We start from the raw sequence: 72,089 nt of genomic DNA on the forward strand, positions 1-72,089 counted from the left end.
AGTGTGTAGCCGGCCTACAGATAGAAAACGCCACGCTCACGTCACGCAGCCAGTGTGTAGCCGGCCTACAGATAGAAAACGCCACGCTCACGTCACGCAGCCAGTGTGTAGCCGGCCTACAGATAGAAAACGCCACGCTCACGTCACGCAGCCAGTGTGTAGCCGGCCTACAGATAGAAAACGCCACGCTCACGTCACGCAGCCAGTGTGTAGCCGGCCTACAGATAGAAAACGCCACGCTCACGTCACGCAGCCAGTGTGTAGCCGGCCTACAGATAGAAAACGCCACGCTCACGTCACGCAGCCAGTGTGTAGCCGGCCTACAGATAGAAAACGCCACGCTCACGTCACGCAGCCAGTGTGTAGCCGGCCTACAGATAGAAAACGCCACGCTCACGTCACGCAGCCAGTGTGTAGCCGGCCTTACATGAGTATAACAATGTTTGACTCCATCATATCGCCGGGATGATAATCCTCCGGTCTAAAGCACTATACACACACCACCGTGTGTTTTGAAGCAGATGCGCGAAGGGAAGTCCCGTTTCTTCACCTGCACAAAACGCCACCATGCAGAATTCCTAACTTTTTTTTTTTAGGAAACCTGTGGACTCGATGCCCTGACAGGCTGGATAATAATTTACCATGACAATGATAAATTGGAATAGAAAAACTACCGAAAATACACAGACTCTACTGAATACCAACCTATTCTGCACTGAGCCAACGCAGAGCTCGGCGAACCACTCCCTCTCGTGACGTAATATGACGCGATGTTGAAAAAAAAGCGCTTTTTCCAAGCGGTCAACGAAATGGCCACTTTATCTACTAAATTTGTGCTCTTATGTCTTTTTAAAACATTTTAAATCCTGCACTACCTTTTCATATGGTATTTTCATACAAGGTTATATATTAAAGGGGTGGGGAAACACTCAGTTTCAGTCAGTCTCATGTCAATCTTGAGTACCTATAGAGTAGCACTGCATCCTGCATATCTCCGAAAAGTCTTTATTTTTATTATAATTATAAAAGAAAGATGCGCTGTTCCGAGTCTTTCCGGAAAAAGCCGTGCGGCTGGGGGCGTATCGTGTGGGCGGAGCTAAAGAATGTCGAGCGCGCGCCGCTGTTACTGTGTTGAGTGCATCTGAAAGCTGCGTCATCCCTAAAAGCGGAAAAAAACTTTATTCAACATAAAAAATGGCTTTTAATCAGATACAGCCATACATCTATGATCCGGAATCAGACCCAGAGGCTGAAGTTGAACAGGAGCAGCAGCAAAAACGACTAGAGCAGGACGTCGACTATGTGGTATAAGTTACACTAACTATATAATATGTTTAGCGGCTTGTGTTATTTAGAACACCATGTCAAGAGCGAGTGTTACAATGTGTGTGTGTGTGTGTGTGTGTGTGTGTGTGTGTGTGTGTGTGTGTGTGTGTGTGTGTGTGTGTGTGTGTGTGTGTGTGTGTGTGTGTGTGTGTGTGTTTACGCGTGGTTTGTGTAGACATGATTTGTAGTAAGCGGACTGGTTTTGCGCGTCAGGCTAGTGTTTACATAGAAAGACATGGAATAGTAGCGCATTTGAATGAAGAAGCGCGCTTATTTAGTTCAACATATTTCCCCACTCTTTGTGTATTGTTGTTTGGAGTGCTTTTACAATACACAAACATACACATATAGTGGCCAGCTAAACAAATGTACACACACTATACATCGCATGCTCCATTGATCAATACGTGATCATGTTTGGGCTACTTGATGGGCATAGGCAAAAACAGACATTTGAAGCAGTCAAACCTGCGGTTCCAACGTTGGGACCTTTATCGTTGGGACCGCTCCATCCTTCAGTATTAGGCGATCTGAAAATCCGGCGTCGAACTGGGCCTTGTTTATAAAACAATCGGCACCGAAATGCAGGGAACAGACATAAATATTTGCGCAACTCAGTTGTTGATCCGGAAAAGCAAATTCCATCTGTACGAGCCAGCGCTCTGATGGGCGTAGCCTATTGCTTTCACGCTCTGTCTCTCTCTCGCGCGCGCTCTTCCGGTAGAATTGTCCGTACGGCCCATATAAGGAAATTCCGCCCTGTTGACGTCAAGCGGACCCATGATCGAAAAAAACTTTCCGAAACTTATGACTAACAGGAAGTACTAATTTTGGCAAAGAAATACTCCCATCAAACGTCCACCTTAGCTTATGAAACGGTGTCCATGTTTAGCATGGGAATCCAAGTCTTTAACAGTGCCAAAAGATCAGTATGCATGAAACAGCATTTCACCCCCCCTTTAATCTCGAAAAAAATTTAACCTGCAATATGCCCTTTAATATATTTATATATTAAATATTTATATAAATATATATTTATTTTATCATTATCTCACACATGGATCTGCATTCAAATAATTAACATCAAACAAACAATATAATCCTTATTCTCAGTGAATAAAGATGACTTTATTAAACGAAGACATTGAAAAAATTATTTCATAACCACCAAATAGGTAGCGATGTGCACTTAAGTAGGTTATGTAAATCGGCATTAAACAAAAAAAGAAGAAGAGGAAGTAGAATGGCGCGCTTTTTCCATAGTGAATCATCGATTCGTCGCTCTGTTGAGAATGTCTTGTGTGCTAACCGGGAACATACTCTGAGTTGTCTGAACTTACTCCCAGACGCGTTTTTGGAACCACCTCAAGTAAGCAAGTTTTGGGTTAATTAACTGAGAGTCCAAGTTATATGTGACGGTAAGTTAACCTTGCTTTCTGAAATACCCCCCTGGGGCCCGTTTCAATAAGGAGGTTCAACCAACTCTAAGTTTAAACTTGAACTCTGTGTTAACCTACCCTGAGATGGGAAACTCTGAGTTTTGGTTTTCAGAACAGCTGAATTGAGGTAGTTCAATCAACTCTGAGTAGACTGACTCTGAGTTAGGCCTAGAGCTTAGATCGGGCTCAAAAAAAATCAAGCCCGACCCTACCCGAGCCCGTGCACGTTGTGTCCGAGCCCGGCCCAGCCCGACACATTAACTGTAATTATGAGCCCGAGCCCGATTTACACCCGACCATTTTTGAATACGTGGGCGTTCTGAAAACAAGACTGTAATGAGCGAAGCAGACGGGTGTGACGCTCAGCTCAATAATCCGCTCTATGCAGGCGCGTGCTCATGAACCGTTCGCTGGTAAAACAAGCTCGCTCTACAGTACAGATGCATGTCTGAGCGGAAGTTTTGTGTTGTATGAAGCCCTTCTTTAAAATGAATTTCGTTTTGTATAAATTATATCTTAATTTTAATCAAGGCAATTGCTTGGATTTAATAAATAACAAGCAAATAGAGTAATAGCATATTATAAAGGGTGAGATGAAGTCGTGCGGGAGCGATCACATGCATTCCACATGAGCTGGAGAGCGTCTCAAATAATAATCGAAACTCAGAACAAGGCTACTTGCCTCACAGTCAGAGACATGAGAAATATGTGTATAAGCTTGAAATTTCTACTTTTCTTGAACTTCTAGTTAAGAAAAGAAATAGACTAGTTAAGCAATGCGCAGTGTTAACGCGAGCAGCTCATGACTGGCGTCTCGGAGCGTTTCTGAATGCTGCGCTTCATCACTGCGTCTGCTGTGAGTTTAACACGCATTTTTAGACTAATCCTGACTTGTGCAACTTTGTACACATTTGTTTCTTAGTTGTAGTATTACTTTGCTAAAAATATATATTATTTCTGATTATGGCATAGCTTTCTGCCCACCCAATTAGGCTTATAAAGTAATGATAAAAAAAAAACACAAACGATCAAGGGCCTGGCCCGAGGATAGTGCCGGGAAATCTTGAGTTCGGGCTCGGGCTCGGGCAGGGAATCTAAACTCTACTCTTAGTTAAGCACATGCACCCCAACTATGAAAAGCCACGATCAATGGAGCTCCGAAATTATGATTCACCATGGCAACAGCGCCCAACAAAAAGACTTTTGCATACTTCCTCAGAGTAAAAAAGGTGACAGTGTCGCGGGGGGCGGGGGGGATATATTATATTTTAATATGCAAATGACACATTTCTGAGCGTGACTTAAAGAGAATGACACATTTCATATTTTAAAAATGATTTTATTTACAACACGGAAATGCCTGGAACTCAAGGAAGTGTTGTGACGCATGACACAGAAAATAAAAGACTGACAGTAGGGGTGTTACACAAAACTGACGGTTCGGTACCTCGGTTTTAAAGCCACGGTTCGGTACGAGTTTGGTACAGCAGTTTTACAAAATTGCTTTTTATTTATTTTTTATATTTAACAGTGGTTTACTGAAGAAGAAAAAAAGTGTTTTCGTTAAATTATAACAAAAAGTTTATTGAAGATATTTCTGTAAATTATATAGGGAGCCCTTACTTGCACATTAAAGGGTTAGTTCACCCAAAAATGAAAATTCTGTCATTAATTACTCACCCTCACGTCGTTCGAGACCCGTAAGACCTCCGTTCATATTCGGAACACAAATTAAGATATTTTTGTTGAAAGCTGATGGCTGAGATAGGCCTCCATTGGCATTCAGTACACTTATACTCCCAAGACGGATAAAAGGCACTCAAAACATCGTTACAAAGTCCATCTCACCACAGTGACTCTACAATAATCTTACGATGCGACGACAATAGTTTTTGTGCGCAAAAAAAATCAAAATAACACCTTTTTCCAACTTGTTACTGCCTTCCGTGTGAGCCTCCACGACGCATGCGCGAGAATATGACGCAGATCCGGCGTTCGGACAGATGACCCAGAAGTGATTTGTTTACAATCAGAGGAAGACGCGCGTATCTCAGCTGTTGGATTCTACATTGATCGTGCTTTAGGTCTCGGCGTAGTTCTCAAAATGGGGTTAAAGTGTGCATTTCATGGAATCCCGAGCCCCGGCGCTACGTCATATTCTCGCGCATGCGTCGTGGAGGCACACGCGGAAGGCAATAACAAGCTGGATAAAGGTGTTATTTTGATTTTTTTTTGCGCACAAAAACTATTGACGTCGCATCGTAAGATTATTGTAGAGTCACTGTGGTGAGATGGACTTTGTAATGACATTTTAAGTGCCTTTTATCGGTCTTGGGAGTATAAGTGTACTGAATGCCAATGGAGGCCTAACTGAAGCCTTTCTCAGCCATCAGCTTTCAACAAAAATATCTTCATTTGTGTTCCGAATATGAACGGAGGTCTTACGGGTCTCGAACGACATAAGGGTGAGTAATTAATGACAGAATTTTCATTTTTGGGTGAACTAACCCTTTAATATTAAAGGTTAACCACAGAGCCCAAACTATGAGCCTAAATTCAGTTGCTATTTATTTTTAGGTATAATAATCAACACTCAAATAACACATTGTATGCAAACATGTAAACTTCACATAAGGCAGTTTTTGCATTAACTTCTAAATCTAATTATAAAATAGTTTTTTTTTCTCCAATTCGTTGTTGAAATATAATAATTTATACACAGTGTCTGTCATTTTCATGACCGGTTTATTTAACATGCATGAAATAATCAAGACATCACTAACAGGTTAAGTAGAATATAATGAATATATAGGCTAATATTATAGGCAGATATATTTAGTGAAAGAGTTGATTTCTCTAGTGAATAAAAGTCTGTGGACACTGAATGACTGCCTGAGGTAAATGTGATGCTAACGTTACATGACATTGTTTAGTTTACAGCAGTTTTATTGACGTCTTTCCACCGTTGAAACACTGATTTAGCTATTACACCACATACATGACAGTATGTTGTAATGTATCCTCAGCATACCTTCAGATGGGCATTCATGTTTATTCTTTAGTAAGAGATGATCGATCGCCTTCACAGATGATCGCGTTCAGGCGCGTGCGCGTCGCGCGGCAGCTTGAACTGTGATCAGTGATCAGTCACGCCACATAGAGCGTCAAAACGGCATTTATCGTTTGAATTTCGTGATAAAATGGACTTAATACTTAATATGTTCGTGTGGGAACTCGGACTGAAGTGTGTTCTGCGCTTAAAACAAACCGACTGTGAATTGTTAAAGAAGTAGGTTTAATGACTTTACAAACATTTGACATATTAAATAAATATCATTCAGTGTCCAATGTGCAGCAGCTTTTCCCACCCTTTTAGAAAGAGGTATACTCAGACATCCCAAGTCTCCCGGAAGTTCCGGGAGTCTCCCGCATTTTTATAGCGGCTTCCTGTTGCCCGCAAATTAGTTAAAGGGGGGGGGGGAAACACTCAGTTTCAGTCAGTCTCATGTCAATCTTGAGTACCTATAGAGTAGCACTGCATCCTGCATATCTCCGAAAAGTCTTTATTTTTATTATAATTATAAAAGGAAGATGCGCTGTTCCGAGTCTTTCCGGAAAAAGCCGTGCGGCTGGGGGCGTATCGTGTGGGCGGAGCTAAAGAATGTCGAGCGCGCGCCGCTGTTACTGTGTTGAGTGCGTCTGAAAGCTGCGTCATCCCTAAAAGCGGGGAAAAACTTTATTCAACATAAAAATGGCTTTTAATCAGATACAGCCATACATCTATGATCCGGAATCAGACCCAGAGGCTGAAGTTGAACAGGAGCAGCAGCAAAAACGACTAGAGCAGGACGTCAACTATGTGGTATAAGTTACACTAACTATATAATATGTTTAGCGGCTTGTGTTATTTAGAACACCATGTCAAGCGCGAGTGTTACAATGTGTGTGTGTGTGTGTGTGTGTGTGTGTGTGTGTGTGTGTGTGTGTGTGTGTGTGTGTGTGTGTGTGTGTGTGTGTGTGTGTGTGTGTGTGTGTGTGTGTGTGTGTGTGTGTTTACGCGTGGTTTGTGAAGACATGATTTGTAGTAAGCGGACTGGTTTTGCGCGTCAGGCTAGTGTTTACATAGAAAGACATGGAATAGTAGCGCATTTGAATGAAGAACCGCGCTTATTTAGTTCAACATATTTCTACCAGAAAGACTCAGATATAGGATGATGAATGAAGCATACATTTATTAACAGCCCAGCAAGCATAATAAAGTTTTGGCATAGGCCCCGTCCATAGTTAGTAATCCGAGGGTAGCGGATCAGCATATCCCTGCCTGAAGATGAAGGCAGGGGCGCAGCCGACCCCCCTTTTGAGGTATGGACGGAACCATCCTGGTGGTGGTGGGGAGGGTGGAGGTTGTTGTCGCATCGGCATCTGCGAACTCAAACATGTGTAAGTACGACCTTTATACAGAAATATGAAGACGTGATTGGATAGAGATGAAGTTAATAAGTGACGAAGTGATTAAGTCTTCCTGGCAGAACTTAAGCTGAAGCTTCCATTTCCCTATTCTTTGTGTATTGTTGTTTGGAGTGCTTTTACAATACACAAACATACACATATAGTGGCCAGCTAAACAAATGTACACACACTATACATCGCATGCTCCATTGATCAATACGTGATCATGTTTGGGCTACTTGATGGGCATAGGCAAAAACAGACATTTGAAGCAGTCAAACCTGCGGTTCCAACGTTGGGACCTTTATCGCTGGGACCGCTCCATCCTTCAGTATTAGGCGATCTGAAAATCCGGCGTCGAACTGGGCCTTGTTTATAAAACAATCGGCACCGAAATGCAGGGAACAGACATAAATATCTGCGCAACTCAGTTGTTGATCCGGAAAAGCAAATTCCATCTGTACGAGCCAGCGCTCTGATGGGCGTAGCCTATTGCTTTCACGCTCTGTCTCTCTCTCGCGCGCGCTCTTCCGGTAGAATTGTCCGTACGGCCCATACAAGGAAATTCCGCCCTGTTGACGTCAAGCGGACCCATGATCGAAAAAAACTTTCCGAAACTTATGACTAACAGGAAGTACTAATTTTGGCAAAGAAATACTCCCATCAAACGTCCACCTTAGCTTATGAAACGGTGTCCATGTTTAGCATGGGAATCCAAGTCTTTAACAGTGTCAAAAGATCAGTATGCATGAAACAGCATTTCACTCCCCCTTTAAATTCTCCCGCAATCTAGAGCGAGCGAGCAAGAGCGCGCATGCGAGTCGAGACCAAGCGGCAACCTCCCGCAGTTTCTCTTGAAGCCAATACGGAAGTGCCTCAAACTGCAATTCATCGACTGGCCGCTAGGGACAGGATCCAGAAGGGAGCAGAATCTCATTGAGCCCCATGTTAAAATGGTCAACTTTAGAGCAGAATAAAACATGTTTACAGCCTGGTACAAATTGTGCTTTTGGTTTATACGGCTCATTTTGCCCTTCATGACAACTGTGAGGGGGGTGAATTTTTTTATAGCTCATTCGTTTACATTATATAAAGCCTTAAAGTTCTGCATAATTAAGGGCGTGGCCACTTCGAGTGACTGGTGGATAGCCATTTATCTGCTGTCTGTTAGTCATCGCGTCACTTAAGCTCCGCCCACGTCCCGCCTTTTTGCCCATTTTCTGTTATCCGGGAGTGACGCACGATGACGCGCTGCCAAGATGGCAACGGCCACCATTGCGCTTCAGAACGGCTCATCAGAATCCTATGGGTGACGTCACGGACACTACGTCCATATTTTTTTACAGGCTGCGTCCCAATTCGCCTACTTATACTACGTCCTAAAAGTATGTACTCTTTTTGTGAAGAAAAAGTACATACTTTTGAGTGTGTAGCAGAAGAGTATGCAAGCTTTGGGACATACTACTTCATCATCTTTAACGGACTCTGTTACGTGCGTCCCGTCACCGTTTAAACTGCCCTGTCAATCATCATCACAGTTCAAATCCCCCACTTTCAATTTAATTTCCTACCGTATCGGAGAGAAATGTAGTCGCTCGTTGATCTGCCTTTCGTGGGTCTTTAATGCAGAGACTCCTCTCAAGTGTTAGCAAAGTTAATGGCCAAACGCATCATTACAAAAGTTCTCAATGCTGCTGAAGGAGAAATATAATGTGGATAATATTGAATAAATATATTTTCGTCCGGTTAAATACTGATAATTGCTCACTCAAACCACTTTATCTAATCCTCTCCACTTAACCGTCAGACTCGCGTAACCGTCATGTTTGTAGTTTTTAAACACTTTTTATCCGCGTTTGTAGTTCTAATCGAATCCTCGTCCATCTCGCAATGGGTTGTGGGCAATATCAGCCGTTAGAGTGCGCATCGATCTGCACTTCGGATTCTGACCGGAAATAGTAAACCATCCGGGAATCTTTGGAATACTTTTTTCAACATACTAAGATTTGGGACATACTAATTATTTTTTCGAATACTATTTAGTACGGATAGTATGCGAATTGGGACGCAGCAACAGTCTATGGTCGAGACACAAACTGTGCACGCGCGCACGGCAGAGAGGGAGAGAGAGCGAGAGACCTTGCGTATGTGTGCTAGTGTGCACCTGTAAGACGGAGAGCATCCTGATTGGATTGTTTCGGTAAGTCAACCAATCAATTGTCAGTGTGGGCGGGCTTTTATCTCTTCTCCCGAACCGAATTAATCAGTTGAGTTCAGTGTATTTAGAAAGTGGAGCGCCATGGCAGAGGTAGAGTGCCCCAAAAAACGAAAGTATAAAGTATAAACCTAATGACAATCTTGCACGCTGTACAGTTTGTAACTGACATGTTATGGTTGAGTTAAACAAGTTTCATTTCATGTGCATATTTTTCAGGTCGGCTAGTTGCCAAGGCTACATGAAAACAACAAACTCCTCAGACCTGTTTAAAGTTGCAATGAAATATAAATAAAAGCAGTTTACATAAATAGTATAAGCAGCTTATGTAAATAGTAAAGTGATCTACATAATTTTACATATTTTTTTTTTTACAAATAATTGCATAGGCCTATAGAAATGATATATTAATGATATATTATATTATACTATACAAGTAAAGTCATGTTCTGTGGTGAAATTCGGGATACCTTTCCTCCTTTCATGTTTTTTTTTGGGGTGAGGGTGGGGGGGGGGGGGGTAATGTGTTGGAGAGATACCTCCCTGAAATTACTTTTTTCAGATTGGGATGTCTGTATACTACACTGAAAAAACAGGAAAATTATTATTTGTGATCTACGCAACAAATTTGTGTTTCTCTTCTAAACATGATTTCATTGCTTTCGATTAATGTAATTCTCTAAAATGTGCAATCTACTAGATTAAATTATTTGGGGTGAATGTGAACCAATTAAGTACTCGAAAATGATTTTTGCTGAAACTGAAGTTCCCAGCATGCTTTGCTTGGGACTTGACGACTAGAGTAAAATTGTCGAAATTAAGTGTTATTTTATGTGTTTTTGGGCAAAATGAGAAAAAGGGGGAGACTTTATATTGTTTATTAGTGTTTAATGTTTAATTATGTTGGAATTATTCGAACCATTTAAATTACACTGGGTTACCATAGTGGAGAAGAGCGGAGCGATTGCTTAGGCTGTCGACTGACTCAGCAATTATCATTAACTAGCACATATGTGATGTGCTATTGCTGGCAAATATAATGAAAGCTACTGAGTATTGTGTACTGTGAGTACTGTGATCAGTTTACACTTAAAAAAATACTGTGTTAGATTTACATGATTTAATGATGTACATTGGTTTCACATGAATCAATTAAGTTGAATAAACATAACTTGTTCACATAATTTCAACATAATGGAATGAAGTAATTTTTAAGTAAATGAATTGAGTAGTCTCACAATGATTTTAATATGGCTCCCTAACAACAGTGGTGCACAAGGGTGCTTGAGACCCTTCCTCTTTAATCAAAACACGTGTATTTTTGTATAGTTTTGTTGTCACTTGACTGAGCTATACTGCAGTACTCAGTAGCTAGAGAATTACATTAATCGAAAGCAATGAAATCATGTTTAGAAGAGAAACACAAATTTGTTGAGTAGATCACAAATAATACGATTAAGTAAATTGGACAACATGTGTTTTCCTGTTTTTTCAGTGTAGTAGGTAGACCTCTGACATAACTATTTACTCTGCAATGGATGATTGGGTAATTAGTTCACTAATGAGGTCAGGTGTGATGATTTACACTGATACAAATTGTACCTTTTTGTGCTTGTTGTTTGCTTGACAAAGACCCTTTGGGTCGAAACGTTGTTTCTTAGTGATGGCCAAATGAAGCATTTCGAAGCATTATTGCTTTATGATACAATTGTGTCTAAAATGGTTAATTACTCGAAGCTTCATTCAGAAAATCATTTATGTAGGTGAATTTTACAGATACTGATGAATTTCATGTGTTCACCTTGATAATAGGTGAACGTGTGCGCGTGTGTACACAAGGACAGAAGATCAGACCAGTTTAAAAAAAAAGTTGGAAACCATCACACAAATTCTAATGGTTTCTATTAAAATACCAATAGGAACCACTGGCTTTTACCATTTAAACCACTACATAATTATTTTGTTTTTGTAGTGTGTTTGGGACATATTCCATTAGGATTTAATGCCCCCACCAATAGAACCCAACACATATCAGTAGAGACCCACAGAGACCACTATAATTCCCATTACAACCAAAAAAATTCCAATGAAAACCATTAAATCCAAACATTTCTGTAATGGTTTCTATAGTTTTTTTTTAGCAGGGCAGTATCATGTGTAAAAGCTTTATCTTGTTTAGCTGTTGGAAGCAGAACTCTATAACTTGTTAACTGGTGGGACTGATATTTTTGTATGTTGAAAAGGATGTGCTTGTGTAACGTTAGGTTACTTACGTAACCCCGGTTCTCTGAGAACAGAGCGAGGTATCTCACATATGGGAACGCCCCAGGCGTGATAGACTATGGAAGCACCAATTACACCACGTCTGTCCGAAGGATGGACCAATCACAGCTCATACAAGGAGCCCACCCTCTCCCTATATATATTGCTGTGATCCCCGAAAACGGCATTCTAAACATGCTCTTCCCCCGTGTAATGCGAGTAGGGAAGCTTGGTGAGATACCTCGCTCTGTTCTCAGAGAACCGGGGTTACGTAAGTAACCTAACGTTCTCTTTCAAACATAGCTCGGTATCTCACATATGGGAATGATATAGCCAACTCCCGAAACGCATGCTTTCCGAAGCCGCCGAACAGACCCGGCAAGAACGAAAGATAACCTTTCAATTCTTCAATGAGCCACATTAAGAACTGCATGAGCCATTGAAGGCACAGTGACATCCAGACGGTAAAATCTGATAAATGTATGAGGGGAAGCCCAGCTTGCCGCTGCACAAATATCTCCTACCGAAATCCCCTTGAACAAAGCCCAAGAAGTAGCCATACCTCTTGTAGAATGAGCCTTTAAGCCCGCTGGGGAATTATAGCCCATAGACGTATAGGCCAATTCAATCGCCTCCACCATCCAGTGGGAAAGGCGCTGTGAGGAGATCGGTTTACCCTTACATTGAGTGGCCCATGAAACGAATAACTGATCATTCTTCCTGAACGATCGTGTCCTGTCAACATAATAGCGTAATGCTCGTACAGGACACAAGGTGTGCAATTTCCGCTCGTTCTCCGAAGAAAAAGGAGGGGGGTAAAAGGCACGTAACTCCAAAGCAGAGCAGTTATAAGCTGAATCGCTGACTTTGGGAACGAAGGCCGGGTTAGGCAGCAGCGTAACCTTGCTGTCATCCGGACTAAAATTCAAACATGTTCGATGAACTGACAAGGCATGCAATTCACCCACTCGTTTAGCTGAGACTAAAGCAAGTAGTAAAATTGTTTTTAGAGATAGGAGCTTAATATCCACACTCTCCAGAGGTTCAAATAGAGCCAGAGTTAAAGCATTCAGAACCATGGACAAATCCCATGACGGGACCAGGCGTTTAGATACTGGTCTCAGACGCTTCACTCCCTTCATAAAACGGCATATTAGAGGGTGCCGTCCCACTGAAGCTCCATCGAAGCCTACATGACAAGCTGAAATAGCTGCCAGGTAAACTTTAATTGTAGAAAACGCTCTCCCATTGTTCATTAAATTTTGTAAAAAGCAAAGCACATCACTCACCGCGCACTGAAAAGGAATAACTCCTTTGCGCGTACACCATTCCTCGAACACACGGCATTTAAGGTCGTACAGTGAGCGCGTTGATGGAGCTCTCGCGCTCTGGATAGTGTTTATAACCTCCTGCGGAAGCCCTAGTGCGTTTAAATTTAACCCTTCACGGGCCAGACCCAAAGATTGACTCGTTCTGGGTAAGGGTGAAATATCTGCCCCCCCGCCTGTGACAGCAGGTCCCGGCAGAGCGGGAGCAGCCAAGGCTCGCCCTGGAGGAGCTGGACAATCTCTGCCAGCCACAGCCTCCCCGACCAACGGGGCGCTATCAAAAGGAGAGATAATCCATTTTCTCTTACTCTTTCTAGGGTGGGAGAAATCAGACTCAGCGGTGGGAAGGCGTATAGCAACACGTTCGGCCATGGGTGTGCCAGCGCATCCACACCCAAAGGCGCATTTTCGTCCCTGAGAGAGAAATACAGCGGACACTTTGTGTTTGCCTGCGAGGCGAAGAGATCTACGGCGGCCTTGCCGTACATCTCCCAGATCTGATCCATCACCTGCGGGTGAAGCACCCATTCTCCGTACAACGGGTTTCCCCTTTGCCCCCACATTCAGGACTCCTGGTACGTGCGTGGCGCGCAGCGAGCTTAAGTGCGCCGCGCCCCAGACAATCAATTTGCGCGCTAGATTGTGCAATTGCAACGAACGCGTTCCCCCTTGGCGATTGATATAGGCCACCACCGTCGTGTTGTCTGTCCTGACCAGAACATGAAACCCTTCCAAGAATGGGAGAAAATGTTTCAGGGCCAGAAAGACTGCCATCAACTCCAACATATTTATGTGAAGCTTGCGAAGCTGGGGCGTCCAGCGGCCGTTTACCGACCTGCCCTGGAAAACAGCTCCCCAGCCCAACAGGGATGCATCCGTTGTCACTACTTTTCTCAGCAACACGCTCCCCAAGGAAACCCCTGTCTGGAATAAACGGGGATCCCTCCACTGACGAAGAGCCATCACGCAATCCAAGTGTATTCCCACTCGGCGCGCAAGGTGCCGATGAGGACACAAACGCTTCACTGCCACCCATCGCTGGAAGTCTCTCATTTTTAATAAGCCTAGCGGGACCACGGATAGCGACGAAGCCATCATGCCCAAAAGCCGGAGACAGGTCCTGAACGATACCAGGTTTCCCTTGCGAAACTGGGCAAGGCACTGATAAAACGTCATGATCCTCCTTTCCCAGAGCATGGCGTGGTAAGCCACAGAGTCTATTCGTAAGCCCAAGTATTCTATCTCCTGGGATGGAATCAGCTGGCTTTTGGCCTCGTTGATTCTGAATCCCAGATTCGATAGATGAGATGTGAGCATCTCTGTGTCCCGCTCCGCGCGCTCCCGCGAGTGAGCGCATATCAGATAATCGTCCAGATAAGCCGATATTCTGAGCCCCTTGTGTCTCAACGGTGATAACGCTGTCTCTATGCACCTGCTGAACACTCGTGGGGCAAGACTTAACCCAAATGGAAGGGTAACAAATTCGTACGCTTCGCTCCGAAAGGAAAACCTGAGATATTTCCTGTGCGCAGGATAGATGCTTATATGAAAGTAAGCATCCTTGAGATCTACCGCGGTGAACCAATCGTCCCTGTGGATAGCGCGCATGAGAGTTGTGACCGTGAGCATCCTGAATTTGTACTTCCTCAAGTGTTTGTTTAGAACACGTAGGTCCATTATCGGGCACAAACCCCCGTCTTTCTTTGGAATTAGAAAATAACGGGAGTAAAAGCCTTTCTGAGTTTCCCCCTCTGGAACCCGTCTTATAGCTCTTTTCTCTAAGAGGGAGGATATTTCCTCTTCCAACACACGCGCTGAATCCCCATTTGCTACAGATGCTATGACCCCGTTGAACGGGGGTGGTTTTACAGCAAACTGAAGCCTGTAACCTTTGGTTACCGTCGTGAGGACCCACGGGTGCGCAGAACACTGTCTCCAAGCCTCTTGGCAAAGAACCAACGGGTTCAGCTGAACCGAATCCATAGATGGGGTTAAGGCGCCATCTAGTGGACCGAGAGAAAAACGGCCAGGCTCCGCTTTATTTCTGGGTTCATTGCTGTTATTTTGTTTTTGTTTTTCTGCGCCCTCGGCAGTGAGCCTGGATGCGACAGAGAATTTTTTATTATTTTTAAACCCAGGGGCTGAAGTGCTTTGTGACAATGCACTTGAGAACTTGTGCTTGTACCCAACAGACCACCTACTGGTGGTTGAGTGTTTTGCACTCGAAGGAACCTTGTGTGTCAAGGGGAAGCTGAACTGGCCTGACCACAACTTGGAACCATTTTCTCGTCCAAACTCCACATCCTCCGCTTCTTCGCGGGTGGGGGAACAGATATGGCGGACTCGGGAGGGGACATCACAGAGAACCCTAGGTGCTGTCCGTCCCTCCCATGCAGAAATTGCGTCCTAGGTATCCCTCCTCTTTTTGTAGGACGGGATAGCAGACTTTGACTTTGCGGCTGTCGCCGCGAATGACTGCTTTGCCCACGGTTTAGCGTTTGAAGCAGCGGGGGGACGAGCCGCCTGCTCCGTGCTCTGGGGTTTCGCGGGCCTGGATGCATTCAAAAACCTCCTGTTCTGCGCCGGAGGAACAGGATGCGGGGGAACAGGAGGACGCGGTGCTCTCTTGCGTGGCAGGCATATGTCGAACGCCTCACCCTCCTTCTTCTGAAGGTCGCACCGCTGTCTCATCGCTGCAACGGCCGTGCCAAACAGCCCACTAGCATCCATTGGAGCATCGAGAAAATCTAACTTCTCTTTGTCTCCGATGCTTGAGAGATTTAGCCATAGCGATCTCTCGCCTACGACGGCAAGAGCCATAGTACGGCCGCAGCTTTGCACCGCGCCACGTGATGTGCGCAAATTGAGATCCGTTATGTTGCAGATATCCTCCCAGACAGCCGGGTTTGGATTTCCGGCATCCAGCTGAGTGCCCAGCTCCTCCAACAACTCGGCTTGATAGGCTGTCAACAATGAAGTGACATTAAGTGCCCGCACTGCCAGTCCAGAGGATTTATATATTTTTTGGTACATGGAAGCGGTGAAGTGTTCCATTTTTCCCGGGAGGGAGGGACTGGCAGATGAGAGAGTGGTCCGCCTGTTTGGATGCAGGTGGTGGGCCACTGACTGCTCGACCGTGGGGGGGTTAGAAAGCCCTAGCCCTTCCATTTCACTCACATCGAGTGACGAGTAACCCTTGACGGGCACCCGGTGAGAAAAGGGCTTGTCCCACGATCGCTTCATCTCCGCTACACACGCTGGCAATGCGGGAAGAAGTTGTTTCGCCGGTGGAAGGCGAGCAGGGAGCCTTTTCCCGTCATAAATATCCCGTTTAACTCCTGGATCCCCAGGAGTTACGGGCCAGTCGATGCCAAGCTTGGTCGCTGCACGTTTGCAAACTTCCACTAGGTCGCAGTCTACGACCGTTGACGCCATGTCGCCGCTTAGCGCGCTCACTGGCCTGGACGCTTGCGCCGCAGACAGGATTGCATCATCTTCCTCATCATCCGGCTCATCACGGAGGAGGCGAGCTAACATCTCCTCATCCTCCTCCTCGTCTCCCTCCCCCTCATCGCCTTCCGCGAGTAGCTGATCGAAAAGCGGCATAGGTGAATCTACGTCCATAATCTCCCCCCAAGAGGAAGGATTCTGCGTGGAAGAGGACGGGATCACCTTTGTAGAAGGAGGGACGGAAGAGAAAACCGGATCCTCTTTAGAAGAAGCGGCCACACGAAGCCTTCTCTCTAAGATCCTGGCCGGCATTACACGACAGTGCGCGCAACTCTCCGCATCCGCCAGTGCAGCCTGAGCGTGCTTGACACCCATGCATGTGATGCACATCAGATGCGAATCCCTGCCTGAGATCATGAAACCGCATGCTGCCGGACACGAGCGCGAAGAGGCCTCTTTCTCCGCTGCGGTCTTGGACACCTTCGACATGGTGAGTAAATGAAGTTTAGCTCACCTTAACGCGTTAGCTACAATAAGAAAATGACTCAGTAACGAGTAGAAATCCACAACAGATTTAGTCTGCACTGCGTTCGGCAACGTCTACCTTGACGGTACGTTTGTGAACTGAAGCAGGACAGGTGCTAAAGGAAAGTCTTCACGGGGAAGAGAACAAGAATGCCGTTTTCGGGGATCACAGCAATATATATAGGGAGAGGGTGGGCTCCTTGTATGAGCTGTGATTGGTCCATCCTTCGGACAGACGTGGTGTAATTGGTGATTCCATAGTCTATCACGCCTGGGGGCGTTCCCATATGTGAGATACCGAGCTATGTTTGAAAGAGAACTGGTTGTACTTGTATAATGTAGCATGGTTTGGCTTCACTTTTATAAGAAATACAGCTGCCAGCTTTTCAAACCTGTCAACACTGGTATGGGCTGTCAAAGCAGTCTGGTGGTTCACTACAGGAGTAAACCAGTGTGTTTGCTTCAGAAGTCATTTTCACGTGACTAGTGACGTAATGATACAAGCTCCGAAGCAGTGGTTCATTGCAAGGACCGTTCGAGTTTGAAGCAAGCTTCGGAGCATCTGTGTCAGACGTAACATCACTATTGTTTCTTTTTAAATAAATCTTTGGGAGCAGCAGTGGCAGTGTGCAGATTCTTGTTGACTTCGAGTTAAATGCTTCATTTAATCCTGCAAAAAGTTTGTTGGATGTGTGCACAATTCTTTGAATAATTACATTTTATGCAATGATGTGCAAGTTTCTTCTTTCTTTCTTTTTTTTTTTTTTTAATAAATATCAAATTTTGTTACTTACCTTAACATGTTAGATGAAATGGGATAGTAGCATTCAGCTAAAGCGGGACATCATTTTAAATAAAAGATAATACATTGCTTAATGTGAAAAGTTGTTTTGTTTAACAGAAAATGTCACAACGCTAGGCAGAAAGGGAAAAATGGGAAAACGTCAGACAGAAGAGAGATATCAGTGGAGTGAAGAAAGAATGAAAGGGGCAATCAGTGAGTACAAGGTAAGAGTGGAGTAGGCCAGGAACCTCGTTTTTGGGCCAGGGCATGGTGTGTTCCAAAATCCATTCTTGAAAAAAGAGTGGAAGGTGTTGTGAGTGGATGTAGTCATGCCTTTGGCAGAAAACCATTTTTGAAAGCTTCTTTTGCAGAGATGTGCAAGAAATAGCTTCTGAATATACAAAAGCTAATGGAATTAAAGGGTTTTATTAGATACATTTGAGTCTTTTGAAAGTTACAGGGACCTCAAAGGATTTCCAAACCTGAAAGACAGGGTTTCCCAAAAGGAGGAGTTGCTGAAAAGCTAATGAATCACAATATAGGACAAAATGCAAATCTTATCCAATCCTAGCCGTTTACTTCCATTTCTTCAGTGCGGCACGCCCATAAAAACCGAACGTCCAGCAAACGAACCCCGCAAACGTCATAAGTTTACCTCAGACAACAGTATAACATTTTTTTAAAAGCCAGTTCCTGACACCTTTAATAATAAAATGAAAAAAAGCAACACTACAAAAACTCTGAAAATACAGGTTGTAAAAATTCAATGAACCTTGAGACTACAAGATATTGAACAGACTGTACATCATGCTTTATTAAATGGCCTTAAAAAAAAAAGTCTCAAACTGTAACAGTATATTCTCAATAGCAATCTACTGTATTGTCCTCACTCTGCTGGGCTGCTGAAAGAATGTCCTCCATTAGCGATCGGGGTGAATTCACGACATGATCACTACTCAACTTCAACGTCCTCTGCATGTCATCTAGATCGAGTATATGCAGTAGCATGGGTAGGCTAATGTCTTTGATGCAGTGTAGTGCAGTGTCCGTTCTCTCATCAGATGCTGTAACTCCATTAGTCCCGCACACAGATCCTTTGTTGAGGTATCTATTCTGCACCTCGTTCCCCCATCTGTTCCCATTTACATTTAAGACAAGAGCGGAATCAATGTCTTCGCACTCAGATATAAGTGTTCTGAGTTTGAGCAAGAGTGCGCAGGCTTTCTCACACACTGGTCTGTCGCAGTCAAACAAGCTGTTAAACAGCAAGTCAAACAGCCCAAATTCTTTCAGTTTGCTCAAGGCCTGTGTCAAGTGCGTCTTTTCAGTGGGACCAGAGTTCTGGACTGCATACGGACAGCAGTTCAGTGTCTTCTCCATCAACACTTCTGCTAGATCCAGCGTGTGCATTTTTACTTCCCAGTCAAAATCGTTGCCTCCCAGTGACAGGACGGAGCTCAGGGACGGGTGCACGGCTGTTTCGGGGTGTGATCCTTTCAGCCATGATGTGAAGGCTTTGACCACTGCTCTACGTGGGAATCCCTCTGTGTCCTGAGAGAGAATTTTCATCATCTGTTTCAAAGCCTCCTCCTAAAGTTCAACACGTGAAGAACATGAGATTAGACTAAGAACGAAAATGATGATTCATTAAAATGATCAATGAGCTACAATTTCACCACTTGACAAATCCAGTGAGTTCAGAATGGCTTTCTTCACATTGGTGGTCCAAAACGAATTAGCTAGATACATTTGAGTGAAACACGTTTGGTCCAAACTGCTGCTTCTCAGCTCGTGGGATACAACACTCAGCTTTGAGATATTGCTTAGAGAAACAGTTCACTCTTCATCAATTGTTTATCTTGTTTAATTGTCCAGCACCATTTTCTTTAGCCTTTTGATGTAAAATGTACTTTAAATATCTATATAGTATGGAGCCCTAAAGGAACATGGTGGTGGAAAAAATATGAGATGGAAGAAAAAAATATATATATTTCAAAACTTTTGCGAGAAACTGCATTTGCTCGCAAAACATTTGTGTTCCCCTAAGAAACTTTACATTTGCTTGCAAACAACTCAAAAGGTTCTCAAAAGTTTCTCAGGGGAAGCAAAACATTTGAGAGAACGAAATATAATTTTTCCTCCCATCTCATATTTTTTTCCATTATCATGTCCCTCCCTTTAGGGGCTCCATCATATAGCAATATATTAATAGTCAATATTCCATCATGTCATAGTCACACATTTTAGTCACTTTTACGCCGACCAAAATTGCATCCAATTTAGTTGATGAAATACATTACAATAAAGTGCAAAATTAAACAGAATATTGAAACATTTTACGTATACGTTTCAATATTTAACATTTTTATTATTTTCAATATTGATAAATGTGTGTCAGCATTTAGCAAATGAAACATGAAACATGAAAACTGTCATGAAAAATCGGATCTACTGATTAAAGGTGCAGTGTATAAATTTTTGCGCCATCTAGCGTGAGATTGTGAATTGCAATTGCACACCCCTCACCAGTCCCTTTGAGAGCACATAGAGAAGCTACGTTGGCCGACACAGGACAAAAATGTTGTCGTCGGAGAGAGCAGAGAGTAGCTAGTGCTCTGTAGAGAAGTTTGTCCGTTTAGGGCTACTGTAGAAACATGATTGTGCAAAATGGCGATTTCACTGTAAGGGGACCCGCAGTGTATGTAGATAGAAATGGCTCATTCTAAGGTACTAAAAACATAACGGTTCATTATGTAAGGTCTTTATACAGCACTAAAAACATAGTTATGTATATTATATTGCATTTCTGTCAATAGATCCTCATAAATACTACACACTGCACCTTTAATAACATAATGAGTACACTATTATTTTCAGACCACAAGTCCATCGTATTCAGTATCACTGTTGCTCTGCAACGAATGCCAGGCCTTTGGGCTGTTATTCCTGTTTTATATTCTGGCACTGCCTCTCACTTTATTGAAAGGTACCATGTTAATGCCTTGGCAACTTTATTTTCATCTAAACTCTTTCTATTGAACTCATGTATTCACGTCATTTTGTGCAGACGTATGTTGTAATATGTTTATGTTGTGGATATGTCTGATTAATATCATATGTATAGGATGCATTTGGGTGAAATAAATTAACTCGCTAACAAAGCACTTCAGTTTACCAGTGTTCACTTATTGTCCAGCTTCAGCTCATGCAGATCAATCACAGACATTATTGACTATGACTGGATTATCTGAAAGACTCGTATTCTTTAGAGATTTTTCCTCTTCAAAAACAGTTAGTGCATTGTTAATATTTTGTAGTGTTATTTTCCATATATTTACTTAAAAGTACTGTATATTGTTGACAAAAAAAAATGTTTCTCATACTGTACATATATGGACATACTGTCACATATTCTGTACTGTATTTTTTCACACTCTGTCTGAAATGCTCTGATTTAGTTCCTGTCTCTTTAAAGCCCACCTCTCTCTAAAAAGCCCAGTCTGCTCTAATTGATCAGCTGGCCAAGTCTGTTGTGATTGGTCTGCCACTTAAAGCATGTGCTGGAAAGTAACGCTCCTGACCATAATCGGGTTTCAGCTCTGAAGCTTCATGAGCAGCTGTAAACAGTATTATATCTATAGTAAATATGGCATTGGTATTGGAAGTCCGTACCATAAAATGTTTTTCTTTTGCCTTTGCAGCAAAAAAAAAAAAACCCTGTCTTCTTGACATAGTGGAGTCACTTACCCAACTGTTCTTTGAGGATGGGTCAAAGCAGACAGTAGGCGGGCATTATTCAAATATGTTACATGTGACATAGCGAAGACCGCGTCCTAACTACACACGATGCGACGCCGCGACACGCGATAAAAGGTATCTTTTCCATGTTAGAGTTTTTGTCCAAACCAGCCGCGACGGCGTCGCGATTAGAAATGGTTTCTATTTGTCTGCGACGTCGCGGCTGGAATAACAACACAAAACATGGCAATGAAAATCTCAGGTAATGTTTATGTGCTTTATTTAATGTTAAAAGCGTGTAATGTGACTTTGAATCTCATTTAGTGCTCCCAGCTTTGTTAGCTGTACTAAAAGCAACAAAGGATAATTCACCTCATATCTTGAAATTAAACAAATTGAAACAAGAATGTTCAAACTGTGAACAAGCAAGTATATTCTAAGATTGTTTTAGCAGCTCAGTATGTATTTTAGTAATGTTTAAATAGTGTAATATTTGTGAATTTGATTATGTACTTTTCCATTTCCTTGCGAGTGCTGTGCACTTGCCACGAGAGCCCGCCCACACGCTGTTCTGATTGGCTGTGGTTTTTGATAGATTTTTTTGCACATCGCGTCTGGTGTGGACAGACATGTTGCTTGTCGCTGGAATCTTATCGCGTCGCGTGTAGTTGAGACACGGTGTATTGCTGCCTTCACGTACTATCGGAAATTTCATATTTACCACTTCTGAAGTCATCGTATTCAAGTTTTGACTTGAGAGGAGGGCGTTCATGTCCAATTTTTTAACTAGGAAACTGGTATTTACGATAATTCCGATACCACGTGAAGGCAGCATAAGTCACGGAAATTAAAGCAGGACTACAAATGGGGCCTTTCAGGCAAGCGTTTTCTGTTGGAGAGAATAACTCCTTTTGACATGGACTTTGTGCTTTGTAACTTTGCAGACTGATCACAAACAGCTAGGTGCCCTTTAATGTAAGCATGAGAAGCTTTGAGATTTAAGCCTACAATAAAGAGACCTATCCATCACTGGTCACTTTGTTCTCTTACTTTCTTTTATGACATTGATAAGAAGAACAAACAGCTTTATAAACGTGGGATTGAGGGGACAGGTTCAACATTAATCAGGAACAAGCAATTTCAACACTAGCAAAAGAAAAATGCAGGATCATCCAAAAGATCATATTTGAGAAACTGGAATTGTACGAAATGAGTAATTGTCTCACCATCAGGTTGCTGTTGCTCACAAGCACCGTGTGATGGAAAGAAGAGGTAACTGCCTCCCCGACGGCAGCCACAGCGCTAGCTCTTACATAGCCTTCTGTATCTGCCAGTGAAGAGAGGAGAATGGAGACCATGCCGCTGGTGTGGAGAGCTTCAATGAAACCACTGTTACCTGGGAGAAAGAGACAAAAAGTCCAGTTACATTGAACATTATCACTAAAATACTCTGCAGAGCAATAGATGAAATAGTAAAAGCGTAGCGATAAATACGCTTGTGGTACCGTTGAGGGCAACAGTCAGCTGGGTGATGAACTCTAGTGTGGAGTCTCTAACTTCCCATTGCAAATCACACATCCGTTTCTCCAATACAGGAAAGAGGTCTGCAGAATACATATGCTCACTTCATGACTATATACTGTGAAAATATTCACAACTGCTCACCATGGCGGCATTTTGATGTCAATCTATTTTTGAAATGTGCATACTGCTGCAAAATCTTCCAAAACAATAGTATAATTTTCGTGTCTATTAAAGGTGGGGTAGGTAAGAATGATCTAAAACACTTTTGTCCAAATTTGTTTAAACTTTCTTTATATGTTAAAACATAATTAAAAAGTAAGTACTCTGAAAAAAAGAGTCTAAAAATCGAGTGACTTTAGACTTTTTAATCTGCAATAAACACCACTCATTATTTTCGTCCGGGACGAAACAAGTGATTGGCTTGGGCGACTGTCACTCTCTCTCGCTACCATGGCAACCAGGCTTTTGCTACAGGATCTGCCCACATGCGCGCACCCCAGTGTTGCCAAGTCGGGCTACTTCAACACTGTTGCCGCGGCTGTTTTTCATGTCCACGGGTTGAAGCGACCCCAATTATGTGATATTTTGCCCTGGGATTTGCGAATTTTAGCAGGCAGCCCTACCATAAAGACACATATTTTACCCCCAAAATTTTTACCGGAGAAACCCGATTGGGCTTGTTTTGGGCTAGTTTTGAGTAGCAATTGGGAGGATTTTGTTGTGAAAACCTGGCAACCCTGGCACACCCGTTTGATTTGAGGAGTTCAAGAGGCTGTATTTCTGCTGGACAGGTAATCTTTCATTTTGATTATACATTTTTTTGGTTTATGTTTTCATGAAGCATGTATCACTAGCACACGTAGCTGCCTAATATAGCTAACATAACATTACTTAGCATAAAGTTACAGTGTTATTAGGGGTGCACCGATCCGACTTTTTCAGTCCCGATACCGATACCGATGCCTGGGCTTTGTGTATCTGTCGATACCCGATACCGATCCGATATATTGTTGAATTAATAATAAACTGTATATCTTCCACCTTATACCTTCCTTGAAGAGACTAAAGGCACCAGACTTTACTAACTAAACATAACTAAGACAAAATAACAGATGTATGTAAGGTGTTGAATTCTTATTTATTTAAAAAACAATTGTGCATTCAAATCTAAAATAGAATGTAATCTAACTTCTTTAAATAAATAAAATGTAGCAGTGGAAACAAAAAACAGTGTATTGGTCAAACATACAATAGTAATCTGACAGTTACCAAACATTTTTTACACTACAGATAATTGTTTTGGTATATAATCATATCAATATTAAAAAAGTAGCATTACAAATTAACAAATAGTCTAATTTTCTGCCATATGCAATTTAATAAAAATTTTCAGCTAGCTAATAACAACTTTGTTCTGGTTTCACCTCACTCCAGATTAAATTATTGTAGGCTAGGCCTATTTATTTTACTACACATTGTCAACAGAAATAAGATGAAATACTGTTGATAATTAAAAATAATTCTTACTACTCACTCTTGCTAAATTGGGTAAGCACACTTGTGTTCTCATTTCAGTTGCGTTCTGAGTAAATTAATAAACTGATTCATGAGTTCAGTGTTGGACAGATCAGTTGTTCTGGCCAGTCGTTAAAATGATTCGGTTCAAAGGAGTCATTAGGTCACGAATCGGACATTAGCAGACGCGTTGTGTGCGAATCCCGTCTGTTAGAACATCGCGAAAGATGTCAACACACAGAAAACACTTCATAACTGGATATAATTTGTCTCCCGCTTATTGAAAGTATGCTTTATGTCAGCTGGTCAGAGAAGAGTCAATGTTTTTTGAGCGCAATTCACACCCAGTGATAATTCAAGGACAAAATTGTCCGAATGTGTCACGTGCAACATGGTTTCGGTCTTCCGAGCTTTTGATTTGGATTAATATGTGAAATATGAGAGCGAACACTGATTATTTTGAAGACCCAGAGAGCGCGCGCGGGGGAGGAGCTCTCAGATCGGTCTCTCTGTCACTCAGTCACGAGCGCAGCATCTGTTCTACATCACTCGTAAATCACAATAACTCATCAAATTAGGCTTTGGCCGTCAAAAACATGTCAATGCAGGAAAGACCCTGACTTTGCAGTAATACCCTCGAAACAGCGACGAACTAGTTGGCGTGGCAAGCGTGAAATATCTCCTCCACACAGCCGACTCTCTGGCTCGCTCAATGTTGCTTCTAGCATGCGACACACGTGAAGCTGACGAATGACGTAGGTTCTGCTGCGACGGAAAAAAACACCTGGATCGGCTTGTGGATCTGTTAATTTTTCCGATCCCCGATCCAGCTATTTTGTCAGTATCGCGGCCGATATCCGATCCTAATATCGGATCGGTGCACCCCTAAGTGTTATACACTTAGCGAGCCTGCCATTAGTAGAGATGATAAATACTCAATATGCCTAGCTCAAGTTGATCGCTGTCGTGTTGAATTTTGCAAAATGTAACTTTAGATAACAAAATGCATGTGTAAAAGCTAGTACACCGCATCCAGGAACTTTTTTTAGAACTAAGTTAGCTTTAGCTACTACCCTCTGTCTAAACACTTTTACCATGTTCACCGGGAACTTTACCTGCACGTTTATTTCGGCCCTTGGTTTGTTTTTATATTCTCTATCTATGTTTACTGATGTTTTTATCTTGTATCTGTGTGTGTCGTAGACACTGTGTTGTGTGTGTATTTTAAACTTTACCAGTATCGTTATTCTAGCTTGATAGTGAGTACTAAAAGACATCTTATTTGTTTATATTCATAATAAAAAAGTTAGATTTTTTATTACATGTGATTCTGACATAATGTCACTACATGCACTCCGCTCCTTCTTCTCCGCTCGTCTCAGGTAAATAGACTGAGCGGTCGGCGACTCAGCGTAGCGCGTTCATGTGTTTTGCTTTGGAAAGAGCCCAGAAGGGAGAAGGTGGAGTGAATGTGAATGGAAATAATGAGCTGTCTTTAAAACAGTCGTGAGAGGTCTACAGACACTCAATTTTTATACTTTCTTTTTCAGAGTACTTACATTTTAATTATGTATTGATATATAAAGAAAGTTTAAACAAATTTGGAAAAAACGTTTTTTAACCAAATCTTACCTACCCTACCTTTAATTCTTTATTTCTTCTGTGGAACACTAAAGAAAATATTTTGAAGAGCGTTGGTTGCCAAATAGTTTTAGTTTCCATTGAATTCCATTATATATATTTTTACCATACAATGGAAGTCACCCAAAACTGTTTAGTTGCTAACATTCTTCAAAAAAATCTTCCTCTGTGTTAAAAAAGACAAAGTTAAAGTTATACAAAGTTATACAGGTTTGGAACAACATGAGGGTGAGTAAAAAAATGAAAATTCTGTCATTATTGGTTGGACTATCTCTTTAAATGATAAGAGTTCTTAAATTCTCAGCGTTACATTAAAAAAGAGGCTGAAGTGCTCCTCACCATGGCTGATAAACTGCAGGAGATCAGGGAAAGACGAAGACACAGCAATCCACCTCACAGTGGCCTGATATGTTTTCTTCAAGACCTTGGAAATCACAGGAAGCTTCAAGTGAATACGAAGTTTCAACAACAGATCTGCTTTGAAGGCAAAAGTAATATTAGCAAGATAGAAGGAAGTGTGCATACATACTGTAGCATGGGAATCTGGACTCTGTAGATAGTCCAAGAAGACACCAAATATTTCCGTCCTTGTATCCACATTTTCTATATGTAGAAAAATGAATCAGATATTAGAGCCAATAGGCAAGGCAAGTTTATTTGTGTAGCACATTTCATACACAGTGGCAATTCAAAGTGCTTTACACAGAAATTAAATTAAAATATTCGTAAGTGAATTAAAACAGTTATAATAGGAATGAAAATAAATAAAAAATAAAGATGAAAACCCCTATCTGGGGTGGAAGAAAATGGAGAGTCAGGTTTACATTAAAAATATTTGTCAGGTAACTGTGCGTTTAGACAGTACACTTAAAGACAAATCTTCTTGGCCTAACTTGAGGGCGTTCTCATCAGTTACCCATCAGAGCAGATCTAAATGGGTCTTCCTTGCACCGGAGGGAGTACTCAACTTTGGGACTTCCCCATATTGCCCAATTCACTTTCGAGGTCAATGATGCCAAGGTCAGTAAGCTCTGGACTTGTTTTTTTTTTTTTTTTTACTAATAACTAATACACATTCATAATTAATAGTCTAATTATAGCATCTGCCATGTAACTATAAAACTCATACTTTGTTCTCCATCAAGCTGTATTTTGAACATTCTATTCATCAAAAATGTATCAGTGTGTGTCATCAAATCAACAGAATGATTTCTGAAGGATCATGTGACACTAAAGACTGGAGTAATGAAGCTGAAAATTGCCATCACAGCAATAAATTATATTTTAAAACATATACAAATAGAGAACAGTTATTTTAAACTGTAATAATATTTCAAAATATAACTGTTTTTCAATGTATTTTTGATCAAATAAATGCAGCCTTGGTGAGCATAAGAGACTTTGAAAAAAAAAAAATCCACAAAAAAAACACAACTTTAAAATGGTAGTGTATTTATGCATAAATATTGTGTATATTTATAATGCTATCTTTTGTTATTAAATATATTTTACTCATCCCTGTCATATCAATATCAACATACGGTAAAACTCAAATTCTATCTGAAGTCTTTACCTTCATACACGCTGAGAGCACCTAATGTATCCAGGCCACACCTCTGAACCTTGCAGCAGCCAATCAGATGAGTGGAGGCATTAATATGTAACAAAGAGGAGGGGAAATGTCCAGAGCAAATCCTCAGAAGCAACAACACAGAGCTGGTGACCGAGTGAATGGAAATGCCTTCAAACTGGTATTTCTAACAAAAGAAAAGGACATTTCATTTTGGAATACACATTCCACCATATTTAAATCCATTCCACAGACTTTGGGGCAAAATCTGCATGGACAATGCGCAAAGTGAAAAGGAAATCTGTAGATTGCGTCAAGAAACTGTTCACTCAAAACACACTTTTGCTTTCAAAAATGCAAGACACTGCACAATAGTTTTTAACAGCAGCGAGAAAAGAGAGAAAGAGAGCTACGTTTCGAGATACATTTTGAAATTAAACTTTGAACTTAACACAGTCTATTAAAAAAGATATTGCTCGTGTGCGGGAGACTGAAAAAGCAGGGAGATGCGACACAACAGTCAAAGACATCCATCTAGTGCACGTTTACATAAAAAAAAACAATTAAAAAGCAGCACAGTGGGAAACAAAAACAGGTTCTGTGTGAACCGGCCCTAAGAGTCTATAGAGTGAAGCAAAAGTCTACTTACTGTGTATGCCAGCTCTTCTAGACTTGATAAACTCTGCATGAGAAGGGAAATACATGACGCTTTCTGGGATAGCTGTTCCTTCAGGACTAAACTCATCTTTTCTGCTGGAGATATGAAGCCTTCAGTAAGTACAACTGCATGGTTTTTAAATAATAATATTAAAAGTCACAATTCTGTGAATGTGTGATACCAGTGTCTTGAGACTGTGCTGACACACACTGCAAGGGGAACAAGACGATATCAATGGCCTTCCTCTTTAAAACCTCAGGACTAAAGGATAAAGAGAGAGAGAAATAAAGCAAAATTACACAATACATAACTGACTGCTATTTTAAATGTGTGTATGTTGCATAGGGGTCGACGATACCAAAATCTTGTAATTTTATATCATGTTAACAATACTTATTTTTGCTGGAAATATTACATATTAAAATTTCACAATTCACCATACAAATTTAGATATCACAACAAAGCTACTAGCCAAAGTAATGGAGGTAACAGGTCTTCAAGCCTGTTGAAGACAAGTAAACAGTCAATCAGAAGACGGACATTCTTTGACATAGCGTTTTGTGTCTCTGACAGATTAATCGCAATAAGACATGAAAGAGAACTCAGTTCAGTATCCCAATGCTGTATGAAAGCCGACTTTCTAGGAACGCTCAGAAAACCACCTGTTAGAAATGAAAAGTGCGAGTAAAATCACTAACATTTAACTGGCAAGGCTTGAAAGAGCATGCCAATAATAAACTTTCAAGATGTGAGCATAACTGCGATAGAGATGATAACTCACATTTTTACTCACATGGGTATATCGCCCACCCCTAATGCTGCACTACATTGTAAAAAATTATGTGATCAATAAGTTATGACAACATATGTTTTTTACATTGCTTTAACTCATAGAAAAAGCTGAAAATTGACTTAACTTAACTTATTTTGATAAGTTATACAAGATTTAACTAATTTTCTAAAGTCAGTTTTATGTAATTTAAGTTTAAATGACTTAAACATCCATGTTGATTGTACTTAATTTAATGCAGCAATTTTTTTACAGTGTGTGTGTGTGCCTGTGTGGTCTTTGGTAGTCACCATTTCTCCAGTTTTATGATTATTGCAGCACACTGAAAACTCTCCTTTTTATTTCCAGTACCCAACATGGCTTCCAATAATTCCTCCACTTTACACTCTGATTGTCCGAGCAGAGGAGTCCTGTAACAATAAAACAATATGTACTTTCCATAATGAGTCATTTGAATAAGTATATATCTTATGTTATTATAATAATCGGTTTTTGGTTATAAAAATATTTCAATTCAAATGAACAGATACATCAAATGTAAGAAATGTCCTATTCAGCTCACCTCGCAGCAGCTTGAAGAACAGTCATCAGAGGCTGAGTCAATGATTCAGACCCTCTGTTAATCAAGACTTCCAGAGGTACTAGCACATCTTTCCATAGCGTGCTTCTGATAGGCTCGCCACACTGAGAGAGAACCAATGACAGAAGCCGTAAGCCCTGGAGGACCCGAGGATGATAATCGGAGTTCAACGCCTCAACCACGCCATTCATAATCTCTGAGGAGACCAAGACCCATTCAGGGCTCAAAGATGATTCAGTTGATCCCACAGCATCACAGCCATTGGTCATGTTTGATGATGTGAGGAAGTTTAGGATGTGCACTAAAAGCTGATTAGCCAAACAGGACACAAACAGACTCCCGTCGTTCTGCAGCTGGAGAATCACTCTGATGAGTCCTGTGGAGAGAACGGAATACACTTAAAAAAATATTTTTCTAATTATTTCATCTGAACACAATCACCTGCTAACAGTCAACAATCTGGAATCAACATAATATAAACAACAATGCAATAGAGTGTTTACTTGTATGTGATGACCTCTCATAAATATGAAATGCATAGTGTGAACTTTTATGTTTATTGTTGAAAAGTTTGGGGTTGTTACAAATGTTTGTTTTTCTTATTAATAATAATAACATGTATTATTGTTATTATTATACATTTTGAATACAGCTGTGCTGCTTAATTTTTTTGTTTGTTTGGAAACTGCTACATTTTTTCAGGATTATTTGATGAATAGAACATTCAAAAGAATAGCATTTATTTTGAATAGAAAACGTTTGTAACAATGTAAAAGCCTTTAATGACACTTCAATTTAATGCATCCTTGCTGAATAAAAATAATTTCTTCTTTTTTTAATCTCACTGGCAGGTCAACAGCTATATGTGCTCAAAATTGTTGTGATTCATCTGCCATCTAAATTAAAGTAGTTCTTACATTGTAATTTAACCTTCATCCCTCACTCCATTGCATATTTTACCAAATCCTTCCCTCGCGAGTCAAAATGGCCGGAGCCCTAAAATTATACTCTTTTTTTTTTTGTCCAGTAAACTTATTTAATTTCATTTTGATAATATTTTTTTCTATTTTTTATTGCAATTTTTGGAGATTTTTTAAAATAATAAATAAATAATAATTTAAACACATTCTTCACATTATTTCAACTTAAATTCAAGATAACTAAATAAAAAAAATAAAAAATTTCTCATGCATAACCCTTTTAATTCAGCTCAAATTATCTTACATTGGGAGTCTTTGGCGACCTCTTGTGGAAAAAAATTATTAACATGATATTTCATGACTCTTGTCACTAGATGGTCTTATAGCTCTATATGGAGCAAATTAGCTGTTCCGCTGGGTCCTAAAGTCAGTTTCTCTTCAGTATGCATTAAGATACAGATGTAGACATTATAAAATCATCTTTTGGAAAAGTTTTAGCATTTTTATTTTTATTTTGAGCATGTTTTTCTATGTGTACTGAAGATTTCCTTGCATTCCATTAATTCCTCAGAGGGGTCAAGTTGACCCGCGAGGGAAGGATTCGTTACTTTTTTACATTTCAAGGACAAAACTCCTCAAATCCAGTAAATGTTTTTTTGTGTATTCGTGGTTCAAGTGCGACAAAAGTCATAGGGTCTTGAACCACTCCAATAAATACTCAATTTTTTTGTTTATGAATTTCAGGTCAAAATGACCTGAGGGAAGGATGAGTATATTTTGTTGCATTTCCTTTAATAAATTTACTGGCCCATAACTCTCTTTTTTAGTCCATTTTTATGCACACTTGGCACTTTCTGAATAATTTTGGATGATAGGTGATGACGATTCTCACCGTTTCCACTGAAGAAATCCAGAGCTTGCCGGTGTCTCAGCATATTCAACAATCCCTGCAGCCAGCCACTGCGAACTGAGGCATCCTCCCAAAGATCACACACACACCAGGCTTTCCGCTCAAACACAACCACCAAAAGACCTCCCTCCTTATTTCCAAAAACAGAACACAAAAACAGGGTGGATGTGACTGGAAAACACAGCAACTGCAAAGAGTATCATAGTACTTCTTGGTGTTAGTGCTAGCCCAGTGGTTCTCAACCAAGGGGCCTCTGCAAAATTCCAAGGGGGGAGAAAAATGTCTTAAAATTATTTAAATTAGTGGTGGGCATAGATCATTTTTTTTAATCTAGATTCATCTCACTGTAATCTTGGAATTAATCTAGATTAATCTAGATTAAAATGGCTCATTTGAATTCTGCCGAAGGCATTCAGAATATGTGTGCTCGTAAGTGATCGTTTGTCTTTTGTAGTTTGAATAATAAATAACTTCAGTCCCTTTAAGACCTGACGCACGCATGGATCCCAAACACTGTTCCTGTGAGTTGGTTACGACTGTGTTTACGTTAAAACTCACCAAAATGGGCATTGAGACATTTTTGAGTGTATTTGACCATTAATAAGCTGGAAAAAGGAGCTAATTTTTGCACTTGTATGTCAGAGGCGGCTTTATTACGGTATGTGTGTGTGCGCTTCAGATGCGAGCACGAAATCTGCGGGAATTAGTAGAATTAACGTTATGTGCAACCCCGTGCGAAATTCAGACCGGTCACACCAAATTTAACACGCTGTCATGAGGAAAAATCCAGCAGAACAGAACACCCGTTCGCCGTGTTCAGAGGGTTAACTGGACTGAATGAGAGGAGGCGGGTGCGTGTCAACTCGCTGTTGGTCGGAGAGGATAGGAGAGCGCAGCTGATATCAATACTGTAGAAAATGAGTATTGTATCATTTCAGATATTTCAGTATCGATACATATCGAAATATGGATATTTTTGACAACACAGGTTCGAAGACTCGTTCTCTCGCCCCTACAGTGCAATTCGGCTAGGTATACATCCACGCTAAAATATCAAGGTGAAAGTCATCATAGCTTGCGTAGTATAGACCCAGCTCCCAACCCAACTTTGAGAATAGATTAACGGCAATATTTTTTTTATCGCCCGATAAGAGTCTCACGTTAACGCCAATAACGGCGCACCACTAATTTAATTAGAAGAAAATACAACCATTAAAACATAAAAATCACATCAACTGACATCTTATTTCTTACTTAAATAAAAATAAAGTTGTTGAGGAAATGAATGAAAAACCAGGAGCATTTTTACCTGGATATATATGAGAAGTGTGATATCTAGACCAGGAAAAGTCATGTACATTGATACAATACTAAAATTGTTCATTTTTTATAATGAATATACATGTCAAGCTTTAGAATATTTTATTGGGTAGAAATTGCTATTTGTGAGTAAACAAATTTATTTAAACAAAAAAAAAAGAAACTGTAATTCACAAATAATGAGAAAAGTCATGTAAATTAATTGGTGTAAAAGCATGAACTCTGAAAAACATTCAGTTATTGAAACTTACGGAATTATGATATTTAATTATTTTATTTACTTATAATTATTCTATTGAGTTATTTTTATATATTGCCAATCCTAGATTCTATAAAGTTTGAAAACAAGCATCATCAAGGTGGCCTTCAAATATTGTCTAAAAAATTGGGGGGTCTTGGAGTCAAATGTTAAGAACCACTGTCCTAGACATTACTTTGAGCGAGCAAGTAATCCATCACTGATATTGAGAGAATATAGTGGAAACTGTCTCACCTCAAGCAAGTGGAAACCCTGCTTGGTGCCAGCCAAAAGTCCAGTAAGTTTGAGGGTGAAAGACAGGATAGCAGGATCTGTAGTTTTAGATGTACAAACACTGGAAATGAACTCCTTGAGGCACGGCTGATGCTGCAAAAGCACCTGTTCATTACCTGAGGAAACACATAATTACTAATATATATATTATATATATATATATATATATATATATATATATATATATATATATATATATATATATATATATATATATATATATATATATATATATATATATAAAAATGATTTTGTTTTTGTTTTTTTGACTAGCGTTACAGTATATGATCACACTATCCGGCTTCCTCACACCAGCTCCTTTAAGCGATAGCAGCCGACCGATGATGGTCCGCATGTAGTATCAAAAGCTCACCTCATCATGCTTCTCTTTGGGAGCCCAATGGGAATGTGCATGATATGCGAGACCCAAAGGACACTTACATGTTTCAAGCGCCATCTGGCAGCTTGTTTTTGATCCTGTCAGTAACGTGCTTGTCTCAATTAAGATACACAGGTGTAAGCGCAAAAACGTGTGTAAATACTAACGCTACTGACGTATCGAGAGGATCCGTCCTCACATAAAAATATGGATATCAAATGTTTTAACTTACTGTAAAATTAACGCACAAAATAAAAAAAAATTATGAATTGTCAGCTTTCATTAAAACAGAGAGCTGATATTGATAGAGACATCACTACACACTATAACACACTATATTAAAAGCACAGCTAAATGTGACATTTATTATAACGACTTTGTGAACACTGTTTCAAGTACACTTAAATTTAAAAGTTAATAATATTTTAACCCTATTAAATGTAAAAAAAGAATATAAAAATATATTAAATATAAAATATATTAAAAATATTTATTAATAATAATAATAATAATAATAATAATAATAATGGATTTCAATTATACTGTAATGTTGAATGGCTACAATTACTCATTTCATCCCCAGAAATAAATAAATAATAAATAAAAAAACATCAGTAGCAGTATTGGTAGTGATGATGCTGACCTTCATTCATAGTACTTAGTAAAAAGATGCCATTAAACAAATATTTAAAATATACCATCTTTGGTACCATCAATGTTGCTTACATATTAATTTGGAGAGTCAATGTGAAAATATGTATTAAAATATAAAAAATATATTACAAATGTAAGGTGCGCAAATTTGTGACAAATGTGTGATAAATACATTTTTTAATCGATTGACAATGTGTATATGCATACATAGACAGATAGACAGACAGACAGACATAGATAGTTAGATAGTCCGACAGACAGACAGACAGACAGACAGACAGACAGACAGACAGATAGATAGATAGATAGATAGATAGATAGATAGATAGATAGATAGATAGATAGATAGATAGATAGATAGATAGATAGATAGATAGATAGATAGATGTTGTTGTGTAAACACTGAAGTAAAATAAATGAATTTCCCTCAAACACTACAAGCAGAGACATACAATACAATACCAAATCTTGGTCTTAAATAGTAAAATAAACGTGCTCACTTTGGCTGTGTAGCTCTTTGAACCAATCAAGCAGCTTCTCCAACGAGGTGTCGTCAGGTGGAGACTGCTTCGGGTCACCCAGTACAAGACAGACCGCTGGGAGCAAAGATAAGCAGTCACTGTCCATCATATCAAGTCCCTGAGTCACCAGCGCATAGGAACAAATCGAACTGCAGGTAATGACAACAAAAAATATACAAGTTAGGTTACCTTGATACCATACTGTAGCCTCTGACTGTTGTAGTTGCTTCTATTGCTCTCATTTGTAAGTCGCTTTGGATAAAAGCGTCTGCTAAATGACTAAATGTATATATGTAAATGATACCATCACAAGTATGGAGACATTATTCAAACATGTTCTAAGTCTGTAACTGTACCGTACAACAAGACAATCAAAAACATGTACACTCTAAACGTAACAAAACATCTTTTCATTGACATTTAAAGCAGGTTGGTGTCAAAAGTTTGCTGCGCTTACTTTCGCTCCGTACGGCGTGCTGGAAAGGACAAAAAATACCACGAGCAGAGTGTTGACGCTTCCTGCTTGGTATGCGCAACTTGTGCGCACTTGAATGTTCTTCAATAGCGTAACCGCCTCTCACTCACACACATGGTTACAGCGGACGCTTTAGGAGTTCCTAACTGCGCAGATAGGAGGCAGTGAGCATCAATATTATGACGCATTTCTACTAGTTTGTCTAACTCAGAGCCATAGAGAGAGAGAGTTGCGACAACGGAAGTTCAAAACGCTTGATAGTCACGTGATTCATGTAGACCTCGAATAGTTCCAGGAAGTGCTTTGACGGGCAATTCAAATTGATAGTCACAGTGACAGAACTGCGCTTTTTGGTAATTAATAGTCAATAAATGCATTGATTTTCAATAATTTTATTACACATCGACTTGTGTATGTAGCATGAGTATGTAGTTACAGCGATGTTGTTTTTAAAATATATATTTTTTTAATGATGAATAATCTACACAAGCAGGCTTTAATGTACAAGTTATTTTGATTAAAATGTGCTGATCATTTAAAATCTTACTGATTAAACGTCTTACCTTTTAAAAGTGCATCACAAACGGTCTGTTCTGCTGTTCTCTATGGCGCGGCTGCTACTTCCGGGAACTATTGAGAGTCTCCGTGAGCCGCCATTGCTGTAAAAAAAACCGTTCCATTGGAGTCTATGGAGTTGTCGCAACTCTCTCTCTATATGGCTCTGGTCTAACTAAAAGCAAACATTCAACGATTCCCGCTCATCCAATGCAGGATACGTTAAATATGGCGGCTGAATCTGAATTTGATGAAGAAGAGGAGCCTTTGTTCAGCGATCCGGAGGATTTTGTGGAAGACATCGATGATGAAGGTGAAGAGGCTGCAGTGAAATCCGCTAGGCGCGCGGCGGCGCGGCCCCAAAATGAGACAGTCACCATGCACACCGGCATAAATTGGGATTTTAAAATATTTTTTTCCTGCGCAATAATATGCTGACATTTTTCATTACAGTTTATTTCTATGCGCATAGAATAATAGGACGGTCTGCTGATTTGACAGTCAGCAAGCAGACAAACGTAATATGCATTCTGTCTGCTACTCTTGAAAATTATTTCTCATGAGATCATATTTTATTTCCATTCAATTTAGTTTTGGCTACTTTGCGAATATTTACCATGGTAACAATTTCCGACAGGTACAGTTCTTGTCACTCCATTCAAACTGCATATTAATAACATTAATTTAAAAACAAATATTAACTTATATTTAAAATAGATTAAAAAAAAAACGTTTGAAAACATCAACAAAAAAAACAAAAATTAATTCTTGAAAGAAGACTATGCTCACCAAGGCTGTATATTTGATCAAAAATACTGTAAAATCAGTAATATTGTGAAATATTATTACAATTTAAAATAAATATTTCTATTTGAATATATTTTATAAAAGTAATTTATTCCTGTGATGTCAAAGATGAATCTTCAGGATCATTAGGCTACTCCAGTCTTCAGTGTCACGTGATTCAGAAATCATTCTAATATGATGGTTTGCTGTTTAAGAAACATTATTATCAAAGTTGAAAACAGTTTTTGCTGCTTAACGTTTTTTGGAAGCAATGATACCATTCAAACATTTATTGTAAGATTAAAAAAGAGAGAAATTAATACTTTTATTCGTTAAGCAAGCATGGTCATAAGTGACAGTGAAGACATTTGTATTTATTATTTTTAATAATTGCTTTAATAAATTGGTAGTACTTTACAATAAGATTTCATTAGTTAACACTAGATAATTTCAAAATGTACTAATACATTATTAAAATCAAAAGTTGTATTTGCTAACATTAATGCACTGTGAACTAACATGAACAACCAATGAAGAACTGTATTTTTATTTACTAACATTAACAAATATTAATAAATACTGTAACAAATGTTTTGCACATTGTTAATTCATGTTAGTTAATACATTAAATAATGTTAACTAATGAGACTTTATTGTAAAGTGTTCCTAATAAATGTTGTACATTAAAAAAAATGTATTCAATAAAGAATCCTGAAAAATATTAAACTGAATATAAAACTCATATTTGAATGATTTCTGAAGGATCAAGTGACACTGAAGACTGGAGGAATGATGCTGAAAATCGTCTCCGGTTACGTATGTAACCTAGGTTCCCTGAGAACAGGGAACGAGACGCTGCGTCAGCTTGACGCTACGGGGAACGCCTCCAGCGTGACAGGTGTCTGAGCTACAATCGAATCACATCAGTCCTACTGACCGGCGACAGCCGATGATGTCATCAGGGTGCGACCAGGAAGTATATAAGGGCGCCTCTGCCAACATGACACCGCCCTTCGTCTTCAGGGACTGTCCGGCAGGCAAACCCTGAGGCATGGCAAAGCGACGCAGCGTCTCGTTCCCTGTTCTCAGGGAACCTAGGTTACATACGTAACCGGAGACGTTCCCTTTCGAAAGGGAACTCGCGCTGCGTCAGCTTGACGCTACGGGGAACGAAATACCAACACCGCCATGCCGAGGGGAGTGCATGCCTACTGGCAGTGACCACTGTCAGAACAAACAAATTCAACTGAAATGCCTGAACCACTCCCCCTCTGGTCACATAAGGCTGTCAGTGACAGCATTCCCTACGGTCATAGCCCAAGCTATAAGCCCGAGTAGGAAGCTTCGAACACTTAGAGAAGTTCTACCCAGGCCGCTCAAAGGCCCGGATCCAACCCATTCGAAAGAAGGGGGCTCCTTTAAGGGAATGTGGCTAGGGGGCCCTAGGGCGCCCCAGCCAGCCACTACCGCCACCAAGGAGGCCTAGCTTGGTGCCTTTTTCAACGGGCACTTCAGCCGGGCCATCCCTGTCTGTTCGATAACAGAGCCTCTGGACACTCGCCTCCTGAAGAGGCATCCAGTCCCAGGGACTGCAGAATGGCAGTGGCCTCCTCGGACCGGATCTCAGAGACGGGAATCCCGGAGAGCAGCACTCAGCACAGCGCTTCCTACCCTTGCCAGCGAGGGGAGTAATCTGCTCAATCCTAGGATCTACTGAGCTATTATCAGATAGAAACACTCAGGAGGCCAGACTGGCCTAAAAACTGATCTAATTGGGAGGCCACCCTAGGGGCCTACGACCACCCGATCAGGCCCAGGCAGCTTTGGCTCACATATGACCCTTCCGAAAGGAGGGGAGCTTAAAGGGGGCTGCCCGGTAGGTAAACCAGGTTGCAGGCTGAAATCCCCTCCTTTACCAAGTAGCAGAAGCGACACCAGTCGCGCTAGGGTGACCACTAGCTGTCAGCATCATGCCAGTCAAAAGTCTTTGAACTGAGATCCAAAGCCCCATTAGGGAGGCCTAGTGAGGCCCAGTGTATGCCAGAGAAGCCTGAGAGGTCATGCTCAGGAACTCGCTTAGAGGGAGGCCTGGCGAGGCCCGCTACCTGATAGTAGTTGAAGCCGACTGTCAAAGTAGCTGGAAAACGGAGACTCGTTTTCTCAGGGAGGCCTAGTGAAGGCCTACTACCTGAAGGTCAAGCTACACCAGCTAGCCGAGTATCCTGACTCGGGAACTCGCCCTCAGGGAGGCCTAGTGAGGCCTACTACCTGATAGCAAGCCTCAGGGAGGCCTAGTGAGGCCTACTACCTGATAGCGACCCGTGCTAGCTGTTTCTCAGGTGACTGGAGCCCAGGAACATGCCGTTAGGGAGGCCCGGTGAGGCCTACTACCTTACGACCAGTCTTAGGGAGGCCTGATGCGGCCTACCACCCAACAACAGCTTAGCAGCCCATGCTAGCTGACACAGCGACTGGCGAATGGGAGCCTGCTTCCAGGGAGGCCTAATGGGGCCTACCACCTCACAGCAGGCCTGCAGGGACAGCTTCCTGGTGACAGGAGTGAAAAACTGCAATGTTATAACCTTGGGCTGACAGTAGCTTCTCTGCTGGCTGACAAAAATAAACATCCAACTGCTGACAAGGGTTATAGTTGGGAACTGCTACTTGAAACCGACATCGTTGGGGAGTAATATATATAGTGTACACAAGGGGCCGAACTTTGCAGAGGCCTACCAAGGCTGACTACCTATGTTCAAGGTTGCAGCTAGTAATTTGCCAACCTCCCCAAACGTCGGGACTCACTCGCAAGGAGGCCTAACTCTGAGGCCTACCACCTGACCTGGAGTCTACTGCCAAGACTGCCCCAGCTGGCTACTCACAGCCAGCTGGCCTAAAAATCATCCCAGCCTAGCTGGGTGACCCATCCCGAAGGCCTCCAATTCCTTCTGGAGCCAACTGTACAATGGTGCAATCTTATCGGCAGCGCCTACAAACACTGGAACCTAATCACATTGTCCATAGCAGGGTACTCGGCAAACCAAATGCCCTGTACCCCCTAAACGGGGGGAGTACCACATACGCCACCCACCTCATGAAGGTCCTAGCTTTAATAGCGCCTATCATACCATGTGAGGGCGTCAGCCATGGAAATGCTCTGGCTACAAGGGAGCTCACAACCAAACCTACATAAACAAAAAGGTTGTGAAGTGCTGCTCAACCCGAGCCATGGGTGAGGCAGAATGATACAGAGCTGGATGTGGAGGTACTCAAATCTACCCTGCTTTGTCAGGGGAGTACGACCAACTGGCCATGAAAATTTATATTAAAAAGGCCAGCGCCTGCCAAAAAACTGGCGGCCTCTAAACACTAGCTCTGGAGGGCCGGGTTGAATATGCATACGGAATTTTCGTACTTGCATGAAAAAACGCCTTAACCCTGCCCCACGACTACTGGCTAAGTCGCTATCAATTCTGCACAGCACCAACCTGCATTACTAGCAAAGGCCCCAGAACGCAGGCAAGGGGGCGGGCCTTGGCCGGACTACTCTGCGTAAGAGGAGGCTGCATTAGGGACAAATAATAAAGCTAAGTTCAAAAAAGGAACAGCTACCCGGAGCGCTAGCACTTCTTGGCGCGCGACTCCGTAATCCCTAGAAAGCCTAGGCCAATCTAGATCTATACCCGAGATCCCGAAAAGGGCCACTATTATTGCATTATAGCAAAAAGGGCACTTGAGTAAAGTGCCAGTCATTACATAGATCTGGCCCTAGATCTAACTGTAGTTCTAGCATAGTCTGATCCTGCATTCTCCAGAAATTTATACTGAGAGAAAAAACAGACCGCCTTACCCTGAGGCCGCTACCAGTTAGTAGTTTAATACTAGGAGAAAAAATGCCTAGCCTTTCCTCAGAAAAACAAGCCCCTCTTTTTTTTTTTTTTTTTTTTTTTTTTTTTTTTTTTTTCGCTACAAACCCTCAGGAAAAAGCAGCAAACCCAGCGTTAATTCTAACGCATTTTTAGAACTGGGAAAAATAAAGAGGTGTACAGCACACACAGCGTGTAGCATATATAGTATTTGCTGGCCTCCACTAGCACTACTAGCTCAATTATACCAAGCTTAAGCAACTGGTAATCGTTCTAGCCAACCTAACAGGGGAACTACAGGCCCTTTTAGAAATATCCAGCGATCCCCGAAGCCCTCAGCAGGGAGCATAAGTCAGAAATATATGAAATAATTTCCCATTTATAGGGGACTTACCCACTCTCCTGCGGCACACCATGATATCGACCCACAAGCTTTATTCCCATATGAATGCTTAGGTGTAATACTACCACGGGGCTGAGGGAGGCGCACTCACGCACCAAGCCAGGCAGGCCGTCAGAGTCTGACGGATTCTCCGCTCATCATGGGCCCGCCCGGCCTGGTGTAAAAGCGCCTGGGGAGAAAGAACTAGGAGAAGGACGCCTCCCTAGTCTCAGCGCGCCCTAGGGGGAGGAGACCTGTCCCAGCGTGGTCTTCTTCGCTGGAACCGACCTCGCTCTCCAGCGTCCTTCCGACTCCTAGTGCGGGAGTCCCGCCTCTTTTGCGCCCTACTCCGCCACTGAGGGGGCGCACGAGAGGCGACACTGGCTCGCTGGTCCTGTCGCTGGTCCTCGGGCCATGACGGACCAGGGCCTCCCGCCTGCCTGGGTGCGGCCCCGGATCTCCGCGGAATGCATGATTTAAATGCAGCTGAGCGCGCCTTCGCCTCTCTGAATCTTTCCACCACCGCCTCGACGGAGGTGCCAAAGAGTTCAGAGGGCGAAACCGGGGCATCGAGGAGAAAGGCCTTCTCTTTCACCCCGATGTCCGCAAGGTTCAGCCACAGATGCCTCTCCGTAGCTACCATAGCCGCCATTGAGCGCCCAATGGCGACCGCCATTTGTTTGGAAGCACGGAGAGCCAGATCTGTGGTGAGGCGGAGCTCAGCCATCGCGTCAGGGGGTAGGCCCTCCCCCTGATCAAGATCCTTCAGCAGGTCGGCCTGGTATGCCTGCAGCACCGCAGTGGTGTGCAGTGCTGCAGCGGCCTGACCCGCTGACGTGTACGCCCTGCCATTCAAGCGCGAGGTGTTTCTCATCGCTTTAGACGGCAGGGTGGGAGCTCTAAGTGTCGATGGCCTCCCCGATGCGAGATAGTTCGCAAACGTCTCATCGATAGGAGGCATCGACACGTACCCAGACTCGGCCAATCCTTCGACATCAGCGAAGCTTCCACGCTGATGCCGAATTATCCTGGCCGAGTATGGGTTCTTCCATGCCCCCACGATCTGCCCGTGCAGATCGGGGAGGAATGGAAGGCTCCCCAGAGGTGATGGGTTATGGCCAGAGAGAAAGCGATCATCCAGTCGACCTGGACGCTCGGGTTCTCTCCTAGCACGCCGCCAATGTAACTCCAGCCTGTTGGTGGCGCGCTCCATAACATCCATCAACTCCGCATACACGGGGCAAGATGGCTGAGAGGGTTCGGCCTCAACCGATTCATCACCACCCTGCCCAGCCATCCTCTGCTCGATTGGAAGAGCATCAGCTGACGAGGAGGAGAGATCCAACTCCTCCTCCGCCAGCCGCCCCTCGCGACCTGGCTGATCGTCTGTGAGGACCACACCCTCCTCCAGGCGACGAGCCAGGTCCGTCTGGGAACCCCAGGACCTACGTCGCCGCTCAGCCTCAGCGTGAGCAGGACCGTCCCCAGACGCTGGCCCCTCTTCCCTCGAGAAGAGGGCCAGGCGAGAGCGGAGCGTTCGGATGGGAAAACGCTCGCAATTCGCGCAAGAGGCTCCCTCGAGAACCTCCCGCGCGTGCTCTTCCCCCAGACAGTACACACAGAGATTATGCGTGTCTTCAGGCGTCAGATACCTCGGACACGGATCCGCGCACTTTCTAAAGTGCCGCGTCTTCTGTGCGCACTTCATCCTTCAACTAACGTGATTCTTTTCTATGTAGTACACCAGACAAGACAGTCACTGAAGACGAAGAAGCGGTGTCATGTTGGCAGAGGCGCCCTTATATACTTCCTGGTCGCACCCTGATGACATCATCGGCTGTCGCCGGTCAGTAGGACTGATGTGATTCGATTGTAGCTCAGACACCTGTCACGCTGGAGGCGTTCCCCGTAGCGTCAAGCTGACGCAGCGCGAGTTCCCTTTCGAAAGGGAATCAGCTTTGCATCACATGAATAAATTACATTTAAAAATATATTCAAATAGAAAATGTATTTTAATTTGTAATAATATTTTGCAATATTTCTTACAATTTTTAGGTACTTGCAGGTACTTTATATTAATGCAAATCTTGTATTAATATGATACTGATAAAACCATTTAATAAATTAACACTTTATTTTATTTAAGAAATGTTTCATCTGTTCGCCTAAAATGTTCTTCATATGGAAACTAACTGGAAATTACCTGGTTATATTTCAGTCAAAACTATTATTTAAAACAAATGAATCCACTTGACTACATTTTTTTTACACTAAATCTTCAGAACAGGTAAAAATAACTTTATGGTTTCACTTACATTTTGAAGAGATTATATACAATTTTAATATGATTTTATGGCATTTTATTTATGGGGGGGGGGGGGGGTAGAGAGAGCATTTTCTTGAAGCATAGCATTAAAGCTTCTCACACTTTCCCCTCAAGTGTGAGAAGCTTTTATGCTTTCTGTGTAAAACAGCAGGCTGTTTTTTTCCCCTCTACATTCTGTAATGTACACTTGCAGGATTTATTCAAAACACAAACAATTTTCAATTCAGGCATTAAAGGGAGAGTTCACCCAAAAATGAAAATTCCGTCATCTTTTACTCCCCCTTATGTTGTTCCAAACCTTTATGTGTTTCTTTCTTCTGTTGAACACAAAAGAAGATATTATGCTTATAGTCAGTGGCTTCCGCCAACTGTTTGGGCACCAGCTTCTTTTGTATTCAACAGGAGAAAGAAACTCATACAGGTTTGAAACAACTAGGGTGAGTAAGTGTTGTGAACTATCCCTTTAAATATCATAATGCACATGTACAGTAACAGTTTCCGAGTTTTCCAGTAGGCCAATTTGTACTTGTAAGTTATCTGTGTCGTATTATGCAGAATTGTTGGAGGATGTTTTAAGGGAGAGACCTTTGGAGGCTGATGGGATTGATTCGGTGGTCGTGGTGGACAACGTTCCCAAGGTGGGCCCTGAACGTCAGGAGAAACTGAAAAATGTGATCCATAAAATCTTCTCCAAGTTTGGAAAAATCACTAACGAATTTTACCCTGAAGCGGCTGGGACCACCAAAGGGTGAGATGCTGATTTAAAGATTATACATTTAGCTATTCATTTTTTTTCCGATTTTAATCTCATTTTAAAGAACCGTTATCGATTCTTAAATCCCAAGAATCGATCTGTTGATGAATGAACAAAGCTTTGTATCGCTCTTCCCATCCAATAAATCGTAATAAGCTTTGTGCTGTTAATTCTGATATGACACAAAGTGTCAGCTTTCAAATTCTGTCAATTGTATTAAGAAATTCAAACAATAAATATTGTTTTTTGTGCTCTTTAATGTGGCGCGACAGATCGCTGTAGGCCTCAGTTCAAGTGCATGTGAACGGAACCTCTTTACTACTAGTTACAGCATGAAATAAACATGAATGAACATCAGAAGGTATGTTGAAAGATTTCGTTAAGCATGGTCATAAGTGACAGTGAAGACATTTGTATTTATTATTTTTAATAATTGCTTTAATAAATTGGTAGTACTTTACAATAAGATTTCATTAGTTAACACTAGTTAATTTCAAAATGTACTAATACATTATTAAAATCAAAAGTTGTATTTTCTAACATTAATGCACTGTGAATTAACATGAACAACCAATGAAGAACTGTATTTTTATTTACTAACATTAACAAATATTAATAAATACTGTAACAAATGTTTTACACATTGTTAATTCATGTTAGTTAATACATTAAATAATGTTAACTAATGAGACTTTATTGTAAAGTGTTCCTAATAAATGTTGTGCATTAAAAAAAAATGTATTCAATAAAGAATCCTGAAAAATATTAAACTGTTTTCAAAAAATTTTTCATGTCGAATGTAATCACTTATAATCGTTGTTCAACCGCGCAATGACGTCAGTAAAACAGCCTGCACACAATGTCACGTTATGATGCATTTATATGTCCATAAACTCATTAGTCAGCTAACTTTTTGCTAAGTATATGCACTACATTGCATATTCATTGTATTTTACTTAACCTGTTCATCAATATTTATGTTTAAATAAATATATGTATGTTTGAATAAATACGTCATTTTTTTATGACAGCCACTATTTAAATGTTTATATTTATAAAAAACGAGTAGAAACATACAGTATATATGTGTGTGTGTAATTAAAAATGTATTATTACAACATTGTTAATTATTATAAAAAAAACTTCCTTGTGTGTAATTTAAATGTAAGTAGCCAACAATCAATTAAGTTTAACCTTTAATATTATAGTAATGTACCAACTGGGGTTCCCTGTATAGTTTACAGCATTAGTTGAGACGAAATTTGCCATGTACTGTACCTGATAGGCCCCAATTAATCGGATTGAATCGAAACCGAATTGCAAGCTTGTGTTTCGAAATCAAATCGAATTGTGAAATTTGTGTCAATGCCCAGCCCTAATTGCAATGAAGCTGATTCTTTACAGAACACAATCTAGTGACAAATGTGAAATAATTGCTGTGTTTCTTGTTCTCAGGTATATCTTTCTGGAGTATGCGTCCCCTAACCAGGCTCTGGAAGCAGTTAAGAATGCAGATGGTTACAAGCTGGACAAACAACACACATTCAGAGTAAATCTGTTCACCGATTTTGATAAGTAAGTTTTAAAAGGGTTCATATGTTTAGAAGCAGAACACAACTGGTTATGACTGGTTCATGACTATTTGTGAACTGCAAATAAAAACTTTCAGTTACTATACAAATATTGAGGTTTATTGCTTATGGGCCATTTATCTGTGTGTTTCAGGTACATGAACATCAGTGACCAGTGGGAAACCCCTGAAAAACAGCCATTTAAAGACTTTGTAAGTAATTCTACGTCTATGCTATTTGGGATAAAAGTCAAGCTTGGTGTAAATTATTTATTTGTGCCTGCCGTGTCTGTATACTTAAAAACTTGGTTTTGAAAAACACTATGAATGAGACATTCAAAGATTACTGGAAAAGTAATCTAGCCAATGACATCTTGGCATTACATCATTTTCTGTCACTGTTTACCAGGGAAACATGAGGCACTGGCTTGAGGATGCTGACTGTCGTGATCAATACAGTGTAATCTATGAATCGGGAGAACAAACTGCCATATTTTCCAATGACCCGAAAGAGCCGATACTGGATGAAGAGAGAGCTGTGAGCATGTTTCTTTTTAAACCGATTTGCTTCAGTTTTATTTTAGTATTATTTATATTAATTAATACACGATAAACATATGATTTGCTTCATGATATTTTAGATTGGTTTCCGTGTTATTTTAGTATTATTTATATACTATTATAGTATTTATTAATATTTTGTATTTTTATTTTTATTTAAAGTTTTAGTAATTTTTGTTTATATTTCTATTTAGCTTTAATGTATTTTATTTATTATTTTAATGCTTTTAGTTAACAATAACAACATTGATTTTGTTTAAATTTGTACGTTTTTTTAAAACCCAGTAGGGAAAAAAAGAGTTTTCTTGAAAGAATAAAGATTTGGTATAATGATAACGATAAAGATATTGTTACAAAAATAGTTAGAAATATAAAAGAATAGCAGTCCACACGACAACTATAACAATAAAGGCACAGAGGAACGATATTGTTAGAATCACTTTCAGCGATAAAAACATCCATCCTGCTTTAAAGAGCTTGAGCATTTAAAGGGATAGTTCACCCAAAAATTTAAATTAGCCCATGATTTACTCACCCTCAAGTCATCCTAGGTCTATATGACATTCTTCTTTCAGACAAATACCATCGGAGTTATATAAAAAAATGTCCTGGCTCTTCCAAGCTTTATAATGCCAGTGCATGGCTGATCTGTTTTGAAGTCCATAAAACAGTCCATCATAAAAGATATCCACATGGCTCCGGGGAAAGAGTAAACCCTGACCTGATGCATGACGTATTGACGAACGAGGAAGTGCAGAGGATAGAGCAAAACACCGGTCATGAATTAGAGTCTAAAACGAGAATTATTAAAGAGAAATGCCGGAGGATTTCAATATAAGAGAAGAGGGGCTTGAGTTTGTTGCCCAGCTCTATTTGTATGAACCGCGAGAGGCGTCAAAGCTTGCGATACTCTTACATCCTGCATCACATATCGCGTCAGAGGTTATTCTTTTGCCATAAGTCGACTTGCGTAGGCCGTCTGCCGGTGGCTAGTTATTTTAGTTTTTAAAGTTTTAAATATGGATATTTTTCTTACACAAACCCATCGCTTCGCTTCAGAAGGCCTTTGTTAACCCCTGGTGCTGTGTGGATTATTTTTATGATGGATATATGCACTTTTACGGACTTCAAAACTAGGAAGTTTGACAGATCTGCCAGGCTCACTCAGCACAGCCAATCACAGCGCACAACATCCCCAGTACTAAATACGCACACCTGCACCTCATCTTCTCCCTCATCAAGACGGCTACAAAAGCACACACCTCACCTCACTCCAGTTTCCGGTCTCGTTTATACGTTGTGGACTCTTTCTTAGACTCCTTCCAAGTCTGATCTCCAGCGATTCTCCTGTACCTACCTCCTGTGATCCTCCTCTGTGTTCTCCTCTCCAGCTTATCCCTTTGTTCCGTCTCCAGCGTCTCCTTGTGTGTTAGCCTCCATCACCATCCACGATCTCCTGGTCTTGTATGGCAAGGATCCTCTTTACCAATTTCATCAGCACAGTTAAAGTACCTTCAACCTGCTTACTAACCATCCACGATTCTTCAGCTTCTGTTGTTTCCAATAAACTTCCTGCATAACAATATCCTGTGTGTATCCTGAGTCTACTTCTGTAACAGGAAGAGCAAGGACATTTTTTTTTATATAACTCCGTTTGTATTCGTCTGAAAGAAGAATGTCATATACACATAGGATAACTTGAGGGTGAGTAAATCATGGGCTAGATACTAGAGGTTTTCATCACAGTTATTGAACCTATTTTTTACAAACCTACTGATTAATAGTCTGTTTAATTTATGAAGTAATGGCGTCTACACATCTTGTCATGTCATTCTTCAAGCAATTGTGATATAAGCCTTACAGTAGGCTACTAACTTGAGGAGTTTAATCTTTCTAAAGTGCTGGACAGAGACTTACATCCGCTGGTCACCCAAAGGGACGTACCTGGGCACTTTTCACCAACGAGGAATTGCATTGTGGGGTGGAGAGAAATTCAAGCAGATACAAAGATTCAGCCACCAGGGTGTGTCTCTCATTGACTTCTCCCCGTGCGAGAGGTAAACATCAAAGAGAATGCGAGCGTAGCTCTTACAGAGTTCCAGATGTGAATAACACACTAAAAATGTCTGTCAGGTATGTGGTGACATTCAGCCCACTGATGGACACTGAAGAGGACCCTCAAGCCATCATCATCTGGGACATCCTGACCGGACATAAGAAACGAGGCTTCCATTGTGAGAGTTCGGCACACTGGCCTATTTTTAAGTGAGTGGATTAATTACACGTTGTGCTCATTTACTTTTATTCAAAATAAGAACTTCTAAAATGCTTCTCTCACAGGTGGAGTCAGGATGGAAAATTCTTTGCCAGAATGACACAAGATACTCTCAGCATCTATAAAACCCCAGTAAGATAAGCCTTTAACTTCAATTAATATGTAGTTTCTGTACTTACTCTTTTTTATTTATTTTTTATAATACCTTGTTAATTTCTTCCAGTCAATGGGTCTACTAGATAAGAAGAGTTTGAAAATAAGTGGAATAAAGTAAGTAAACCTCTGCTCGATTGTAGAAAGTAATTAAAGGCATAAATCAGCCCAGTGTTGTTTTAGTTTCATTAAGATACTATTATATATATATATATATATATATATATATATAAATGAAAATGAAAAATAAAATGAAAATAAGACTGGTTGGTTATGTTTAAATATAATAAAAAATAATATATAAATATAAAAATAAAATATAAATACTTATACTTATAAAATGCTTATTTTATTTCAGTTAATGTTTATTTTATTTCAAGCAACGGAAATACGTTTTATGGTTTTAGTTAACTTTAATCAGCCTTTGAACATTATTCCTAAAAATATCTACAGTATAAGAGCAATGTTTGAATTATTGAAAATTATCTATCTTTGAGTGTTACCAGGAAGATTTGTGAAATGCAACCCTGAAGTTTTTTCCTGTCTGATAGAGATTTCTCTTGGTCACCGGGAGACAACATCATTGCTTTTTGGGTCCCTGAAGACAAGGACATTCCAGCCAGGGTAACGCTCATGCAGTTCCCATCCCGTTTAGAGATTCGGGTGCGGAATCTTTTCAATGTGGTGGACTGCAAGCTTCACTGGCAACGGCAGGGTGACTACTTGTGTGTGAAGGTGGACCGAACGCCCAGAGGAACACAGGTGAAAGAAAGTCTTCTAATCATTTCCTTATAGCTCTTTTATCACCTGTCTTAATACCTCCACAATTAGTTTTCTGCTCTTCAATAGGGCGTCGTAACAAACTTTGAGATTTTCCGCATGAGAGAGAAACAGGTTCCTGTTGATGTGGTGGAGATGAAAGGTAACCGAGGCCTAAAATGCTCCTAAAAGCCGTAAAGGAACACTCCACTTTTTTTGAAAATGGGCTCATTTTCCAACTCCCCTAGAGTTAAACAGTTGAGTTTTACCGTTTTCTAATCCATTCAGCCGATCTCCGGGTCTGGGGGCAGAACTTTTAGCATAGCTTAGCATAGATCATTGAATCTGATTAGACCGTTAGCATCTCGCTCAAAAATGACCAAAGACTTTCAATATTTTTCCTATTTAAAGCTTGACTCTTCTGTAGTTACATCGTGTACTAAGACCGATGGAAAATGAAAAGTTGTGATTTTCTAGGCCGATATGGCTAGGAACTATACTCTCATTCCTGCCTAATAATCAAGGAACTTTGCTGCCGTACCTTGGGTGCAGCGCCTGAAAATAGGCTAACTTCTGTCAACATAACCAACGTAATAACCTGCTTGCACAGGGAGTGTGCTGGAGACTATTTTCAGGTGCTGCGTAATATCATTGCGCCGCTGCACCCATGGCACGGCAGCAGAGTTCCTTGATTATTGAGACACAATGAGATGCTAACGGTCTAATCAGATTCAATGATCTATGCTAAGCTATGCTAAAAGTTCTGCCGCCAGACCCAGAGATCGGCTGAATGGATTTGAAAACAGTAAAACTCAACTGTTTAACTCTATGGGAGTTGGAAAGTGAGCCTATTTTCAAAAAAAGTGGAGTGTTTCTTTAAAGAGCATAAAATATAGTTATCACACAATATGTGACCCTGGACCACAAAACCAGTCATAAGGGTCATTTTAATTGATGTATAAATCTGAATAATAAGCTTTCCATTGATGTATGGTTTGTTAGGATGAGACAATATTTGGCTGAGATACAACTATTTGAAAATCTGGAATCTGAGGGTGCAAAAAAATCTAAATATTGAGAAAATCGCCTTTAAAGTTGTCCAAATGAAGTCCTTAGCGACGCATATTACTAATAATAATAAATTTTTATATATATTTACGGTAGGCAATTTACAAAATTTCTTCATGGAACATGATCTTTACTTAATATCCTAATGATTTTTGGCATAAAAGAAAAATCAATAATTTTGACCAATACAATGTATTGTTGGCTATTGCCACAAATATACCTATGCGACTTATGACTGGTTTTATGCTCCAGGTTCACATATTAGTTTTCATCTGTGGTGGACTAAATGAAACATCTGATTTTTATTAGAGAGCATCATTGCATTTGCCTGGGAGCCTAACGGCAGTAAGTTTGCGGTACTACATGGAGAATCACCCAGAATAAACGCCTCATTTTACCACGTCAAAAGCAACGGCAAGATTGAGCTCATCAGTAAGTGCCAATCTTAATGTCACTCATGAAATATATTCAAATCTATGTTAGTATATCTAATACTATGTAAATATATGTTAGTAATATTATCCTGATTGATTTAGTGCTGGCAGGGATTTTTTGTGACTATTCTGTGGTTTTCCAGAGATGTTTGATAAGCAGCAGGCCAACAGTATCTTTTGGAGTCCTCAGGGTCAGTTCATGGTACTGGCAGGACTGCGGAGGTTAATTTATATATATTATAAGTATTAAATTAAATGAGATGTACAGTAAAAAATTTGGGGGTTGGTAAGATTTTTTATGCTTTTTTAAAAGTCTCTTATGCTCACCAAGGCTGTATTTATTTGGTCGAAAATACAGTAAAAACAGTAATATTGTTAAATATTATTACATTTTAATATAATGAATTACATTTTAAAATATATTAAAATAGTAAATAATTTCTGTGAGATGAGAATAACAGCATTTATTTGAAATAGAAATGTTTATTTGCATTATAAATGTCTTTATTGTAACTTTTGATCAATTTAATGCGTTCAATGATCAGTTTCTTTAAAAAAAAAAAAAAAAAATCCTACTGACCCCCCCGCTTTTTAATGACAGTGATCTGTGTTCATGGGCAAATGTTTTTCTTAAATCTTAATTGCTTAGCTCTTACAGGTGATATTTCTGTTCTTTTTTTCTGTGCAGTATGAATGGTGCGCTTACATTTGTGGACACGTCGGATTGTACCATTATGTATATTGCGGAGCATTACATGGCCTCTGATGTGGAATGGGACCCTACAGGCAGATACGTGGTCACTTCTGTTTCCTGGTGGAGCCACAAAGTAATCTGACGTTCACTTTCGAAGTACACCTATTATGCTATTTTAAAGGTTCCTAATTTTGTTTTGGAGGCCTACTACAACAGGTTTACTTGTATCAAAAGTAAAAAAATAAATTAAAAAAATCATAATATACATTGCACATCACCACATTTTTCATTGATTCTCAAACGACTCATCCAATGATTCAGTCGCACTAAATCCCTCTTTTCCACAAGCCACTCTGCTTTGATTGGCTAGATGGCCCAGTCTGTTGTGATTGGTCTACCGCATACAGCACGTGTCGTAAACGAAACAGCCATTACTGAACTTCAGCTCCGGAGGCTTCCTCAGTCCTCAGCGTTTGTACACACTGAAAAGACAGTAACGATGGCACCGATTTTACCATATCAATCCGAGCGCGAGTCCAATGATGAAACATTGGAAGAACTAGTTATTCAAGCCAAACCTCCATCGCAAGGACAATTTGAGCAGGACGTTTCTCAGTCATATGCTACTCTCAATTTGATGTACATTATGAGATGTTGCAGCTGTAATTCCTCACCATCAGCATTAACAAGTGTATGTCCATCATCAACCGATGTGTATATTTCTAATTTATTGAGGCGCACATGCGGGAACTGTATCAATAACAACGCATATGTTAGCCTTGATTGACTGATGTAATATAAATCTTGCTCCATCCTTTATCTTTACTCAAAGTAGTAAGAACGACAGACAATCTGCATTAATAAACACAGTTTGAGGTAATAGTGGCCCACAGTTGATTAGCAGAAGTATTTCAGTAAGACAGTAGTAACGGGAGTTAGCCGGTTAGCCAGAAACTTACACAATATAAAACACAAAACTACGTATTTTGAACATCCGATAGAAAATATATACAATTAATAATTTACAGGTTGTGATTCTGAGTTGGTCCAAATAAAGTGGGTACTGTCCTGTCTTTAATGGATAAGCATTTTGTAAATCCCATTTAGACCTCACAGAGATTTGAGAAGCAACCGTCAAAAGTTTATACTGGTGTTGTATCGCTGTGGTAATTCGCTGTGGTCATCCTTTGGAAGTGTTTACAAAGAAAATTTGCTTTTGCAGAGCAGGACAGAAAACCGCATCTTTTCGACATGTACACACACAACACCAATTACAGTGTTTGAGGGCAGGTCGAAGTAAACGTTGTTCACTGGCAACGGGCATTATGCAAATGGAATTCAAAATTATTGACGACTCATTTTGGCTGTTCAAAGTCGATTCTTTCTTTTGAGAGACACTTTATTTATTGTTCACTTTCGACTTCACAACTTTGCAGATTGTTTACATTCAGATTGCATGAAAGGTAATATTCGAAAAAGCATAATAGGGGCACTTTAAGTTACTATATGTTTATCCTTATTAGGTCTTTTTTTTAATTGACCCGGCATACTTTTATTTACTCTGCATACAGGTGGACAATGCATACTGGCTTTGGACATTCCAGGGACGCCTTTTGCAAAAGAACAACAAAGACCGATTCTGCCAGTTGTTATGGAGACCACGTCCTCCTTCTTTACTCAGTCAAGAGCAAATAAAGGTCACTGCCTTTTCTACTGTTTACATTTGTAACATCTACACACAATTTTAAATGTGAAGGTTATAAGAATTTTACCCTGGAAAATTTAATCATGGAGACTGAGGTTTTCTCTTTTTTTAACAGGCAATTAAGAAGGACCTCAAGAAGTATTCAAAAATCTTTGAGCAAAAGGACAGACTGAGCCAGTCCAAAGCTTCCAAGGTCAGTCTTTCTTTCTTAAAAAATCTATAAATGTTTAATTGGTTGTGATTATTACTTGATTCATTTAGCTGTGTTTATTTGCATATTTGTGTTATTTAAAAATGTAATTAATGTGTTGATACAATGCTTCTGCAATGCTCTTGATGCAGGAGTTAGTGGACAAACGTCGTCTGATGATGGAAGAATACAGGCAGTACAAAGACAGTGCCATTCAGCTTTACAGCCAGCAGAGGGAGCTACGCCTTCAGCTCAGAGGAGGTGAGAAACACTGCTGTCTTTCCTTTGTTTTTTCTCTCTATTGTTTTCATTGTCTATTGACATTCCATAATTTCTTCCCTTTCTATACTGTCTTTGCCCATAATAAACCCTTGTTCTGTGTTGAAAATCCTTTACCTAATTTGGTGTTCCCTGTCAAAAATGACCGGCCTTTTACATTGAGTTTAAATCTGTCATTATGCTGTTATCTTTTTTTTTTTCAATTAGCACAGGTTTTGTACTTCTTTTTAGAACTGATTGATTGTAGGCTCACCTGCGCTTCCAATATCCAATAACATAGCATAACGAGATTTATAAGCAACTTGTTTTGACTGGGAACACCAAAAAAAGTGGAGGAAAAAAAGCTATTTTTGGGAAATTGTTATACCCTGTCTGAGCAAAGTTTTAGTCCAATTTGAAAACATTAACTAGCATTTTATGGTAAAAAGAAAATCCTCTCACAACATAAGGGTTAAATAGTTTATTAAATTAATTAAATGAATTTCATTTAATTTAATAGTAATTATTCAGAAGGTTCACATTTAAATATTGCAGATGCAGTGACAGCTCCTCAACATAAATTTAGGTAGGGCAGATTCTGGGTCTTAGTGCTAGTTTATGATAAACATTTTGTAAGTTTTATATTCTAATCACTGAACGCATCAGACATGCCTTTGGCAGAATTCAAATGTCCTTGCATTATTCAGCCTGAGGGTGGCGCACTAACGATGATTGACAGACTTTAGGACACACGACAAATGCATAGAATCTTAGAATTGCCTTAATGTAGCATTTATTGCGTCCGAATGATGTTTTGGAATGTTGCAAGTTGCGTAGGAATTCCAGTGAGGAAAACAAAGTCATTGCTATTCACATGAGCACGTTTACACTAAAAGATTTATACTTTCATTATTTTGAAATGCTACTCCACATAGGAAGAACAGACATGCCAACTGGTTACTGACCTGATGCAGACACATCGATGAAACGGATTGTTATCATCTCTGTCTGGAATGAGGATTATGTACGGTAACATGAAAATAAGCAGTCTGAAATCTGCCCCAATGGCTCTCAATTAGAGCACGCTGCAGTTCCATTTTCCACCACAGGATTACATTGGAAATTTGTGGGGCGCTGTAGAGCTTGGGAGGGCTCCAAGACAGGCTACCCCACCTATTTTAAAGGAACACGCTGACTTTTTGGGACTTTAGCTTATTCACCGTTTCCCCCAGAGTTACATAAGTCCATACATACCATTCTCATCTCCATGCGTGCCATAACTCTGTCTGACGGCACCCACCGCTAGCCTAGCTTAGCACAAAGACTGGAGGTAAACGGCTCCAGCCAGCCTACTGCTCAATAAGTGACAATATAAGTGGCCAAATGGCTAGGAACTATACTCTCATTCCTGCGTAATAATCATGGAACTTTGCTGCCGTACCATGGGTGCAGCGGCGCAATGATATTACGCAGCGCCTGAAAATAGGCTAACTTTCGTCAACATAACCAATGTAACAACCTGCTTGCACCGAGAGCGTGCTGGGGACTATTTTCAGGTGCTGTGTAATATCATTGTGCCGCTGCACCCACGGTACGGCTCAAAGTTCCATGATTATTATGCAGGAATGAGAGTATAGTTCCTAGCCATATCGGTCAAGAAAATCGCAACTTTTCGTCTTCTGTCGTCTTAGTACACGATGTAACTATACACATCGCAACATGTAAATATGAAAATGTTGGCGTTATTTTGTCACTCATTGAGCAGTAGGCTAGCTGGAGCCGTTTACCTCCAGTCTTTGTGCTAAGCTAGGCTAGCGGTGGGTGCGTCACACAGAGTTATGGCAAGCACGGAGATGAGAATGGTATGTATGGACTTATCTAACTCTCCCAAAAGTCCCAAAAAGTCACTGTGTTCCTTTAATGATCTGAGCGCATGGTCTGAAGCGCATTGCGCAGGTGCACTTAGGGTGTGTCCGAATTCACTTTTGCTAGTTTAAAGGATCAGTTCACCCCAAAATGAAAATTTCCTGATAATTTACTCACCCACATCTCATCCAAGATGTTCATGTCTTTCTTTCTTCAGTCGAAAAGAAATGAAGTTTTCGGAAGATGAACAATTTAGGTTAAAAAGTATATTAATTTTTATTTTATTTTTTAAAATGGCCGATCTTTTCGCTAGATAAGACCCTATTCCTCAGCTGGGATCGCGCAGTCCCATTTGAAGCACTTCAAAGCCCTTTGAAACTGCATTGATTTGGACCTTCAGCATTTTGGTTGCAATTGAAAACTATTATATGATGAAAAATCCTGGAATGTTTTCTTCCTAAAACTTAATTTCTTTTCGACTGAAGAAAGAAAGACATGAACATCTTGGATGAGATGTGGGTGAGTAAATTATCAGGAAATTTTCATTTTGGGGTGAACTAATCCTTTAATGATGGAAAAAAGGGTTTGCGCGCCAGGCGCATGGTACAAAAGGGTTGTACATAGTCTCTTAATGAGTCATGGGTGTGTTTTGGTTGTTACGTTAAATAAACCAATCAGAGTCTCATCTCCCATTCCCTTTAAAAGCCAGTTGTTCCCACACCATGGCGGATTTGCTATTTACATGGCAGAATTTGCAAGCGGAAAGACTGAACACTTCTCCAGAGAGGAATCCTTTTATTTTTAATATTTAAAAATGTTTGTGTACTGCTGCGCGTCCCTGTGTGTGTAATAAGCAGAGTGTACGCGTGTTGTGCACCTGTCTATAGGCGCATAGTGTATATGGTCAATGGTGCAGTTGTTTTCAGTTGCCTCAAAATAGCAACGCGCCAACAATGCGCTTAACACATCTCTTTTTTAGACCAGCACATCCATGGCCGAACAGATGGGCACGAGTGCATTTGCTATTTAAACAACGTGGCGCTGGACATAAAAAAATTATAACGCCGTCGGGCTGAAACTAGAAAAAAAACACTTGCGTTTTTCCTGGTGTCACATTACGGCAAGTGTATGATAGGGCCATGTATCATGATCATGAAGCGCTAAATTTTAATATATCCTGCTTACTTTACGACTTAAAACAGTCTTGAAAATACAAAAAATATTTGTTGCAGAATGCTGAACATTTACAATGTATTATTAATTCAGTGTATATAGAGGTCTATGTTTGGATGAATATCTGCCCTTAGAGGCGAGCCGTGGCTGTGCAGATGCACACGGCAGCCCATCTCAATGGATTACCCATAATGCAGTTTGATGAACAGTACACACATTGTTTACCAGAGTGCCCTAAAATAAAAAAAGTAAAAATATTTTACAACTAATCCAAGTCAGAAGTTCATGAGTTGCACTGAATTATCATCTCTCAGGTGTGGACACAGATGAACTGGACAGTAATGTGGAGGACTGGGAAGAGGAAACCATTGAGTTCTTCATCAATGAAGAGATCATTCCTCTCGGAGACCTGGAGTAGACCTACATGGAAAGCACCCATGTTTCCAGCTGTGAGACAAAATATTCACCCTCAGAGTTTACTTCCACAAGTCCTTTACAAGTTCTTTGTATGAGAGACAGAAGTCTGTTGACATGCACAGTTATAATAGAGCGGGTTTTTGCGCAGTCGAGCAAAACGTTCACACAAGTAAGCAAATTGAATATTTAAAGTCACCATGAAATATTTTCTTTCCTATTTTTATGCATATCCAAAGCTTCTCAAATAAGAAAAATGGTTGGGAGGGACTTGATGTTGTCCATCAGGAATTGATTGGATGATTGTGGTTTGCTATTGCTGTGATGTCATGTGAGTGACAAGTTGTCCCGCCCTTACATCAAACATGTCATCAGAGAAGAGATGTTGCTGCAAGAGGGAGGGGAAGTAAGAGGGCAGAACCGTGGACAAATGCTCCTGGGACACAGGTCTGATCAACTCTGGGTGTGATCAACGGCGAGGGTGTCTGATGTTGAGAGACCCGAAACACCCAATGACCCCAGGACACATCACTGATGATGTGTCCCAGCGCATCTGCATGATGTATCTTTTACCACAAAGGCTCATGAATAAAATCAAATAAAAATGATGTGCACGGATAAATAATTTATAATAAATGCTGCATGCAATATTCCATAAAAAACAAGCATTGTATATTTTTTATTTCATTGTGACTTTAAAGAATGAAATAAACGTTGCGCATCACTTCTTTGTTTTGGAGCAAGCTGAGCCCAACTGTAGTCTCTCAACGCTTATAGATGCTGGACGAAGTTGAGCTAGCTCTGTTGACTTTTAAACATGATGAATTGTTCTTTTAGTCCGACTTAATTGGAACTTTTGAAGTGTATGTAAACACTCTTACAGATTTGCATATTCCTGCTGAGAATGGATGTTTAATATTAATTTTAAATAAGAGCTCATATTCCTCAATCCCCCTTCATACATTTTTTCTTGTAGCATTCATTGAAAGGACTAAAGCGCAGTGATTTATCATTTGCTGTTCTTCTTCTGAAAGAGCAAGAAACTTTTCAAAGTCCAATGGTACTATTTTGTGGGTTATCACTTCTCAAAAGAAAATATTTCTGATAGAGAGGAATTTCTTTTGTACTATGGTCTGGTCTTTCATCTTTCAAAGATAATACTTCTACATATCTTCACTCGTGACTTGGCATGCCAATGTGCTGCAGTATCATGAGGCATAATGTCAAATCCAAACTGTACTTAATAAAAAAAATAATTATAAGGGAATTTTAAAACAAAAGGATCGAAACATTTGTTAGGCAAGTGACATGAGCCATGAGACTTTCACAGGCATCACCAATTTTTGATATGAGACTTTTCTTTGTATTTTATTTCATTTACTTAATGTTGTATTTTACTTGAATTTCCCATAAACTGAAATTGTTTTAAAGCTTCCATACAAACATACAAGATTGTGTGTTTATTCCTAATACAAATAAACAACTTAATGTTTCTACTGTGGTTTAATAAAATCTAAAATGTAAACCAAGGAAATTTCCTAGTTCAGTGATCAAAATATAATTGAAAAATCATGTTATTATCTATTATCTCATTTAAGCAGGGACAATACTACTACTACTAATAATAATAATAATTAAAGGGGTGGTAAAACACATTCTTTTGAAGGCTTGATTGTGTTTGTGGGGTGCACTGTAACATGTGTTCATGCTTCGTTTAAAAAAAAAAATTGCATTATTTTTCATATATTTGACCTTTATTCTACACTGCTCTGTCCCTCCTTGTAAAACGGTCTGATGCTTTCCGGGTTGTATGAAGCCAGTCCCTCAAAAATATGCAGTGGGCTCAGATTGGTCAGCTGGCCCAGTGTGTTGTGATTCGCTAACCGCAGTGCACGTTTATCGGAAACGTCACGCCCCTTATCTGGAGGCTGTGCTTGATCAGTATTAGAAACAATAGCGTCAATAAAACCATATGAGCCCGAATCAGACCCAGAACATTCTAGTGAAGATGATCGAGCAGAACCTGTTCAACCTGTTCAGTCCTCAAGAGTAAAGACTGCGAATCTGTAGTGATCGCTACTGAATGGCACTGTTACTTTTGTATTTTTAGAACGATTATAGCCAAATATCTGTCGCAAGAACTATTAACCCAAAACGAACACTAAACACTGGCTTTACTAGTAAGTTAGCCAAATCACACACAGAACCATGTTTAGCAAGCCTGTTTAGCACTGCCGTTGTCACCCCCCCCCCCCCCCCCCCCCCCCCTTATTTAATATTCTCGGAGGAGGGGTTTATGTAAATATTGAGACTGGTGATGTCACCAACCCTGGAGGAATGTCTGTAGTCGCCTACTGGCCGTTTGCTGTAGTTCTTAGAAATTGATTTCTTTAAAAGCAAATATCTCCCTTTGCTTTAAACTTTGAACGTTGTAACTTTGCAGATGTTGTTTATGCTCAAGCAGCAACATTACACGCTAGCTAAAGTTAGAATAGTGAAATCGTGGTTTACCACCCCTTTAAACAATAATTTGGTAATAATTTGTTGGTGAAACTGACTGGTTTTAACACATTAATCCAAATATCACACTATTAAAACAGACCAAAACATTATATTTTAACAACAACAAAAACACACACACACACACATACACACACACACACACAATATAAAAATAAAACATAAGCGTAATATGAGAGCGTTATGATAAATAGGCTACAACTTTTTAAAACTATGTTTTAACATTTCCTAACTGTATTTAATATTTGCTTATGAAATAGTCTCTCTGTATAGAGTACCGGCAATTACAACTTTTTAAACTTAAAATGTTATTCCATGTTTGTTTCCTCTTATTTTAAATAAATCTTTACTGACCCTTGTGTTTATCATTTTTCTATTTTATGCTAATTTTGAGCACAACGCGTTAGTTTTTTTGCAAATGAAAGTTTTTAGTAATTGTTGTTGCTAGTTGGATTTGAGCAAATTAACGTTAGACAAACGACATGAGAAATATATTAGTTGTTGGGCTGACTCATTTTGGCACAAAAAACTTGCCAAAGTAATCAAAAGAGTGTGTACCTGTCTCCTTGGCGACAGTAACAGTTTCCTCGCGCCAGCACGCGCCAGCCTGTGCGAGTGTCTTGACTGCTTTAAAGAGGCGCTCAAACACCTTTATCCTTTACTTGTTAAATCCTTCACACACCCGTTTGTTCTTAAATATTAGTGTATTTATGAGGATGACTATCTTTTAGCTGCACTGGAGAGGATGGCTTGACATAGTCGCAGCATGGTAGGACTAGGAACGCGTTGGGTTGTTTCGCACCTCTAGGGGTTTTATCGCCGTTAACAACCGTCCGCTGGTGAATCCAGGACCTCCGCAGGGGCCAGCTCAAGTCTTGCCTCAGAATGAGATTACCCAGCCATCAAGAAGATTAACTAAACTAACCCGCGGCAAATCACCAGTATATTCTAGTGTGGCACTGGCTGAGGCGTATTTTGATCTTGTCTGTTTAAAATAAACAGGCGTTGATACAGCATAATTGGAGTAACGTTAGTTAACTTGGGAGTAAAAAATGAAGGATTTGCCAGGAGAGTGGAAGGACCATCAGCTCACGGTAGGCTGTCGATCTGTTATTAAAGCTCCACAGTTCATTCAACACCTGTCACTTGCACGCGGCAAGATTAGGCTAACTTACTTGGGCGAATGTCCCTTAGGAAAATGTACAGGCTTCTCATAGAGATGCTGTGGGACACAATCATCAACAAGTGAACAGAACGTTTCTATTGTGATAACAAATAATAACACTATAATAGCATTCGTTAGTACTACGTCGTCACATGTGGAGACTAGGGCTACAGTACTTTTTAGAGAATATTCTCAGTGAAGTTGAATGTTGATAGTCAGTCTTTGTATGGACATGCACAATTGCTCATTAAAGTCGTGGCTACAAACAAAACTATCATATTACAAAAAGATCATATAAAAGGTGATCTTTAGTGGTGAGTTGTCAAAAGGGAGCCTAGTGGTTATTGGCAGATTTAAGAGGGAAAATACCATCTTTCACAATATAACAATATAGCTATTTAAAATGTATTATATTTGGTTTTTAATGGTTCATAAAAATACAAAAAATTATGAAATGCAAAATGAAGTGCAAAATTAGTAAGATATATTATTATATATATTAAGAAATCAATACTTTTGTTCAGCAAGGATACGTTAAAATGACCAAATGTGTTAGTAAATACCTACATTTATAATGTTACAAAAGATTTCAGTTTCAAATAAATGTTCTTTTGAACAGTTTCTACAGAAATATTAAGCTGCACAACTGTTTTCATCATTGATAATTATAAGACATTTCTTGAAACATCAGCATATTAGAATGATTTCTGAACAATCACATGACACTAAATGATGCTGAACATTCAATTTTGCCATCACAGGAATACATTACATTTTAAAATAATTATTTTCATACATATTAAAATAGAAATATTTTATCACAATATTAACTTACTGATTTTACATTCTATCAAATAAAGGTAGCCTTGGTGAGAATTAGAGCCTTCTGTCAAAAGGTTGTGAGGTTGTGATGAATTGTAATATTTAAAAATATATAAACACAACCACATGGGTGGTTGAGAACAAAGTTCGACCTTTTGGTTAAAAATGATGTTTATTAAACAGTTGACCCTTGTCACAATTTATGTTAATTGAAACTATACAGTAACTGAGATGTATCACTACAGTGAACATGTCCTCATTTCCTATGTGACAACTTGCCTCAATCTCCTATAGTGCTTAACAGATTAGCGTTCATGTTGATTCAAATATGAATATCAAATGAATTCATAGCATTTTTTATGATATTAACATACTTTGTTAACTTCTTTTGCACCTATTGGGATGAAGGCAGATTTATTTAAAGTTATGTTTTTAAATAAATGATGTGCACTGATTTAAGGTTGCTCTGCGCATCCGGCCTCTGAACGATGCAGAGATTGAGGAGGGTGCAACCACAGTGGCGCACAAGATTGACAATCAGGTATGCAAAAAACAACAACACAATGGACCACTGAGACCAGCATTACCTATAATTCCTGTCTGAAAAATTGTTTCATCTAGTGACTTTTGACTTAAAACCAAATACTAATATATAGCCTAGCCCCGGTCTCCCCTACATATTTTTGTATACATTGGAAAACATATGCATAATATTCACAACTCCTGATTGCAGAACCTGTCATGATGAATGATGGTCTAAAGACCTAATCCTCCCTTTCATCTGCAGTAAATCCTGTTTACAGTCAGTAAATAAGGTTTACTGTCCTCTTTGCTTATGCTTGATGTCTCAGGATTGTCAAAGACAAAGAAACATGTCTTTGTGTTCATGATTATTAGGCAAGTTAATATTCTCATCTCATCACATTTTCCTAGCACATTTGTCCAATTTCAAACCACATCAATCTTAATAATTATTGAGCATAATGATTTATAGTTTATATGTAATTGCTAATGAGGGAGGGTGTAGCAGTGCACCTTATATTTAGATGTATTTAAATGTATTTTTACAACAGGTCATGAAAAACTGCAACATTCTAGAGGTTTGCAAAAAATTAGCTGCAAATGAAGTGCAAAAGCCACCAGGAACTTATTAGAATGCAATCAATGCATGCCACTGTTTTCCAGAACTATCTACCTGAAGTAGATATAGACTTTATGAGCATTAGAGACCTCGGTACCGGTGTGATGAATCCGATCTTCAAGCAAAAATTACTGGATGAATATTTGAATAATGAAGTATAGGTGTAAGGTTCTCAGAGACTTTAGCCGCTTTTTCACTGTCGGGACAAACGGATCTAAGAACGTCAAGGAATGGTTCAGACCAGTTACAACCCCAAATCAGAAAAAGTGGGGATAGTATGGAAAACGCAAAAAAAAAAAAAAAGAAGTGATTTCTAAATTTACTTTGACTTGTATTTCATTGCAGACAATATGAACACAAAATATTTCATGTTTTGTCTGGTCAACTTCATGTCATTTGTAAATATGCATCCTTTGCTGTCATTCAGACCTGCAACACATTTCAAAAAAAGTTGGGACAGTAAAGCATTTACCACTTTGTAATGTTGCCATTCCTTTTCACAACACTTAAAAGATGTTTAGGGACTGAAGACACCAAGTGATGAAGTGTTTCAGGTGTAGTTTTGTCCCATTCTTCCTGCAGTCTTAAGGTGGGCAACAGTACGGGGTCTTCGTTGTCGCATTTTGCGCTTCAAAATGCACCACACATTCTCTATTGGAGACAGGTCGGGACTGCAGGCAGGCCAGTCAAGTACCCGTACACTCTTCCTCCGCAGCCAGGACTTTGTAATGTGTGCAGAATGTGGTTTTGCATTGTCTTGTTGAAATATGCATGGACGTCCCTGGAAAAGATGTCTTCTTGAAGGCAGCATATTATGCTCCAAAATCTCTATGTACTTTTCAGCATTAATGGTGCCTTCACAGAAGTGCAAGTTACCTTTGCCAAGGGCACTGACACAACCCCATACCATGACAGACCCTGGCTTTTGGACTTGTTGCTGGTAACAGTCTGGATGATCCTTTTCTTCTTTGGTCCGGAGCACACGGCGTCCATTCCACCCAAAAAATACCTGAAATACTGATTCATCTGACCACAGTACACGTTTCCACTGTGTGATGGTCCATCCCAGATGCCTCAGAGCCCAGAGAAGTCGACGGCGCTTCTGGACACTGTTAACATAGGGCTTCCTTTTGGCACAGTACAGTTTTAACTGGCATTTGTGGATGTAACTACGTATTGTGGTACTTGACAAAGGTTTGCCAAAGTAGTCCTGAGCCCATGTGGTGATATCGCTTATAGATGAATGACGATTCTTGATGCAGTGCCGCCTGAGGGATCGGAGATCATGGTTGTTCAGCTTAGGCTTGCGCCCTTGTCCTTTACGCACTGAAATTCCTCCAGATTCCTTGAATCTTTTAATTATGTTATGCACTGTTGAATGTGAAATATCCAAATCTCTTCCTATCTTTCTTTGAGGAACATTGTTTTTAAACATTTCAATAATTTTCTCACGTATTTGTTGGCAAACTGGCGATCCTCGGCCCATCTTTGCTCCTAAAGGATTAGACCTTTCTTGGATGCTGCTTTTGTACCAAATCATGATTGCAATCACCTGTTGACATCACCTGTTTCAAATCACATCATTTTTTAACCATTTTACCTCATTACTAGCCCTAAATTGCACCTGCCCCAACTTTTTTTGAAATGTGTTGCAGGTCTGAATGACAGCAAAGGATGCATATATTACAAATGACATGAAGTTGACCAGACAAAACATGAAATATTTTGTGTTCATATTGTCTGCAATGAAATACAAGTCAAAGTAAATTTAGAAATCACTTCTTTTTTTCTTTTTTTTTGCGTTTTCCATACTGTCCCAACTTTTTCTGATTTGGGGTTGTATTTTCCACTTGAGCTTGGTTTGAGTCTGAGACAACGTCCCACTGAGTGAATCAACTGAGAATGGCTCTAATTTACTTTACATGTATTTATTTTTACCTGAAACTTCCCCCAAACTCCTGATCCCCTCTCCTGGGAGATCACTGAAATATACCCACAATCTTTTGGATTTAATGTCAATTCTCACTATACAGTATTATATGTGTTTAATATCGTTTGAAATGTCTCAGTGCAACTGGTACAAAAATCTTATAACCACAGAAGTATACAAGAAGTTTATAAGGGTTTTTAGAGCTTAGAGATATTTTACACATGACGGTGGGTGTGGCTTTTGGAGCCATTTGTTCTCTCCTTTCAATCCAGGCAAATGGGAGTTGATTCAATTTAAATTCCCTTTGTTATCATGTTTCCATTTGAAAGAGGTTTCGGCCTGGTCTGAACTACTTAAAGCGATGTAACAAGTTCGGGGCGCAATACTATTAACAAGGTTGTCCCGTAATACAGAAAACGCTCTGTGTTACGTAATATTCAAAAAGTCAGGAAATCTTTCACTCTTTAGGCTATTTCGGAATATTTGATGTTATGTATGAATTATCTTTGAATTGATTGTGTAATTGGCATTATACATTTACCTGACTGTTAATAAAATTGTTACATTTTGATCCTTTCTGAATTACTCTGTAATTATTAACTATCTCCAATACGGAACGATATAATTGCAACAAAAGGTTAAAACAGAATGATTAAATGTGTGACTAACTATCAAATATAAATGACCAAACAACCAATTGGCATTCTATCCTAAATTCGATATATATGATAAATGGAGTCAGATTAAAGATATATTAGTTTTAAATCCATTCTACCCAGCTGGAAACACAGAACGTGCAGCGACCTTCACCGCGGTTCGTTACCGATAATTGGAGCGAATTCGGCGGCCTTACAAGACGTAATCAACCCACTTTGATCCATCGCTTCTCTATCCGTCATTGTGTTAAACCCGCCAATAGCGCGCCAGGTGGATAAGCCAGTCTGTGATTGGTTCCCGCAAAAGTGTAACAGAAGCAGTAGAAATGAATGTACAGGTTTCCAGACTGAGCTGCAGGGTGAAATCAAATCGCCGGCAGATCAGGCTGGGTTTACCCAGTCTACATTCCAAAGAGATTTGTTATCAGCCCCGCAGTGGAAAATGAAACCAACTGTGCGAACGTTTGGGGTAAGTAATTTCTTTAAAAAAAAATTTTAAAAAAAGAATACTTTTTTCTACAGCAAAGGAAGCATTAAATTTATCAAAAGTGACAGTAAAATCTTTTATTACTATTTTTTTTATTAAATGCTGTCTTTTGAACTATCTATTAACCAAAGCATCCTCTTTCCACTGAAATAGCACAACTGTTTTAAGCATTGATAATAAATATTACTGCTGAAAATTCAAATAGTATGCAAAAGTTATTTTAAATTGTAATAATATTTCACAATATTACTTTATGTATTTTTATCAAATAAATGCAAAATCGATGAACATAAGAGTCTTCTTTCAAAAACATTAAAAAAATCTTAATAAGCCCAAACTTTTGAATGGTGGTGTATACAGTATGTCACATTGACACATCTGTCTCAACATACTTTATTTCAGGTCATTCATTTTGCAGTGAGATAATGTTTAAACATTGCCGAATAGATCTAATAGTTGGAGTTCATTCTCATGTCTAATTACTTTCTTCAGATGGTGGTGTTGATGGACCCCTGTGAGGATGCTGACAACGTCCTGAGGGCCAACCGCTCACGCGAAAAAACATACATGTTTGATGTGACATTTGATTATACTGCAACCCAGGTGTGTAGTAGCGATGCTCTTCCACACAAAATATTTACAGTTTATGTAGGTCATGGGATACTTGATCCTCGTCCTACACATTCATTAAGATTTTTACATTTTTAAATCAGATTTCAAATCATTTTTTGTGTGTTTTGAGGCTTTGAAAGATTCAGCATGATCACAGTTGTAGACCTCAGTGTTGTTTACTTTTTTCTTTACTTCAGGAGGATGTTTATGTGGCAACAACAAAAAATCTTATTGATGGTGTAATCGCTGGTTATAATGCCACCGTCTTTGCATATGGACCCACAGGTAATGTAGAGGTGAAAAAAACACATACTGTATATCCCAATACCCTACAAAAGTGTGATTACCCTAAATGTTCCATGACTACCCTAAATGTTCCATGACTACCCTAAATGTTCCATAACTTTTTGATGGCTACTTAATAGCTTTGATCAGGTCTGCAACTTACAACATACAACCTCAGATCAGAAGACACAATTCTCTTAATTTAAGCATATTACAAAAGCGGAGAACAAGAAATGTACATTTCCTGCAAACTTGTTGTGACAATCTTATTATTCTTTTAGGAGCTGGAAAGACATACACTATGTTAGGCTTAGATTCTGAGCCTGGCATTTACATCCGAACACTCAATGATCTCTTCATGGCCATTGAGGACAGCACTGAGGACTTGAATTGCAGTGTTTATATGTCATATATAGAGGTCAGGTTTATTGTTTTGAAGAGATTAAAAGATATCACTGTCCTTTTAGGCCTTTATACAATGAGAGCGTGTCCTGAATGTACTAAACACTAATGAACTTCTTTGCAGATTTATAATGAGATGATCAGAGATCTGTTGAATCCTTCTTCTGGATACCTTGAGCTGCGTGAGGACGCTAAAGGAGAAATACGAATTGCAGGCATCACTGAATTCTCTACCTGTAATGCCAAAGAGGTACTTTTAATTACCTAAAATACACTACCATTCAAATGTTTGAAGTCAGTAAGATTTTATCATCATTTTCTTTAAGAAATGTATACTTTTATTCAGCAAGTCTGCATTAAATTGTTCAAAAGTGACAGTAGAGGCATTTATTATGTTACAAAAGATTTCTCTTTCAAATAAATGCTGTTCTTTTTAACTTTTTATTCATTAAATAATTTTGGGTGAAAATGTATCACATTTCCCACAAAAATATTAAGCATGATAATAATAATAGGAAAAATAAGATAACCAAATCAGCCTGTTCATAGTTTTCAGTCACGTGACTGTCGCGGAGCCCTGGAGGGCAAAACAACCATAGAACTGCAGCGCTGCATAAGCCTGTCAATTTTTATAAAAATATGTGAACAAGATGCAAGTTTTGGGCACTTGTGATCCATATACAGCACCTGCTGCAGTATTTCAATCACTAAAAACAGTGGGATTGCTCCAATAAGGATTAAATTAAGCAAAGTTTAACACTAATCAAGGATTTGTCTATCTGGGTTTTATATGAAATTTAATTGTGTTGCACCACTTAATTTTAAACACAGATTAACTGCGCAGAAAGACTGTTGGACTTAAAGGTCCCATTAACATTAAAATGAGTTCCCCTAGCCTGTATATGGTAAGTGGCTAGAAATTTTGATAGGTGTACAACCGAGTTCTGGGTGTCTTTCTCTACGTTTGATAAAATGACATCTCAGACGAGCCGATCTGGAATCTTCCCTGTTATGTCGTCATACAAGGAACGGTTACCTCCCCTTTCTCTGCTTTGCCCGCCCAGAGAATTAGGAGAAAATGGATTCAGTTTATCAGTCGCTATGTCAGCACAGGCTTTACAAACAGACTTTTACCATATGGATTTGACAGCACCGCCACAAACAGTGAGTAACAGTGTTCATTAATGCCTGATCTATGATCAGTGATTTCTGATGTGTAGCTAACCATTCAAATTCACGCAGACTTTCTTTCGAAATCGTTTAACACTGTTGTTTATGCATCAGTAAATCAAGCCAGTGACTAAACGATCAACTTCACATCGTTTCTGTTAGAAGCATGAAACAAATCTGTTATTTAAATGATTAAACTAGAGAGCGATCAAAGAACACTCTTTATAATGTTCGGATCTGTCTATCACACGTCGCGAGTGTATCTGCACACTTGTCCAAACTGCCGTTATAATGAATTAAGCTGTTATGCTGCACAAAGCTCTTACTGTATTCAGTAAGAGTCGATGTTGTGTTTGCTGTTAGTTGTGGTGAAAGCATTTTGTGAGAGAAAACGCGCTGCAATGACGAGATCACTGCATTCACACGATCAACAGACTGTCTGTCTACTCAATGCTCATCACTGCAGACTTTCATGTGATGGGAATAGATCATAAAATAATGCTATAGTCAACACTTTGACAATTCGTTCATCTCGACGGCTGTGATGGTAAAAAAACGTAGTTTAGAGGGGTTCCACGTTACAAAGTTCATAGAATAAGGAGGAAGACGACAGGTCGCGTGACTACCTCGTGTTTATTCAGAACTCTCAGATACAAACAAAATAAACTTGCGCTCTCAATAACTCGGTACAATAAAACTTTCTCAGCAATCTTTATCCAGCTCTACGTCTCTCTGGTCCACATGCAGCCCGTCTCTTTCTCTCTGGGAGTGCTTGCATGCAGATCTCGCTAAACCACGCCCCCTCCGCCACATAATCTAATACTCATTTCAAATGCAAAGATGTCAGCCAATCACAACAGTGGGCGTTTTCACTGAAGTCTCACAGCAGACACACCCTTGAAAAAGAGCATTCAAGCCAGAGGGCTAATATCAGTATTCTGCCCTTCCATGTAAAGCACTTTGAGTGCTGAGAAAAGTGCTATATAAATGTAACTAATTATTATTAATTTCCCATGATTGGCTTGTCTACTCCTTATAGAGTCTCCAATAAAAGATGATGTCCTTCTAAACCTGGTGTTTGCCTGTGATTTTAGATAATGGCTCTTTTGACCAAAGGGAATAAACAGAGGACCCAGGAGTCGACAGCTGCAAACAAGACGTCATCTCGCTCTCATGCTATACTTCAGGCAAGCCTCAAAACAGACACACACACATACACAATAATCATGTGCATGACCTCAAATTGGCACTGTAGTTTGAGTGTGCACCTCCTGCTTTGTCTGCTCCACAGGTGACAGTCAAGCAAAAGAGTCGCGTAAAGGATATCAACGAGGAGGTCAGGGTGGGGAAGCTATTCATGGTAGACTTGGCAGGAACTGAGCGAGCATCACAGGTACGTGCTGTGCTGTGTGTGTAGATGTGCTGAAGTGGAAACACAAGCTTTCAAATTCCTCATGGTTGCCAGATTTTATAGTCCAGTGCCCTCTCATCTTTCATTGAAATGAATATTTAAGTTATTCTATCCTTTATTATTCATATGCAAATAATGTGAGACTGATGAAGGAATTTGAGCATGTCACATCTCATATGTCAGCCAAAACATCAGCCAAACATTCTTACACACAATTGTTTTGTCTATATGAACACCAACAGACGTCCAGTACTGAAGTACATATTCTCTTCTCTCAGACTCAAAACAGAGGAAAGAGAATGAAAGAAGGAGCACATATAAACCGTTCCCTGTTAGCACTGGCCAACTGCATCAATGCCTTGAGTGAGAAGGGTGGGAAAGGTGCTCAGTTTGTCAACTACAGAGACAGCAAACTCACTCGACTCCTTAAGGTGGGCAAAACCAGCCAGGCTACAACATGTTTAATAAAACACCTCAATCAAATAGATTTTGTAATGCCTACTATAAACAAATGGGCTATATATTCTCGTATCACACAATGTTCACAAACATCTTAATTGTTGAAAGACTTGGTTTGCACAGTTGTCACACAGTTTTAAGTTTTGATGTGGATTTCAGGATGCTTTAGGAGGAAACAGTCGCACAGTCATGATTACCCATATTAGTCCTGCCAGCTCCAACTTTGAGGAGTCAAGAAACACACTGGTTTATGCTGACAAAGCCAAAAATATACGAAACAAGGTAAACACACATACTTAAAAGTATTTGTCTAAAATCTTAATCAATCACAATTTAACACTGGAAATTTTTTTTAAACTATTGATGTTTCTATTTTAAAATAACCATTGAATAAATATTACACAAACAAAATTAAGTATTAAAATGTATTAAGCAATTTTACAGTACACTACCATTGAAAAGTTTGGGGTCGGAAAGATTATGTATTATATAAATATATATATGAGGATAAATAAGTATAATGATAAATATTATATATATATTATTTATTATAATTTTTTTAATGTAATTTATTCCTGTGATATTTTTGTGGAAACTGTGATTACATTTAACAATGCAAAGACTTTTACTGTCACTTTTAATCAATTTAATCCTTCCCCGCAGAATACAACTTTCTTTCTTTCTTTTTTTATCGTATTGACCACAAACTATTGAACGATAGTGTATATTTTACTGATCAATTATTTTCTGTTATGGATTAAAATGATTAATTCAGCATTATACATTGAAATTAATTTTTCATAATTAGGTTTACAATCTGATTATGTTAATGCAATCTTCTCTTAATTTTCAGTGTCTGATTGCCCGATTGTGTTTGCTTTAGTGAATTCATCGTGTTGAGGTGCAGACCAGGTCCTCTCTAGCTATTCTGTTTTAAACTCTTTTAGGTGAAACGTAATTTGATGAGTGTTTCATATCACCTGGCCCAATACACCAGCATTATTGCTGATCTGCGGAGTGAAATCGACCGCCTTCGTGCAAAGATTGACCAACAGAGTCAAGAGCAACAGAAAGGAGAGAAAGCGGACATTCGTGACATTCAAGGTTTGTTTGATTTTGTGTTTGTATTTGGGTAAAGTAACTGACAATTAATATTGAAATAAACGATTTTATTAAAGGTATGCTATGTAACTTTTTTGTTCGAAATTAACAAAATTGAAATGAGTCAATATCATTAATGAGTCATTACCAATCCTTCTTCCAAAATGTTAGTGTTTTAACTGATGTTACATAGTGTACCTTTAACATCATGGTTGTTTACTTAAAAATGTACACACTGGACAAGTTGCAGACCAACGTTTAATACTTAGTCGTCAAATCCCTAAAATATTGCAAGTATGAGCAATAATATGAGGTCTTGCCGTGTTAATATCATCAATAGCCACATTTCCACTGTCGGGCCAAAAGCGGGCATGTTAATGCGTGCCAGGGCCAGTTGCGTTTCCACTGTCACTTCCGGGGCTTGATCGGGCCTTGTCGGGCATCCTCATGGCCAATGGCCAGGGTTTTTTGGCCCGCTGAATACCAAAGTGCCCAGCTCGGGCTTGAGGAGTGGTTACGAACAAAGGCAGAGTTTATCTGAGTCTGGAGACGGTAGCACCGCAGATGATTTCATATACCAGCTAACGTCAGCATTAAAGACTTTTAAAAATTATTTTAGGCTCAACTCACTTTCAGA

At 39.8% G+C, this 72,089-nt stretch overlaps 3 protein-coding genes across 6 annotated transcripts in view; 2 read left to right on the forward strand and 1 right to left on the reverse strand.

Moving 5' to 3' along the window:
• Positions 1 to 18,186: 18,186 nt before the first annotated feature.
• brat1 (BRCA1-associated ATM activator 1) lies at positions 18,187 to 35,556 on the reverse strand. Of its 2 annotated transcripts, none has more exons than XM_079811676.1 (14): positions 35,488 to 35,556; positions 35,010 to 35,179; positions 33,438 to 33,592; positions 31,607 to 31,754; positions 29,777 to 30,170; positions 29,505 to 29,624; positions 28,606 to 28,685; positions 28,416 to 28,519; positions 27,770 to 27,953; positions 26,726 to 26,799; positions 26,536 to 26,620; positions 23,022 to 23,120; positions 22,743 to 22,912; positions 18,187 to 19,368 (listed from the first exon to the last, which is right to left on the reverse strand). In XM_079811676.1, exons 2-14 carry the CDS (start codon positions 35,137 to 35,139, stop codon positions 18,640 to 18,642), a joined length of 2,472 nt encoding a protein of 823 aa, XP_079667802.1. In that variant the 5' UTR covers positions 35,140 to 35,179; positions 35,488 to 35,556; the 3' UTR covers positions 18,187 to 18,639. The 2 variants fall into 2 exon arrangements, with proteins under 2 accessions (XP_079667802.1, XP_079667803.1); XM_079811677.1 differs by having other exon boundaries at positions 35,387 to 35,498.
• A 714-nt stretch (positions 35,557 to 36,270) lies between these two features.
• LOC307123401 (eukaryotic translation initiation factor 3 subunit B-like) lies at positions 36,271 to 58,533 on the forward strand (the record flags this gene model as incomplete). Of its 3 annotated transcripts, none has more annotated exons than XM_079811929.1 (18): positions 36,271 to 36,373; positions 43,973 to 44,165; positions 45,627 to 45,746; positions 45,897 to 45,954; positions 46,151 to 46,279; positions 48,202 to 48,359; positions 48,436 to 48,567; positions 48,643 to 48,709; positions 48,801 to 48,847; positions 49,282 to 49,492; positions 49,580 to 49,652; positions 50,867 to 50,989; positions 51,135 to 51,213; positions 51,680 to 51,818; positions 53,257 to 53,382; positions 53,506 to 53,583; positions 53,733 to 53,841; positions 57,192 to 58,533. In XM_079811929.1, 18 exons carry the CDS (start codon positions 36,271 to 36,273, stop codon positions 57,293 to 57,295), a joined length of 2,049 nt encoding a protein of 682 aa, XP_079668055.1. In that variant the 3' UTR covers positions 57,296 to 58,533. The 3 variants fall into 3 exon arrangements, with proteins under 3 accessions (XP_079668055.1, XP_079668054.1, XP_079668053.1); XM_079811927.1 differs by lacking the exon at positions 36,271 to 36,373 and adding an exon at positions 44,444 to 44,532 and having other exon boundaries at positions 44,087 to 44,165; XM_079811928.1 differs by lacking the exon at positions 36,271 to 36,373 and having other exon boundaries at positions 43,996 to 44,165.
• Positions 58,534 to 60,751: 2,218 nt separating this feature from the next.
• The window catches only part of LOC307122938 (kinesin-like protein KIF19), an 18,710-nt gene continuing 7,372 nt past the window's right edge, over positions 60,752 to 72,089 (forward strand). The window contains exons 1-11 of the mRNA XM_079811276.1: positions 60,752 to 60,905; positions 62,259 to 62,339; positions 66,505 to 66,615; positions 66,822 to 66,909; positions 67,191 to 67,327; positions 67,436 to 67,561; positions 69,576 to 69,668; positions 69,773 to 69,874; positions 70,171 to 70,323; positions 70,511 to 70,633; positions 71,299 to 71,455. Of these exons, the coding sequence (XP_079667402.1) occupies positions 60,864 to 60,905; positions 62,259 to 62,339; positions 66,505 to 66,615; positions 66,822 to 66,909; positions 67,191 to 67,327; positions 67,436 to 67,561; positions 69,576 to 69,668; positions 69,773 to 69,874; positions 70,171 to 70,323; positions 70,511 to 70,633; positions 71,299 to 71,455 (1,213 nt within the window). The 5' untranslated portion in view covers positions 60,752 to 60,863. The remainder of the gene's footprint in view (positions 60,906 to 62,258; positions 62,340 to 66,504; positions 66,616 to 66,821; positions 66,910 to 67,190; positions 67,328 to 67,435; positions 67,562 to 69,575; positions 69,669 to 69,772; positions 69,875 to 70,170; positions 70,324 to 70,510; positions 70,634 to 71,298; positions 71,456 to 72,089) is intronic.

Source organism: Gobio gobio (genome assembly GCF_949357685.1).
Source record: "Gobio gobio genome assembly, chromosome: 3".
In the NCBI taxonomy this organism is placed as follows: Eukaryota; Metazoa; Chordata; class Actinopteri; order Cypriniformes; family Gobionidae; genus Gobio; species Gobio gobio.

Excerpts from the sequence above, each read along its gene's own strand:
- brat1 (XM_079811676.1), bottom strand. The coding sequence starts at position 35,139 with ATGATGGACAGTGACTGCTTATCTTTGCTCCCAGCGGTCTGTCTTGTA. Across the intron at positions 29,625-29,776 it reads GTTCTTCAAGCTGCTGCGAG|GACTCCTCTGCTCGGACAAT; the intron begins GTGAGCTGAATA and ends TTATTGTTACAG. Across the intron at positions 19,369-22,742 it reads TGAGCAACAGCAACCTGATG|GAGGAGGCTTTGAAACAGAT; the intron begins GTGAGACAATTA and ends GTTGAACTTTAG.